The sequence below is a fragment of the Tiliqua scincoides genome, chromosome 1, assembly GCF_035046505.1.
Source record: "Tiliqua scincoides isolate rTilSci1 chromosome 1, rTilSci1.hap2, whole genome shotgun sequence".
Classification (NCBI taxonomy): domain Eukaryota; kingdom Metazoa; phylum Chordata; class Lepidosauria; order Squamata; family Scincidae; genus Tiliqua; species Tiliqua scincoides.
In genome coordinates, this window is record NC_089821.1 from 224,696,661 (window position 1) to 224,768,749 (window position 72,089).

Below are 72,089 nucleotides of genomic sequence, written 5' to 3' on the forward strand. Positions count from 1 at the left end.
CCTAACACCTAACACTGCAATTAACCATTGCTGTCCAGCCCACAGGTGTACACATTTGATCCCTGTTGCATATATGCAACATTGGGCAGAAATGGCTTAGGGCCCAAACCTATCCAACTTTCCAGCACCGGTGCAGCCGCAATGCAGCCCCAAGGTAGGGGAACAAATATTCCCCTACCTTGAGGAGGCCTCTGTGATGGCTTCCTCACCACAGGATGCAATGTACCCCCCACTGGTACAGCTGCACTGGCATGGGAAAATTGGATAGGATTGGGTTTTTAAGCAGAAGGTTTCCCCATCACTATAGAGACCTCCAGCTGGTCCAGCTACAAGATTCAGAATAGAAATCTGGTCCCTACATACGCTACATAAGCTTGGTCCCTACATAAGCTGCCAACAATTTGCAATGCAGGTCAGATTAGATCTGCAACACGTGTTTGGCACAAATGTGAGAAAACTGTCATCAACTGTTTTGCTTAAGCTATCTTAGCAGAGCCCTAAACTGCAGCTTTACCTTTTGCCAGAAATTCTGCAGCAACAATTAATGGTCCCTTTCATATGAGTTGATGGGGTTAACACAGCATCTCCCTTTCAGGCTGGGTTTGCCAACCCTGTTATGGAGAGCAGCTCTGTGCCTTCAATTACACAGCAGACAGAAACCTCGGAGGAGGAGAACCTTCCCCCATCACTGCATCTTTGCACTCACTTTTTGATTTCATGCCATTTAGCAGTTCTTTTAAAAGTACTGAACCATTGCCCATAAAGAGGCGGCAACCATATTTCAGAGCCAATGCACGGGGTGGTGGTGAAATGCCTGTTTTTTCTCCAACATTTCAATTGGAGACGGATGTAACACATGCAGCTTGGTGGCCCAGAATTTTTCCTCTTAATGCCTGTCAAACATTTCACTCTCCTCTGAAGTCTGTTTTGGATTCTACAAGAGCCAGTGTGGTGTGGTGGACTGAGTGCTGGCCCAAGATCCAGGCGCAGTTCTCCTGTCTGCCATGAAGGTACCTGGATGGCTGAGGACCAGGCATCAACCCTCAGCCTAACCTTAGCTTTGGTGCAAGGATAAGGTGTGGACAGTGGTATAGCTGCCCCCTCTGGCACCTGGGGCTGTAACTCTCCACATAATCACCTCCGGAAGTGTCTAACCCAGAAGTAATTGTGTTGACGTGATAATGTCACCACCAATTACTTCTGGGTTATGGCACTCAGAGTGGTTACACACCACTCTCCGTGGTTAGCCACTCACAGTGACTCACAGCTGCTCCAAGTGCCCATGAGAGTAGGGTGCAGGCAAAGGTACTGTGGTGGCAAGGATGCATCCTCTCTGCCATGGTGCCTTCTCCTGCACACCCCCATGCACCATGGGCAGAGAAACATGGTGGGCAGGCTGGCTCCACCTCAGGATGCACTGTCGGGGGTGTGGGTTGGCACCTCTCAAGATGTGGGACCCAGGACAATGTACCCCCTGCCCCCCTTAGCTATGCCAGTGGATGAGAAAGATGTTCTGGTACTGCTCTGAGCTCCTTGGCAGCTTTGGCACCAGGTTGGCATCAAGCTCTGGCCTCATGCCCTCATGGTGCTTTGGCTATGTCCGCCAGGAACATAAAGCAGGATATAAATTTGTAAGTAAGTGAATAGCCCTCCATTGCATTGGCCACTCTTATTAGCACACCAGTCACATTGAAAGAAGAGTCACCCAAACCACCCCCGGTATACTGTATAAACCACTCCCTGTATAGGGAAAGCAAAAAGGTAGTGTTTGCTGGGCACTGCTATCTCAGCCTCAGCAGCAACTACTCTCTTTTACCACCACCTTCTTAGGTATCACTGCCCCTGTGCAGAAAACAGGAAATAATGTCATTATTCCACACTGGTTCAGGGAATCTCTGTGGTTGTATAGCACAATAAAATTGTTCAGTTAGGCAATGCAAAAGGCTGCCACATAGATGGGAGGAGGACTTGTGGCTTGGACATCTCTGGAGTCAGAACAGAGTCACACTGTAAATTCCAGTAACTTCTTTGGGGTGTATTTCCACCCTAGCCAGAACAACAAACTTGGTGATGATTCTAATACTTGTGTCCCTTTGTGAGGCATTCAAAAAGGTTGTCGGGACAGCCAAAATGCTTCATGAGGGTAGAGCCTTTAAATATTTCTATACATCTAAATTGTATTTAGATGATTGTAAATGGCAAATTGGTCACAGGACTATGTGACTGGCTTGGCTCCGTTTTCATGCTTACATTCTGTTGCTGCAATAATGCAAACCTTTGTGGCACCGTACCCAATTCTTAAGCTCACCTACATACCACGCCGATCTTCAACTCTTTCTGGAATGGCAAATAATAAATAAAAAGGCAAAAATAAGCCCCAAAACAAATATCTCAGAAGTCTGTCTCCCTTTGGCAACTTGTCATACCAATAAACACTTGCAGAAGCACAGCATAGCTCCCCTATTGACAGATACATGTGCTTCAGTACTGCACCAATGCCCTCTTGTGTCATGGAAGGGCAATGCAAGCCAATCCTAGCAACCCAACTCCATTTGGAAAGAATTCATGTTCTTTTCCAACTTTATATACACCACTTTTTAAAGTTGAGTGAAGAATCTCAGGGTCAAGATTCTTCTCAGGGACTATTCTGCATCCATCAGGTGATTAGTCTTAGGGACTATAGTCTCAGAGATTATTTTGCATCCACCCAGTGATTTTGCATGATGTTTATGGGTAAAACTTCTTTCACAGGCAGCACTTAACTATTCCAAAAAGATTTTGCAAGCTGAAGATGGATTTCTGGATAGGATTGTTATGGAGCAAAAACATCCATGACACATTCCAACCAGTGAGATATACTTCCAGGAGATCAATTCCTTCAAAGAGTCGTGCTACAGATTGCAAAATAGCATAGCTTTCCAGCTACTCCTGCTAGCTAAGCAAAGAGGCACCTTTAAAAGTGGAGATTCTTTTGTATTTACCTGGGAGAGCAATTGTCCCTGCTTTTCTGGGCATAATACAGTTTCAAATGGCTGTTTGCCGATGTCTCCCTCAGGTCTTCTTTAAAGACTGTGCAACCATTTTGCAAATATTTTCTTTTACTACATAAACCACTTTGAGATTTTTGTTGGAAAGTCACAAATAAAATATTCTAAATAAATAATGTTTTAGAAAGGATTGTGGCGAATTTATCCTGTTTTGGGGTCTTTCTCATCAAAATGCTGAGATTGCATGAACACAAGAGAACCAAGACTAAGCTGTGCAATTACACAGGCCAACGCTCATTTTGCTGTCTTAAAAGATAAACCTATTCCTGGGTATATTTGGGGTGCTGATTCTGAAAATGGCATCAGTTTTTCCCTATTACATCTAGTTTCAGAGATAAGGAATAGCCTCAGTGAATGGCTCAATCAGCTTCCTCATAAGGAAGCCTACACCATGGCTTCCTCATGAGGAAGCTGCTTGAACTATTCATTGTGCCATATATTTGAAACTTGATAGGGCAAAACTGATGCCATTTTTTGAATCAGCATCCCAAATTCATATAAAAACCATCATAAATTTTGAAAGGTTTTTCTGATCCTCAGTTTCCTAGGCCTCTGTTTCTTTGGACATTTTTTCAATACCCCCAAGATATGCAGCTGAGTGGGTAAATTACTTGTGGAAACTGCTGAAAACTATTTGTGCTGTACCAGCCCCATCTCCAAGGTCTCCAGTTAAAGGATTTCCGTTTGTAAGGTTAGGAAAGATGTTGGAGAGTCACTATCATTACTTGAACAGAGGCCAGTGGTCCAACAGCCCAGTCCTATCCAACTTTTCAGCACTGATGCAGCTATGCCAATGGGGCATGTGCTGTATTCTGGGATGGGGAGCAGTCACAGAAGCATTGTCAAGGTAAGGAAACATTTGTTCCCTTACCTTGGGGCTGCATTGCGGCTGCACTGGTGCTGGAAAGTTGGATAAGACTGGGTCCTGAGTCATGATTAGGCATATTTCTTACATAAATTTACTCCTCACCTTCTTCTTTTGAAAAAGAGAAATATCAATTCAACTGAACAAATGCAAAACTGTAGGGGGGGGCAGTGCTCCTTGGAGAAACAATACAATTAAAGAATACCACATTACAAAAAGACCTTCTTTTTGTAGGGAGGAAAGGACTAGGCCAATAAACTTAATAGAATCCTTCAGAGGACAGTCAGTTGATATGAAAGAATGATTCAGAACATGGAGTCTTCTTCATTAGGGATTAAGGATAATACTTCACAGCCTGAACCAATCACAGAGGGAAGTAAAAAAATTCAACAAACATGCAATTTAGTAACTTGCTGGGTGCCCAAAGGTTAGCAGGAAATGAATGTGCCAAAGTTTAGCAAGACAGAAAAACATTTTTTGGAGAAAGGGAAATTTAAGCAGGTATTATAAAAAAGTACTGGACACCATTTAACAACCATTTCTTTTTTCTCCTTTGAGAAAACCAACTTTTCTCATTTAAAAAACATTAAAATTCATTCATGCTCTGAGAATATACAGGCATGTGCCTTATAGATCCAAGGCATAGAGCAGCGATTTTCAACCTTTTTCATCTCATGGCACACTGACAAGGCACTAAAATTGTCAATACACACCATCAGGTTTTTGACACTTGACAAGGCACACCAAGCTGCCAGTGGGGAGCTCACTTCCCCATTGGCCCTACTAATTAATCTTCCCCCAAGTTCCTGTGGCACACCTGTGGACCACTCACGGCACACCAATGTGCCACAGCACAGTGGTTGAAAATTACTGGCATAGAGTCTACCGAGACACAAAGATGAAGACGGTTTTTCAGCAATTTGATGCCATTTGGGGAATATAAAGCAGGTCCCATTAGAAGGGAACCAAGTTAGAGAGAGATGAAGTGGAGTTCAGGGAGTTAGGAAGAATCAATGAAATGTACTATAAGCACCAGCTTTTTACAGCTTTCTCAAAGAGAAGAGCCACTGAGAGCTTCTCCATGTACTTGAGTTGAGAGTCCATCTGAAGTACCCTTGAGATCTGATAACTCCTGTCATTGTAAAACACACCAGACCCTGATCTATGAAGTTATGGATTCTGGGCAATGAACTACCAGAGAACTGCTATGCCTGTTTATTTTCATTTACATTTAAATGTAACACTCACCTTGGTCAATCCAGCCAGGAAAATCTAACCACTACTTATGGCTACCTACAAATGTGAAGTTTGCACAAACCTTCTACATCTCTTCTTCAGGATATGTTCAGATTACTCAGTGTCAATTCTGGCCCCTTTGCAGCCTGGGTCCAAGACTGCAGAATGCCACCCACCCACCGGGGGTCTTCTCTGGCCCTCTGAAGGGCTTCTGAGGTCTCTGGGAGGCCTTAAACATCACTTCTGGTTTTCATCTGAAAACCCGGAAGTGTGCTTTAAAGACCCTCTGGAGGCCTCAGAAGGTGAGTAAGATAGGATTATAGCTTAAGTCTTACTGAACACAAAAGTCTTATTTCCATTTAAGTGAGGATTCCACCTTCTTATTGCAGTGGTCCTTGGACATCCCTTCCCTTCTGAGAGGAGAACTGTGTTAGATGAGAGGGTAGCAACCGGGACATCTATGACTGGAACCTTGAGTGATATGAGGACCTTCTCTGGGAGGGAGTTTGTCAATTAGCCTTGAGCTATGCTTGTGTTGGATTGGACTGCCCCATTCTGTGTCCAGGACCTGTTGGAAGGCCTCTGGGATGTGTATGGCTTCTGGCTTAATGGGGCCCTTGGGGAAAATGTTCCTGAGGCTGCTAGGTTTACTGGAGTCACTGGTGGGGTTTGGACTTTCCCAGCCCCTGGAGCTGCAGGGGAAGGCTCCTGCAGGGCTGTGCTGCAAAGAGTTCTGCTCCACCCAAGGCTCACTGATGAAGGAGGTCTCTCCAATTGGCATGGTTGCACCCTGCACACAAGCTGGCTGGCTTGCACGGGATTCCAGGGCCTGTGGCTGTTCTGGAGAATTGATGGGGGGGGGGGGAGAGAATGGGAGCCTTGTGATGGCATGCCTAGAGGGAAGCGCTTGTTTGTGTGGTGATTCAACCCTCTTGAATGCCCTGGTTCCTGGTCCTCCAGGCCTTCCATGCCTCTCCGAGCAGGGACAGGCTGAGATTCCAAGGCTCCGCTCTTGTGCAGGATTTCTAGAGCCTGCTGACCAAGAATCTGTGATGGTTAGGCTAGCTGGTGCTAGCTCTCTCTGCTGACCTTGTTCCCTATCTCCAACCAGGGAGTGGGTAGGGAGAGGAAAGGGAGACAATTGACAGAGACTGGGGGGGGGCGTTTTGGGGAAGGCAGATGAGAGATAAGGGAAGAGAGGAATCAACAATGCTGAGCTCTATAGAGCTCCACAAGAAAAAAGTGACCTGTTCCTTAGAGCAGGGGTGCCCAAACCCCGGCCCGTGGGCCACTTGCGGCCCTTAAGGCCTCTCAATGCAGCCCTCAGGGAGCCCCCAGTCTCCAATGAGCCTCTCTGGCTCTCCAGAGATTTGTTGAAGCCCACACTGGCCCAATGCAACTTCTCTCAGTGTGAGGGTGACTGTTTGACCTTTCGTGTGAGCTGTGGGATTAGAGCTCCCTCCACTGCTTGCTCTTTCACATCTGTGATGCAGTAGTGGCAGCAAAGGTCAACCTTGCTTTGTGCAAGGCCTTTTATAGGCCTTGAGCTATTGCAAGACCTTCAGTCATTCATATAAGTTCATCTTTAATATATTCATTTATGTAAACTTATGTAAATTTATTCAAATTTTCAGTGTAAATTAATTCATTTTTCCCCCCGGCCCCTGACACAGTGTCAGAGAGCTGATGTGGCCCTCCTGCCAAAAACTTTGGACACCCCTGCCTTAGAAAGACAGAGCCAGACTGGGGCTGGGATGCCCACCCACAGTAGGAGGAGACAACAGCAGCAAGTCTGACCCTGCCTTGTGGAGTGGGAGGGGCATTCCTACGCAATCCAAAATGAACCCCTTCCACTTCCAGAGAACAACCCTTACCTTGGAGCTGCACTGTGGCTGCCTCAGCACTGGAAAGTTGGATAGAATTGGATCAGAACAGAAGAAGGAGGAGGAAGGAGAGCCATGAACAGGGGAGGTGGGAGGGACATATGAGTAAACAGGGCAGGGGGCAGTTGGTGGCCACTTACAGTGTGTTTGTGGAGCCCCTCAAGGGGTCTCAGGAAGCCCCAGGGCTCCGAGGAGCACACTTTGAGAAAGGCTGCCCTAGAGAATCTTTGACTGCAACTTCTCCAATGAAAGAAAGACCATTTCTTTCCCAAAAGCATTGGGAACCTGGGATGACAATGCTGCACCTGGCTTCTGTATATTTAAGTATTTACAGCCCACTTTTCCCACTGCATACAGGAAACAGCCATGGTGGCTTTTCAATCAATGTATTTTAGAATCAAATAGGCTATAAAACCAGCAGAGAGCTAAAAGAGCGTTTTGAAGCCAAATCAAACACTGACAGAGAGCTGGCTAACGGGCTATGTTGGGGCAGCATATTCTATACTCTACACCTCAGTGTGGAGAAGGCCCTCTCCCACATACACACATACTGAACCTTGAGCAATAGTGGGAGGGCCCAGAGGTCTCTCTCAATGACCTGAGCACCAATTTATATGCAGTGGTAGATCTGGCACTAGAAGCAGCAGTGCCACAACTATGGTTGGCAGGCACCTCTGCAGTGCATATCTCTGAGGCTCTCTTGTAAGTGACCAGCCTGTTCCCCACTCAAATAGCACACAGTCAAGCTTGCTTTTCTAGCAATCTTTTATTACATGTGTACATATACATATATATGTATATATAAAGTCTGTGTGTTTTTCCATACAAAAGATTTCCTTTCATGGAAAGGAGAAACATTGGTCTTTAAAAACAGAGAGACTGCAACAGGTATAAAGCTGAACAAATATTGACAGCTGGTTTCCATATGTTCAGTACATTAAAAGGACCTTTTTTTTCCTCCTATCTCCATACCCCAGCTAAGCTAAACATGAAACGAAAACAGAACCTCAAAATTAAAATCAAAAGATTGCATAACAACCATCAAAGTGGTTGAAGAATTTTCATTAAGATAAGTGGAATCACTTTCGGCACTGATTTTTATATTACCTTTTCAATATATGAGAAATGGGGGGGGGGGAAGAGTAGTCTTCAGCAAAAAGTGAAGCACTTTTAAGTCCCATTGATTTTAATGGGACATGTTGAGCATGACACAAAGGCACTTAAAACCACTTCACTTGGACAGAATTACATCTGGATCCTGTAACTAAGTATTAGCCCTCATACTAGTCTGGATATTCCCCCTCCTCCTTTATCTTATATCTATTTGAGGAATTAACACAAGGTGTGCCACAGCTGGCAGGTAACTACAAACATGTATGAGTATACTGGGGGGGGGGGGGAACACAAAGCACATACAGAATATACAGCAGTCTTAAACAGGCAACACATGAATACAGGTGCAACCTTGTTATATATGAATTTTTTATACATGCATTTGACTCAACACGAATGTCCCCTTCAAATGAGAAGGAATGTGCTGATCCCTGGAGAAGGGGAAAAATTCACCCCTTTAAAATGCTTTTCTTACTGTTGTAGAGATTTTCATCTCACTCGATGAGAATGGCCTTTGAATTAAAGGAAAACAGTCCTTTACAATAGTTAGAGAGGGCAGCCAGCTGACTATCCATCAATCATTCTCTCTCCAAGAGACACCCTCCCTTCCCCCTGAACATGTGAAAGAAAGATAACCCTTTCTAAGGGCCTGGAGAGAGACTGATTGTTGGACTGTCATCTTAATAACTCTATCTTAACATCACAAAGATCTGCAAGGCTGATCACCCCCAGCAAAGGGACTTTGTTTTTTAAATAGCTTTGCTATAGTGTGATTTTTACCATTCACCTGAGTTCTGAGAACAGAACCCTCATGAATAATGAGACTCAACCTATACACTAATTAAAGCATTGATATTGCTGTTTCAGGAAACCAGTAGGATTTTTAAACCAAAATAGATTGAATGGTGACAGTGGTGTAGTTAGCGGGGGCCGGGAGTGGCCTGTCCCGGTTGCCACCCTGGAGGAGGTGACAAATATAGTCAATATATTGACAATATATTTTGTCACTATAGTGACAAAAATAGCTAAAATTGCAGTAGTTGGGAATAATACCATAATGTTATACAGGTATAAACTAATTATCCAGGAATGTTTCACCCGCAGTTTTATCTCAATATGAAGGGCCCTCAACATGAAATCTCATCATGAAAGGAAAAAAGTTGTTTAACAATAGCCTTATTGATACAAGAGAGGGCAGCAGGCTGACAATTAATCAATCATTCTCTCTCCAGGCACTTAGAACAGCTTCACTCTAAGGCAAGTAACCCCTCCCTTCCCCCCCAGCTTGTGAAAAAAAATCACTTTCAGGTTCTTTTCCAGCGCTGCACTCTGGATGAAGGGAAGGGTTGCTAGCTTGGAGTGAAGCCTTTCTAAGTGCCTGGAGAGACTGATTGATGGATTGTCCACTTAACGACTCTGTCTTACATCACAAAGGTCGGCAAGGCTGTTTTTATATTGCCTAGCCAAGGAACATTGTTTTTTAAATGGATTTGCTTGAATGTGATTTTTGAGTTCTGGGAACTGAACCCTCGCAAATAATGAAACTCAACCTGTATACCATTCGAAGTGTAATTTACAGCAGAATGCAATGAAACAAACCAGAGTGAAATATCTCTATTCTATCAAAACTTATGGCCAAAAAAACCAGAAAACAAAAATGCAACTGTCTTAAGTTAACAAAAAGTACAATTTCCTTAACTCAAAACGGACCAATGAAACTGATTGTTCAGAGCCAATGAGATGTTATTATGACACAGCATGAAACCAATAAATGTGTCAGTAATGTGACACTCGGGGGGGGGGGGTGACACCAGAGGTGGATCCAGTTTTTATGTTGTGGAGGCATGAGCACTACCTTAACTCCTGAGCTCAGGTCAACCAGACAGGTAGACCTGGGCTCCTGGTTGAGCTTTGGCCTCCGTGGCCAAGGTTTGTTGGGTGGTAGAACCTGGGCTCCCATCTGGACTTTGAGCCTAGGTCCACTGGCCAGGTAGACCTGGGCTTCTATCCCAACTGCTCTCTGGAGCCGCCACTTCCAGGCGGATAGACCTGGGCTCAGGTCTGGATTTGGAGCCCAGTTCTACCTGCTGGGAAGACCTGGGCTCCCATTCTGACTGGCACCCGATTTCGCTCCCCATCCTGGTGAGTGCCCTTACCTGCTGACAAATTAATTTTATCATCTGGGGGTGACAAAAATTTATGGGCCACGGGTGTCAAATGACCTAGCTATGCCACTGAGTGATGAAGTATTTGGTGAAGGGAGACAGAGACCATAATTCACCAGGAAGTTCTCATGCACGAGTCCATTGAAGAACAGCTATCATTTATTTCACTGGAGATTATGCAAGAGAACTTCCTAGTGGATAGTGCTTCAAGTCAGCTGCTGATCTCATGCGTCTCTTGACAGGAATAAAGCAAGAGAATAAAAACTGTTGCTTCAGTAACCTCTCATCTCTTTGTTTTAAAAAATTTTTCCCTTCCCCTCTCCTGTTGTTTAAATGCATGCAAAAGGGATCAACAACACTGCTGCAAATCGCTTTGCTCTTTTCAGCCCTACAATTTTGCGGAAAGGGATCTTTAAAAAAACCCTTTAATTTGCTTTGGTGGCAATAACCAGTCGGAAAAGGAATTTCAACTTGGAAAGACTGGGTGCACAAAACAAATATTCTACTGCCCAAAAGAAAAATACTATTGATACTGTTCCTTGCTGTAATTACATTCTTGGTCTCTGCATTGAAATATGTGCACATGTAAGAGAGTTCAGTTTTATAGTACAGGTTTTATACAAAATAAATCCATGAAGATTGTGAACTGGTCAGCATGTGCATGTACATCACTCAATTGCGTTCATCTCTTCATTACTCAACACTTAATGAGTTTCCGGGGCAAGCCACATTAAACACATCTCTTGTGCTTTCAGCTTTGTTTTTGAAAAATTAAAATAGGAGCACACAGCAGTCCTAATCAGGATCTGAGCTGGAACATGTGGTATTTAACCCTTTCCATTTTGCCACAGTCCTGATTAAAATCACCCCAAAGCGACTCCTAGCTCCTATGTGCACCAATGGGAGCTTCCATCTTGGGGATAAAGTCAGCATAGGGAGGGACAGGTTTTCATTTTGATGAAGGACATCATCAGTTGATACTAGTCAATGAATGATGAACATGCATGTCTGAACTGACCCTTTGAGAAACATCATATATGACGTAGCAGATTTAAACTTATAAATGTTAAGACAACGTTCTTTTCTAAAATAAAGCAGAGATTGATTAGCCAATATTTCAGAATAATTAAAAGCCCATTTTCATTGGTGTTTCAAACACCAGGACTTACTATAACAATAATACTAACACTAACCAGGATTTTTCCCCTCCATACAAAGTAACAATCACAGAAAAGGATAAGCAGACCTACGTCCTCTTGAAATAAGATTTCAATGCACACTGAACTGAACACACTGAACAATGCACACTAGGGGAAAGGACCATAACTCCATGGCAGGGCACATGATTTGCATGCATAAGATCCCAGGTTGAATCTGTCAATCAGCATAGACATTACCGAACTAGTTGGAAAAATGGTCCGACTCATAGCTCTGTGTGTTCATGTGGGTATTGTTCATGCAGTACTATTAAGATTATGTTCCTTGCTGTAATTACATTTTTGGAACTCTGCATCAAAATATGTGCACACGTGAGAGAATGAGTTATATACGCTTGGTCAACTCAGTGTGAAACTGAACATATGCGAAGCTGCCTTACACTAGCCCTGTTCAGTTGTTGTGTTCACATGGTCATTGCTCATGCAATGGGGGGTGGGAGTAAAAGTGTGCCAGGAAGCTCCATCCCCATGTGGGCAGCATTTGTCTACAGCTAAGGATGCAAAGGGTTCCTGATCACATTAAGACTCTTTGCAAACAAAGACTCTTATGTAAAACTCAATTCTTATGTTATGTTCTCCTGCCCTAAAGAACTTATGATCAATAGGCATTTCAAAAAATGATGTAGCATCTTGCCATGGTTGCTCTTTTACACAATTCAACACCCTGAGAAAATCATTGTGTAAATGCTCCCTGTCCCTAAGAAGGCTGCACACTTGCCTTCCTGGGAGGTTGTCAAGAAGGCTGAAAAAACAAGGAAAAAGGAGTTGAAGCCTCAAAGTGGCACCCAAAAATGATTTATTGATGATGTAAATTTGTTCTACAAGTTTTGATAACAAATGTGGCTGGAAGAAAATCGTTATGTCTTGACTGGAAAGAAGCTGGAACCCTTTGCTAGATCAAGACATGAGAACCTTTGTTGTGGAAGGCTTTTTAAACTGAAATGTGGTGGGGAAATTTATATCATCAGCAAATTGTTTTTGATGACCACTTTGAGGATCTGCTCCTCCTTTTTGGTTTTTCATGCTCTTGTTCTGCTCCTCCTCTCTTTTTGCAACACATGGTTGAGCAGACAGGGATGTTCCAGTTGTGTGGTTTGATGAGTGGCCGTTTTGGGAGAGGAAAACTGCACCTGATATAAGACAGACACTACTCCTTCTGAAGTTCATGACAGAGGACTTAACAGAGCTTCAGCTTGATAGACAACTCACAGAGATGCACTTTGGAAAACAACCTCTCTAAGAATGACATGCACTAAAACACTATGAAGGCAAAATGACTAATCCACTGGTTCTCAGTTGGAAGAAGCTAAGCAAATATTTCTGTATTATACTAACTTGTTCGGTAATTTTGTCATTTGCAGATCAGCCTTTTTAACGAGAAGCATTCTTGCCTGCCTTCTCAGATATGCACTGGGAAAAACACTGCTAGTCCAGGACCATAGCACTGAAGATGCTATGCTTTAAATTAGGAACTTGATCTTTAATCATGTTTGCCAGATTGAACAATTATAAATCACAAAGGTAACTACCACCACCTGCAACACAAATGAAAGTATCCTTTGTGCGCAAGTGTGTGTGCGTAAAAAATGGCATCCATTTCCCATCAGTCTTGAATGAGCAGTCACATCCTTTCTTCATGATGCCCTTCACTAAGATAGTTCAAGAGCTTCTCAACTGTGATTATACCACAAATTCTTCGGGCAGCTGATCTTCTCCTAAGAGATCCAATGACAGACAGTTCATTGACCTTTTTCCATAGAGGGCGGATTTGGTTTTGCAATCAGCTGTTGAATACACATATCCATAGTTGGCCAGCTTATCCTCTAAAGCACAACCAAACGTGTAGCTCTGGGAGGTATCTGAAGATAATGTGGCACTTAGTGGGGGATGAAGATGCTTGTGAAGACGGATGTCATCTAGGCTTTGGCTGTGTTGGTCTGGGCATTTTATCACTTTTGGCTTGGCAATCTGCCAGTTTAAAATAAGCATATATTAAAACAAACAGATAAAAAAGACTGCATGTAAGCAAGCTCCCTCTTGTCTCAGATTGTTAACATTCTTCTTGCTCTCTTTAAGGAAATTATCTTAATGAAGAAGCTGTGAACCATTATGGAATTGTGAAATCATTCAACTACTAATGCCTAGATCCTGCACTCAGTACACAGTGCCCTCCTGGCATCCTACAATAAACCACTGTTGGAAAGGAATAGTTTGGCTGGAATGACGGTGATTGCCAGGGTTGGAAAAGAGAGGGGGGAATAGCTGCATTCCATGACTACATTCAAAGAAAGAATGCTTAACCATAAACACAAGTTTACTCCATCTGTCACTGTTGGATGGCTATTGCTCTACCATGTACCAAGATCTGAGATCTCCCATGTCCTGCTGGAGTTCTTTTAAAAATTAAAATTGTCTAGGATGAACTTATGAAATGAGAGCTGAGCTGCAATGAAAGCTGAAATGAGAAAATGTTAAAATGTTAGGCATATGAAAATTGTGTTAGAGCTCTAAACTTACATTTCTGACAGGGTCATATCCATGTAATCTAAGGAAGTATAACCCCTCCCAGCTAATTTCAGGGAGTGAGAATACCAGCAGATTACTCTTTAAAAACACTTCCTACAAAACAATAGCTAAATCTCTTGAAACAACAGAATAATTTCTTAGTATCTATTCTGATTATATAGAAATGTTCACACACAGCATCTGTGAAATGAAAACTCTCCAGAAGCATCTCCTAAAATTTTACATTTATCCAAATGATTCCCAGAGCCAACCTATCTATGGGGCCTACTGAAGCAGTTGTCTTAGGGCACAAGCCTAAACAGGTCTACTCAGAAGTAAGTTCTATTTTGTTCAATGGGGCTTACTCTCAGGAAAGTGAGGATTGCAACCTTTGGTGGCATATCTGTGGCAGACACTTATATCTGCCTACTTGCCTCCACTGCTCTTTGCACTTCCTGGATTGAAAAAAGAGAAGGGGGACAGAGAGGAAGATGAAATGTGGAGGGGAGGAGAGTGTTAGAGAGTGGGAGGAGCAGAGGCTGGCACATCATTGGGTAACGGGGGGCAGCATTTGGCATGCCACTTTAGGAGATCTTGGGCTGGCCCCAATGACTCCTGTACAAAAACAAACCCAAGGTCCAAGTATACTTAACAGTACAAAATGTAAAGCATCTTTTAGTGAATTTGTGTGTTCAAATCTACAGTCTAACATTGGGAAAAATCCATGACCAGTTAAACACATGTAAGTCTCAAGGGGAGAAGTAAGAGGCCTTAAAAATTAGTCCTATTAAATTCAATAGGGTTTATTCCAAACTAAGTGTCTCCTATTGTCTCCTACTTCAAGTCTCCTATTGAAATGAGACTTAACAAGAGTTTAACTTTGGCTGAATTGTGCCCAGCAACATATGAGAGCCAGCTCTGCAAGTTTAGAAAGTATAAAGTTTAGAAAGTACAAACTATCATGTCAAACGTAATGAATTATGAAGAAGTCAGATGAATTAATTCTAACTAGTCTTTGTCTGCAGCTGTTGATGCAGTGGGCCCAATTGCACTTTTGCATCTGGCTGCTCAACTACCTTGGGGACTGAAATGTTAGAAATATTCTTTAAGGAGCCATTTGGGCAGAAACCACAGACCAAGAATAAACAGTGAATTCCACACAGCTGAGGTCCGCATTCAGAAGCTTTTCTGATGATGGCAACCGCATTTGGAATGCAGAGATGGGAACAGTAAAAAGTAAAGATGAAAGTATTTTTGCAACTAGAATATTATTGCTTAAGACACTGCAAAACGTTTTTCTTCAAGAAACCACATAGAAGCACTAATCCCATCCTGTGAGTTCTTGGTTCTTGCTTGTGTCATGTTACTTAAGTGATCTGTGTACTGTGTTAATTCTTAGAAGCAGATTTTCAGCAGGCAAAGTCCTAGGGGGCTGAACCCTGAACAACACAGCCTTATGGGCACCAGTAGGCATATAATACTTAATCACTCTCCTATCATGGAAGTCTGGAGGGTAAGTCTGACATCAGCCATCGTCTTACCTCACACAGAGATTCCACACTTTGACCTTTGACCTTTATTAATGTGACTTGTACTACCGAAGGATGGTTTTTATTGATAGCTGTCAGGAAACATGAGAAAAGAAATTCGAATTATAGAAAGAAATTCAAATTCTAACTGGAATTAGGCATATAGATTGACACTTGTGGGGATGGTGTGCTGAAAATGTAACGGACAACATGCAGGGTGAAATTCTTCCACTTTCCTATCGGAAGCCTCTTCTTTCCGGATAAATAGCATGCAAGGGGACCCCCCCCAATCAGGATAGGGATTGCATCAAGTGATGGTATTAACATTCCCTACCCCCTCACCAGATCAGGTGTTCTGAGCATGCTAATTACAGTGGGGGGAGGGCTGGGAAGAGCAAGCATGCTAGGAGAAATGGCGTGATTCAAATCTCCTCTAGTCTGGTAATAATTTTACTCTGAACGCAGTGCTAAAAATACAAAAGATAATTCAGTTACAATAAAAGTAATAAAACTTATAACTGAACGCTATCTCAAAAATCATGTTTTCAATCATTCACAAATAGAACTCAATGCTCTGTATCGTGTGGTACTCCATATTTAGCCATTTCACTATAGGTTAGTTAATCAAGTATTTGTCCTCTTCTGCCTTAACCAGAAAGGCCAGCACCCTTGGTAATTTCTACACGGAGGGAAAACCCCTCCTAGCTAATACTAAGAGACATGTTCCCAGTTCCAAGTCATTTTCCAGCACCTCTCCTTTCAAATGTCCTAACAGTGCAGTTTTAGGAGTGAAGAGAACTGCATACCCAGTTATTTCTCACCTTGGCAGCAAACTTTGTCTACTGCCAAAGAACTGACAGACTTTCCATTGGCATCCTTCTCTGACTGAGGGTCATCCACAGGAACCTCTTCTGACTCAGCCACTACAAGCTCAACTTCTGAAAATAACGAAAGAGAAATTGGCGCAATAAGCCATCCTTCTCTAAAATTTACACACCCATGTCTCCCACCCCACAATCTTTCTCTCTAGCAATCCAATCACATGCTCCGCAGATGCGGTGGCACTGCAATATAGCTACCGCTGCATCCTGTGGGAGGGGGAGAGGTTGCAGAGGTCTCCTCTGGGTAAAGGAACACTTGTTTCCTCACCTGGGGATAGGAATCCACAGTGCAAGGGTGTCTACTCAGACCTGCAAGAGCAAATTTGCTGGTGCAGGTCTGTGTGGACCTGCACGTGGGATTGGGTCCGGGAAGGGATCTAGGATTTGATGACTGCCACTGTCCCCAAACCCGCCCCCTTCCTGGACCTGATCTACCCTCCCCCCACCAACATTGCCACCTCATTCCATCCTCCCCCACTCCCTTTTCAGCCTCCCTCCACTCCACTGCTCCAGCTATTTTTATGACTGCCATAAGGCAACGACCAGCAGTGGAACACATGTTCCGCTGTAGGCTGGCCACAATAGGATTGGGCCATAGAAAGGGAATTGCCATAGAAAGGGAATCTCAGGACTCACCCTGAGAGTCATCCTCTGCTCTCCCTTTGCTGCCACTGTCAATGCCAGAGCTTCCACAGCTGATGGTTGAGCTGTAGGACTTCTCCTTCCGATGAACCTGATCCATGCTAAAAGGCTCGTCCACGGACATTTCCACAGATATCCGATGCCTCGAGTCAGCCTCAATGCCAGAAGTGTGGGAACTGCTGTGGCTATCTGTTGACTGTCGAGACAGACGGTTGTTCCTCTCGCTTCCTCTGCTGCTCCCGCTATCATGTGAATGCTTGTCTGATGGATCAAGATCCATCTCCAAAGTGTCACTAATGTAGGATTCCCGGAACCGTTTCTTCTCTGGAAGAAGACAGCAAAATGGGTAGAAGAGGGAGAATAAAAAGGGTATTTAATGTTAGTGCAAAGGGCAAGATATACAATACCTTGCCAACAGGGCAAAGAGGCACTTTTGCAAGTGGTGCTCCTTTTATTATTATTATTATTAACAGTATTTATATACCGCTTTTCAACAAAAAGTTCACAAAGAGGTTTACAGAGAAAAATCAAACAACTAACGGCTCCCTGTCCCAAAAGGGCTCACAATCTAAAAAGATGCAAAACACCAGCAGACAGCTACTAGAAAAGACACTGCTGGGGTGAGGAGGGCCAGTTACTCTCCCCCTGCTAAAAAAAGAGGAGCACCTACTTGAAAAAGTGCCTCTTACTCAGTTAGCAGAGGTATACTATACTAGAGGTATACCTGCTTTTCTATTTAGCAGGGGGAGAGCAACTGTTCCTCTTTATCCCACCACAGTGGCTTTCCTAGTGGCTGTTGCTAGTTTTCTGTGTCTTTTAGCCATTTAGGGCCCAATCCTATCCAACTTTGTAATGGAAGATCAGAAGATCATCAGGTGGATGATGTGGTGTTGACAGCGATTCCCTGTTTTGACAGCTGTTTGACAGCTCTGGGAAGGGCAGGGCTGGCTCCACAGCTGTAATCAATCAAGGCCAATGGAGACCTGGATGGACACCTGAGCTTCATTGGACCTTGATGGGACTTTGCATAGACTCATGGACTGAAGAGATAGCTCAGCTGAGCCTAACTTGGACTTAACAAGGTAGCTCACAGCTGAGCTGAATTTGGACTTAACAAGGGGCTGCAGGATAAAAGGCAGCTTCAGAAGGAGCCAAGGGCTGGCTAAGCAGGACGCTGACCCAGCCGGAAGCCGGACGCCGACCAAGAGGGCTACCTGACCCAGACCTACAGGAAGAGAGGACTGCCAGGACCCTGCTGGAGGAGACACACTGCTGGAGAGGAGGAACTCTACTGCAGAAGACTGGACTGTGTTTTGGAGACGGATTGGACTTGGAGGCTTCAGACGTTACCCCCGGAGTTAAGTGGAGTTTTGGGGAGGGAAAGCCTCTGGACAAGAGGACTTGCAGGGAATGTCTGTGTTTGTAGCAATAAATTCTTGTTATTTGCTATAGATAAGGAGTTCTGTGTTCATTCCATTGCACACTGCAGCTGTTGTTCCTGGAAAAGGAGGGTGTTAATTAGCCAAAAAGCGGGCATTAAAAGGGAGTTGGGATATTTGGACGGGACAAATTGCCGTGGTCGGCAGGAGTCGAGAATTTGGCAGAACAAACTTCCCAGCTCCAGTGTAACCACAATGCAGCCCCGTGGTAAGGGAACCCGTGTTCCCATCCCTTGAGAAAGCCCCAGTGACTGCCCCTCCACCACAGGATGCAGCGCACACCCCACTGGCACAACTACACCAGCACTGGAAAATTGGATAGGATTGGGCCCATAGTTACCTGATTTTCCTTGTAAACCACTTTGTGAACTTTTTCATTGAAAAGCGGTATATATCCCTAAATAAACAAATAACTAAATAAGAAAAATAAATAAGAACAAAAAATAATAATAATACCCAAATCCAGAGTCAAAGAAAGTCTTTGAAGGTGCAAAGCACATGAAGGAAGTTTGGCTAACCCTAATGACCAGGAATAAATATAATTTTGAAAGCAGTACAGTACAGCCCTTCTTGCTCCTCATTCATCAATGTCTCTTCTTCCACCTGACTGTTTTTGATCAAATTATGCTAAATTCTGCAAAAACTCAAATACTGGTGCAGAAGAAAGCATGAAATCTGAACATATTTATGAAAAAAACAAGCAAAATATGAATTCCTTTCTATTGATCTGCCACATTTATAATGAGTGGAAAATCTGAGTTTCCATGGCACAGCTTTATGTGTGAGGTATGAATGCCCTTTTAGCGGTCTCTTACATGAGGCAGAAACATCCCTAAGCTGTCCCTGAGCTCAGCATTCTGAAGCCTTGAGAAACACCTCAAGAGTCTGAGAATCTCCAAATATTACAGAGGGTTGATCCAATGATACAGTCCTCATGCAGAGGTCACTGGAAACCACTTTCACATGGTAGCATTGCACCTGAGGGACTGGAAAGTTTTAATTAAGTTTTCATTGTAAATTACTGTGCTTTGTTGCAAGCTGCCTTGAAGAACACCTTTGCTGAAAGGTGGTCTGGAGATTTTAAAAACAATCCTTGTGTCACATAAGCTAGAATGATCACACGGGATGCTCCTGGTGGTCTCAGTTTCTGTTGAGGAGGCTTTCCATTTATTGGACCCACATATGTGGTAAGAGGCTCATAAACTTTATAGTCCCTGTATGAGGCATCACTGTGATGAAGTTCAATAAGTAACAGCCCAGTCCTATCCTATGCTGGAACAGGCAGGTCAACTGGCCTGCGCCGTATGCAGCACAGGGCAGGAGGTGGCTGCCACACCCATGTCATGTGCCAGCCACCCCATGGGGCTACTCAAATCTGATGCAGAACCAAGCAGCCTGGTGTAACGCTGGGCTGGCTGGGACAGGAGTTAGAATCCAGCCTAAGTTGCCCAGGCCAGTACCTTCGCCCTCCTGGGCCCAGTCTGTGCATCTGTGCACTGGCTCAGCTGACTCTTAAGGAGGTGTGAATGTGCTTTATAGCATGTTCACAACACTCCTGAGCTGGTGCAAGGGACTTTTGCTGGTTGAAGAGAAGGTAAGGACTGTACTCTATACAAAATGACATGTTTGAAAAAACTGACAGGAAGGATCCCAGGTACTTGCAATCAAGGAATTGCATTGCTGTCAGCAATGTTAATGTTGAGATGGTGGAACGCAAAGGAGCCTGGAAGCCCATTCATCATCCAGGCCCAATCTCCTACCTAGAGCAATGGCATGGAAGATGATCACCACTGCTAGCAAATGCCCATACATTCTAAGGGAGGTGTGTGTCACACCTACTGAAACATGGATTCACAGCAGCTGGTTAACATTTTCATTTTGTTAAAACTAGTCAGCTTCATTACTGACAAGCTCTTCTGTGTCTGGTGTCTGCTGCTGGCAGCCTTTGCCTTTTTTCAAATGAAAATATTTGCCATCACATACCTTCCACATCTTCAAGCATCTGGATCTGCTTAAGGACAGGCTGAATGTTGAGAAACAGCCGATGACTGTTGCTGAGCAGCTGCAGCAAGTGTCGAGACCGGAAGGGGCAACCTGTATAGTAAACCAACTTCCGGGCAGAAGGCAAACCATCTGGTTGGATTACAAATTTCTTCCCCTAAATTTTTTTTTTTTTTTAAAGATATAGAGAAAATGTGATGACTTAAGAGAAACTTTATAACACGCTCTTAGGCATAAAAACAGAGATTCTTCAGCTACTAACTGAGCTGCCAACAATTAATCTTGGGGTTTTGGACATGCAAGATATAGGGGAAAAGGCAGTGGTTCAGTGGCAGAGCACCTGCTTTGCATGTAGAAGGTCTTGGATTCAATTATTGGCACCTTCACATAGGCAAAGCGAAATCTCTGCCTGAAATTCTAGAGGGCTGCTGAAGAGCTGCTGATATAATATAAGGTAGCTCCCTGTAATCCTGAGTATATCTCCTACCACTGAGATAAGACTTAGGAGAAGACCAATAGCTCCATTTGTGAAAGTTTAAAAAGCCACCATTTTCTATGTCTCCTGTGTAGCTCCAAAATACTCTTAAACATACAAGCAACTGAGTAGGGCTGTGGTTTTCAAACTCTCTCAGAGTTTGAAACCCATAGTAAGTCCTTGCAGGGGTGGGGGGAGGCAGCGGGGGCAGGGGAAAGGCAGCAACGCGATCCCCAGGATCACGCCGCTCAGGGGGGCTGTAGGGACTGGGGTGCACTCACCAGTCCCTGCAGCAGCCGTCCTGGGGTTTGGGGAGCCCTTGCGCAAGGCTCCCTGTATCCCCCAGAATGCTGCCACAGGGACTGGTGAGTGCACCCTAGTCCCTGCAGTCCCGTCAGAAGTGAAAGTGGAGCGAACGCACTCTACTTCCGGTTTAGTGGAGGTGGGGCGCGATCGCCTCACTTTAACTTTGGAAGCTTCAGGGGGCCCACCAGATGGTTGCACAGGGCTGCCTGCACCCCCAGGAGGCTGCAGGAGGCTGTGGTGAGTGCAGCCAAGCCCCTGCAGCCCCCTGAGCAGCGCGATCTTGGGGATCATGCCACTGCCTCTTCCCTGCCTCCTGGCTGCCCTTGCCCCTTAAGGGCAAAGTGGCCAGGGCCCTTGGGCTGGGGTGTCGCAACGTCAGTAGGGTCTGAACAAGCAGAGCAGGTAAACAGACATTACCTTTGGCTAGTTCACAATCGTTGTACTTCCTTCCTGGAGATTTTGCTAACATTTGGGCATCTTTCAGAAGTAGAGCAAGACTTCTGCCATCTGCACAAAAATTCTGCGTGTGCATACGCATAGAACGAGATTGACCTTTACAGCAGTGAAACACTGAAACACATTTACAGCCATTTTGAGTCTGCTACCACTGCTGGCAGTGGAGAGGGAGGGGTGGATATGGTGGCACCAGCATGCACCAGCTCCTAACCCAATTCCTGTCCCCTTCCACTCCATGGACTTGCAAAAAACTTGCCAACAAAATAGCTGGCACAGATCTAAGGAGTCCCATTGGGACAGTGGAAGCTCGCACCAAGGTAAGGGCCTAAAGGAGGCCTCTGGACAGCCCCCCCCCCCCAAGCAGGATAAAATGAGCACTCCATTGGCAGCTGCATTGGTGGGGAGATTTAGTTAGGCTTGGACTGTAAATTACATATTTTTGCGACCACATTTGTTCTTTAAAATAAACCTATGCATCAGTTTTGACTACATAAGACATAATGGAATTCAAGCTGCAGGTAAGTTAAAGAATATTGTCGAGTTCTGCAATACTCACCAGAAATGCAAGTTTTCCAACATGTGACCAGGGGAAGTCATAGAGCAGCTGGCGAACATGGTTCACCTCCTACAAAAATAACAAAGGACAAGAAAAGACAAAAAAAATACATCGTCAGATGTACAATGGAGTCAGGACAGAGCAAGGCACTTTCACAGATAGTCACAGATAGAGGTCACAAGATCACAGATTCTAGGGCATATGCAAAGCTAGAAATGCTTGGGGAGGAGAACAGTGCTCAAGCAGAATTAATGTTACATAGAAATGGTCCAATCTCTTACCTGATATATGTGCATCCCTTTAAGAGTGAGACCCAGAATGACTGAAGGGCGATCCTCCTTCTTATCCTAAGACAACACAGAGATGCAGAATGAAAAGGCATTCAGTATGCACAGTTCTTTGGTAGTCATGAGGATATTATTAGTCCATCAGAGCAGGGTTGTGGACTGGGAGCCCAATCCTAGGCTCGACATGCCGGCTTAGTGCCAGTGCGCACTGTCGCAAACATGCCGTAAGGATTGGGCTGTGGGGTGCTCCCTGGAACTGATGCTGCATGTGCAGGTGGCAGCTATGGATAGGGGTGCCTTCTACTAGTTGCACCTACTGTGTAAGTTATGCCCTTTCCTGGAGAAGAAGAGTCTTGCCTCTCATCTATGCCTACTGAAACACTGTATGTGGGGCTTCTCTTGAAGATGAACAGTTTAGACAGAACAAAATTTTACTGCGATCTGCAGGATGTAGGGAAGCAAGACCACATACATTCTGCAGTGCTTACCTTGATTCCAGTTTAGCATCTGGGCTCAATTCAAAATGTTGATTTTAACATTTAAAGCTTTTTATAGCCTGGACTTTTTGCCTGCAGGACCACTTCTCTCCATATTCCCCTCCCCCCAAGCAATGAAGATTTGCACTGGGTGCTGTGCTCCTTGTGGTCAAAGTGACCTCCCCAAACAGCAGAACTTTTCCAAGGGTGACACATCAGACTCTAGAATGTCCTGAGAGAAATAGTTTGCCAAAACACACTGTAGGCTTTTTAAAAAGGGCTGCACAATCTCATATAAAAAGATGTTTGGGAATTGAGAGCAGTTGAGACTTAACTACTGTTTTAGATATGTTGCTTCTTTGCAATTTTGTTTTTACTAACAGTAGATATGTGATTTTGATTATGACTGTACACACTGCCTGAAGCCCATGATGAGGCAGGCTATAAACATTTTAAAACAACAGACCAGTGACAGAGCACAATTCTTCTCACAGTTCCATCTTTTCTGGTTGTTTTTAAACTCCCCGCTAAAGAGTCCTCAAGTTTCCTCTATTTCAGAAGTGGACAGCTTGTACTGGAGGTACAGCTAACCTCTCTCTTGCTGCTTTTGTGTTCAATTGTACACCTGCCCTAAGATTCTTCAAGGGATGACAAACCCAGCGCGGTCAGCTCTGTCCACATTGTGTAGAGTAATGACATCATGCTTCAAGAGTGGTCCTGGTTTTGGCTAGTGGGCTCAGCCCCACACATTCTTACAGTGGAAAATAACCAAGTGGGAAAAAAACACTCTAGCAACCCCATTGGCTACATCCTGTGGTGCTTTTCAACTAGCCAGCAGGTCAAACTCCAAAAGATTACCATGGAACACCACAAGGGCTTCTGAAAAGGAGCCCAGCAGGGTTCATGCAGCATGCAGGGCCTTTGTTGCCCACTTCTACCTTAGCCAGTGCTGAGCTCTCCAAGGAAAAACAATAGCTCTAAATGAGGGAATTACCATTTCAAAAACAGCGTTTAACTGAGCAATAGTTTCAGATTTCTCTTTCAGCTGCTGTTGCTCCTACCCAAACCCACACCACTGCAATTTGTGAGAGTTTATTGTGGAAAGACCAAAAGCAGAGCTATTGAAAACAAGAGGTTAGCCCACAGAATTAAAATCTACATTGGTCTTGTCTGTGTTGTATCAAATGATCCATCTTTCCCTACAGCCCATTATAGAAAGTGATAAGAAATAAATAAAAAGAATACAATAGGCCTATCGGTGTGTAAGGGGAAAAAATTCACACTCACACAGCAACTAGTATTTCAAGTCAGACAGGAATTCAAGAATGAAAGCTTTGGGCAAAAAGCATGTCAGATCTTGCACAAGTATTGCTCTACTTTATACTATCATAATAAGAACACAGCTTAAACTTTAAAGAAAATGCAGGACCAGATCACGCTTACAGGAGGCGATGTTAGGGTCGCCTGGCCTTTCCACATCAGAGCTTCTTCACCTTTAACAGCTGTGTAGATGAAGAAATTTTAGTGATGTGGCTTTTTGAACACTCACACCACTGTGATGTGATCAGTGGCCTATGCTGAAATCCCCTTTTCTACGCAGCCATTATAAGTACTGGAGCCTCGACACTGAAAGATTAGACACCCAGGCTTTGTAAATTGCTTTAAGGCATTGTTGGGAAGCAGGGTAGAAATGGAAAGAATAAGGAACAGCATTACTTTAATCCATACACAGACTGGGACTTTTTTTTTCCTTTAAAGGGCCTGACACGTTCTTTTGGCAATTTCACAGCAAATTAACCCTCAAGGAGATTTAATAGAAAGGAAGACAGACTCTGCCACCGTTCTGGTAGTTCAGAATTACAGTGAGGCTGACAAACTGCTGATCATACCAAGAAAACTCCGTAAGATACAAGCAGCAAATTGCCAGGGCGGCGTTTTGATCAATAAGGTTACTCGGCTATACTTTTAATCAAGTTTGGCTACAATTCTCTGTATGCTTATTTGGGAATAAGTCCCACTTAATTCAACAGAACTTACTTCTCAGTTCTTCAGTGCAGAGGACTGCACTGTAAATAAGTAGGTTAATTATTTCACTGTAAATATTAATTGGTGAAGTGAAAGGACATTACTTAGGGCCCAATCCTATCCAGTTTTCCAGTGCCAGTGCTGCTATACTGATGAGGTATGCACTGCTTCCGGTGTTGAGAAGGCAGTCACAGAGGGCCCCTCATGATATGGAAACATTTGTTCCCTTACCTTGGGGCTGCATTGGGGCCGCACCAGTGCTGAAAAGTTGGATAGGATTGGGCCCTTATTTATCTTTTGAAGTTATTTTGGTTCTGGCGTAGTGGAGAATAAAAGAGAAAATGTTGGTGGCCTCTCTTATCTTTGGGCAGAAGCTTTCATTTATTAAATTAAAAGAGCTCTCATATTTCTAAAAGGGCACCTGCAATAAGGATTTATAGCCCAGTCCTAACTAAATCTCCCTTAACTGATGCAGCTACACCAGTGGAGTGTGCGCTGCATCCAGTGGAGGGGGGGGCAGTACAGAGATCTCCACAAGCTAAGAGGTTTTTCATTCCCTTACCTTGGGGCAAGCCTCTGCTACCCCATTGCATTTCCTTGGAGCTGTGTCAGCTATTTTGCTGGTGTAGAACTGAGAAAAGTAAAGGAGAGAGAATGGGGAAAAGAAAGGGGTTAGGATCCTGGCACATGCCAGTGCTGCCAGGATCCACCTCCTCCCTCCCACTTCTGTCTCCCACCTTGTCCCCTCCCCATCCACTCTTCTGTTCCTACCCCTCTGTTCCATTTCTCCTACCATCTGCTCCCTGCACCGGCTTACCTGTGCTTCCTCTGGTAGCCAGCTGCTGAAGTGGACCTTCAACAACACCGCTATGTGTGCTGGCGATGTGCTGCAAGGCCATTTACCACATTGGAACCACTGTCCTGCTCTCATAAAGAGCAGTTAGGATCGGGCTGTTACTTTGTGATCATGTGAGTATGTATGTATAAACACAACACTGACTGACTAATCAGGCAGAAAGTCTTTAACTTGGTCGATAGCCCATTTCAGAAAGGTTCAGGGTCCTCATAGGATAGATTCGTGTAACCATCTCTGAGGTGGAAGCATTATGAAGGGCCTTTCCTCCTCAGATCAATGATGAAGAAGTCTTGTGAAAGGGCTTCACAGAAGACAACAAATTATCAAATATTAAACCTCTGCAGCGTTCTCATATTTTTCAGGCCATGTTATCATATGGAACTGCTTTCTATGCAAAAACTGAGGAGAAAGATCATGTCGAGTTTCTTTTCCCATTTAAAAAATGAAACAAAAAACCAGAAATGCCAAGGGGAATGGGCCTCTTGTTGGGTGTTTACTAATACAGCTTCAGAACGAACTCAGATGCTGAAGTGTTTTTAAGATTTTCTTGGGAATCATTTCTAGGGTATAATGCAGTGCTTCCCAAACTCCTATAAGGAGTTATAGGGAAGCTAATTGTTGTGGGGGAGGGGCGAAGACAGCAGTGCGATCCCCAGGACTGAGCTGCTGTCGGGGATGGGAGGGGTTTTCTTTTTACTTACCTGCAGCCAGCACTGCAGTCCGGGGGGGGGGGCAGGGAGCCCTCTGCAGAGCTCTCCATGCCTAAAAAGCCTAAAAAAAGAAAAAAAGAAAACCAGGCACTTCTGGTTTCACGATGAAACCGTGCCTGTTCTTTTTCCTCTCTTTTTTTTTTAGATGTGTGGAGGTGCAGGAGCCCTGTGGACACTGCAGCGCCAGTCTGGAAACCACTGGTATAATAAATTCTGAAATGTAGGCCTGCAGGAACAGTTCAACAGCTGGGCAAAACCACGGAAAGTGCTTTTCTACTTATTTCAACATGTTCAAAGAAATGGTTATTTGATTCATTCCAAAACCAGATCACATACACTGAGGCCTGCAACTTGTGAATGCTATAGAGCAGTTAGGTACAGGCAGGGTTTCCTCACTCTCTGATATGCACAAGGAGAGAATGTCATATACTCACAGATCTCTGTCTCCCATAGATTGGAACAGAAACACCACACATACAAAGGATTGTGATCTGTCGCCTGCAGTTCTGTTATAATAATGATTCTACCTTCCAACAGATTATTTCGACTTGAGTGGAAGCCTTTGCAATAACATTATGTTTAGGATACATATACTATTTGCCTCTATTTTTTAGAAGAAAGATCCCAACAAGGGCATCTACTTTCAAACATAATACTTGAAATATGAATCTGTATGTTTAACCTTCTGGAGTCTGTAGAAGTGAACAGGCACATCTTCCAGCAAGCATGACTCTTTGACGTACTTCAGAATTGCTTCTTTCGTTGACAGACCTTGCTGTTCTCTGTGCATCTCTGGGGCATGCTTCAGGATATAATCACTCCCTCGCTTTGCAATTATCTGCCATACGGGAAACATACAACGTCAGCAACTTCCTCAGCTCCTGTTCAACCATCCCATAAGAGAAGCCATCTGGGATTCACTGTATGCACATGAGAGGTTCAGGTAAGGGTAACTCCCTACCTGCAACACAGGTTACAATCCTATCCATATTAGCCTAGGAGTAAGCCCTATTGAACAACATGGAACTTACTTCTGAGTAGTTATGCATAGATTTATGCTGACATGCTCTGAAAAGTTCTGCTGGTTAAATTCGAATAGTGCATAGCATAAAACTATTCAAATGTCCCTAAAAGGAAGAGTAAACTATATAACTGGCTGTGTGCATACTAAAAGCTTTCTGTGTACCCCTTTAAGGAAAAGGTGAATAAAAATTACTAGTAAGAATCCAAAGAATACTTATGTCAATTTTATTCATTGCTTCTCACTAGGTTCCTAAAGTAGGATTACAATATTCAAGATGGGATGGGGAAATTTCAGCAGTTCCAGCTTCTTCCATCACAGTGCAGGAGAAGAGAAATTGAATCTCATGAAATTATTTACACATGATTACTAAAGGGCAAATAGAAGGATTGCTCTATATTGAATTTATTCTCCAGTCCTTTGTTTCCTATCAAAGTGCCGCTATCTAATTTTTATTTATATCTACACACACACACACACACACAAGACAAATATCTTAACCCATGTAGGAGTTACTCTTTCCAGATAGACTCTAATGTGTGTATGATAAGGACTCAAGACAATTTAGGTAGCATTTCCTAGTTCTCTCTCTTCTGACTATCACTCAGCACTTACAGTCATTTAATTTTTTTTCCTTGCAAGAAAACAGTACCCCCTTGAAGGGGTTGCACTTGCTGGAATAGATTCTATTGCCGTAATTACAGGGAGGCTCCCTCAGGTAGCCTTACCATGTCTCCCTCTGTGTCTCTAAATAGACTCCACATCATTTTAATTATCTTGCTGCCAGGAGGCCTGTTCTTTCTTCACTCCACTCCACCTCACCAGTTGAGCGCTCGGAGTCTAGGAACCAGGCTCCAAAACGAGATTACCCACTTCTTGTTTTGTATCTCCACCCCTTGCAGTCATCATTATCCTTGTTCTGCCCTGTGTGCTGTGGTAATCCTTAGCCATGAAGCGGAGCCAGGAGTATTTCATACTCATCTCACTGCAGTACCCTGGGGACAGGGAGAGTCGCGTCCTATTGGATGCCAGGTTCTATCTCTGGTAGTAAATTATCTATATGTCCGTTTGTAGGAGAAGGGCAAAATAGTTGGAATCTGGTGTGGGCCTTGGCTTTGTTTGTCAGCTTAAAAGTTTGCCATAAGACCATTTTTCCCTGTTAAAGGCCATATCATACCCACCTGAGAATGGCAATTCCAAGAGTGGGGAAAGCGCATGTTGGGAGGTGTGTGACACTGTGCCAAAAAGAGAGTTTGTGAACACAAGGAGTCTGGACTTGCCCTTCCACTTTGAATCATGGATTCCTGAGGCAACTCACACCTATTCTCCTTGGGTAGGGTGCAAGGTGGATCCCAGTGGGGTTCAGGCAAAACACGGCAGGGGTATTTACATAGCCTTCGAGGCAAAGTGCTACAAACCGAGAGGTGACTAGAATGTCTTCGTAACAGAGGCAAATTAAGACAACCTGCTTTCACATGAAATCATAGAACTGAGATAGTAATTGTGTGTGTGTGTGTAACGGAAGAACCTTTTGCTCATTCAGCTTGCAACACCTCCAACCCTGATGGCTTTGTTTCATACTCATGACAGAGGCTTACCCACTGTGGAAAATAAGTCTGAGGTTCAAAATAGTTCCCTCTGTGCAGGTTTTCCTGGTAATCACCCAAGTCAGTCTGCAGGCCATAAGCAGCCAGAAGGAAGTAGACTTCTTCTTTGTGGGTGCACCGAGACTTCAACACTTGTTCCCTGAGATGACAGTAGTAATAGTACCGTGCTACCTTGTCACTGCAGAACATAGAAAAACAACATTATTTTTAAAAATATCAGAGGAAAGGAGAGAAACAAAAGCCAAACTGAACTGAGTTCTATGACTAGATAACTGTTATTCTGAGGGAAAACTATTTGTGAGGCATGTTCTCCTGCCATCATTGATCATTATGTGCATTGTTCTAGCAACTCTTTACAGATTGGCAACCCAATCCTATCCATACTTTCCTGGGAGTAAGCCCCATTGACTCTAATGGGACTTACTTCTGAGTAGACAAGCATAGGATTGGGCTGTGGGTCAGTTGGGGACAGGGTGGGTGGGTTGAGTAGGAGTATTACCCCTTGTTTTAAATACACTTGGGAAACTGGATTGGTTAGAAGTCTAGGTTAAAGTGTTTCAGTCAACAACCTGGCAACTATATGCTGGACCAGTGGAAGTTTTCTAATACTTCTTTATTTCCTTACATCTAGCACAGTGCTCTAACCCAGAGGGCAGCTGATTCTAGTAACAGTTCTTCCATCTACTTTCTGTTGAATCAATAGGAAACACTGAACCTAAGATGTTTTGCAATACAAAGGAGGCACATGACAGAGAAATGAACTATTCTGCCTCCCAGTGCAGAGTGTTGAAATGAAATGGGTGCTTTTTAATAAAACAAATTATATTGATCAAATGTGCACTAACTGGTGTTTAAATGGCATGATGACAGGAGTCTGATAAGGAGGACAAAGAGACTATCACAAAACCAATTTACCCTTCAGGACTGTGACCAAAGATATATACTATAAGGAAATGCACGATTACATAGCTTTGTTTTAAGAAAGGAGCTTGTAGAAAGCAGCAGAAGGACAGATGAGGAAACAGAGTTAAAAGGGAGGAAACATGAACATAAACACGCCTAGGAGCAAAAAAAATGCCTGCCTTCTACCATTACAAGAAAACACACACACACACACACACACACACACAACAACCTTCCTCACGTAGCAAGAGTAAATGTGTATACAGGTTCATTTTAGGCCCCTGAAAGAGCAATTTCTTGGCTTATCAAAGGACAGAAGGCAACCTGCAGTGTTGATACGTAGCCTGGCAGTTGTTCATTTTGAACCGAATCACCTTTAGTCCTGCACAGCAAGGTAGAGTGGCTTCATATGGAATGGGTCTAGAATATCACATGAATAGAGCCTGCTCAAATGCAAAATTTTCCCACTCCTACGATGACACATTTTTTTCGCTATTAGGCCAAAAAAGGGAGAAGCTGTTCAAGACACAGGCGCAAAACAAATTCAAAATGAAGCTGCCATGAGCATCTGTTCCATTATGTTATTGTATGTCAGTGCCAAAGTGATGGCACTTGTAAATGTACTTTTGCACGATTCATTTTCCTTCTTTATGCATCTGCTTTCTTTATACATAATGTTTCATGAAAACATAATTTTATGCATTTCAGTTTAGTTACCTCACTTTTTTGCAAATGCGTCCAAGTAGCACACTGATACCAAAACAATCACATGAATATATTAAAAGAATAAAAATGCATCTAAAAATACAATAAAAGATCATCAGCAGTCACAGAGCCTATAAACAATTACTAAAATAGCATAAAAAATAATAAAGCAAAATGCCTGTCTACTGTCTAAAGGGCAGCCCAAACCTAAACTGTCCTGGAGCAGACAGGCCAGAGGGCCGGCCCAGGTTCCAAGGCAGGGTTGGGGCTGAAAGCGGCTCAGTCCGGGGCAAGGGGAATCACAAGGGTAAAGCAGTGGGAGCAGCCCCAGTGGGGCTACTTGGCTCTGTGCCACCTAAAGAGGTGGCACAGAACCGAGCAGCCCGAAGCTACCCTGGGCTGCCCGGGAATGGAGATAGGATCAGGCATAAGTTCAGAATCCTGGCCCCATTCCCCCTCTTCCCCACTGCTTGCATAAGAACAGCCCCACTGGATCAGGCCATAGGCCCATTTAGTCCAGCTTCCTGTATCTCACAGCGGCCCACCAAATGCCCCAGGGAGCACACCAGATAACAAGAGACCTGCATCCTGGTGCCCTCCCTTGCATCTAGCATTCTGACATAGCCCATTTCTAAAATCAGGAGGTTGCGCCCACACGTCATGGCTTGTAACCCATAATGGATTTTTCCTCCAGAAATTTGTCCAATCCCCTTTTAAAGGCATCTAGGCCAGATGCCATCACCACATCCTGTGGCACATCCTGTTGCCCACAGGCCTGCCGACTGCCCATCCTCCCTTGCCTTGATACGCCTCCCTCCCGCCCTCCCCATGCCCCCCTAGACCCCGCACCAACTGAGCTCAGCTGGCGTGAACTCACTATTTGCCCTAGCCGAGTGGGTCCTGCTTTGGCCTCTGGAGGCCAGCGCACATCAGTGCGCTGGTCTCCTTCCTCTCCTGGTGGCATGAAAGTGCTTTATGACACTTTTGTGACACCAGTGGGCCAGCGCAAGGGACTTGTGCTGGTCCAGGGTGCTTTCAAAATTGTGCCTTAAGTCAGTTTCAGAGTTTGCCTAAAAGCAGAAAGATTCTATAAGATCTCCCCAGAGCAGGAATTTCATAACTGCAGTGCCACCACTGAAGAAGCCCCGTCCCTAAATCCCACCAACCAAATTTTTAGTAGGAACAGGTCGGAGAGCAGGGCCAGCAAAGCCAAACAGAGGTCTCCTACAGATTCATATGAGCAAAGATTGTCCTTAAAGTAACCTGGTCTCAGGTTGTCACACACAAAGTGTGGAAGATAGACATGGTCTTCAATACCAGTGTATGCAAGGAAGAGGACCCCAGCCCAGTCATGACTTCCAGGTACATGTATGCAGATGTTTGGCATCTGCTGATCGAAACATGGTGCAGGGAAGTGTGACCAGTGCGGTTTAGTGAGTCTATAGCAAATATGATTTCCATATAAAATACTGTGGATAATGGAGAATAAGCGTCAACAGTATTCTCAAAATGCACCAGTCGGAAGAGGGATACAACTCTCCTTTCCATCTTATCGTACTAACCAAAAACAATGGATAGGAACACCACAAATGAGGCAATGCAATTGCCATCTGTAGATGGGCATCACATGGGCTGGAGGAAACTGCCATGTCCTTATGTTAATTAAGACACATGATTTCAGGCAGGTTGGACATATAATGCAGTGTCAGTTCTGTTGCCTAAAGAACAACTGCAAAATGGAAAGATAGTCCTTCAAGTAACCTGATAAAGAGAAAAAGAGTAACACAATCGATACATAATATCAAAGTGCTTAAAGAGTAAGATAACTTTACCTTATAATCCGTCCATTTTCAACGTAATACTGTACTCTAAAGAAAGCAACCAAGGGAGGGCTGAACTTCTCTGTTCCCTTTAGGAGAAAGTCGTGAAAAAAGACAATTAGACAATGCCTACAACCAAGACAGTCTCATGTCTCCCGCACCTTTGAGCATTCTGAAAGCATGTCCTCTCTCTAACATTTCAATGCTTTGTTTTCCCTATTCAAACATTATTGTTAAGAATACAGATGAGTGCTACTTTGTGATGCTCTGACCAGCGACGGGCCACATATGCGCTACCGCCGCTGGTCCCCCCCCCAGCCCCTGAAGCTGGGGGGAGCTCTTCTCAGCTTCTTTGGAAAACCGGAAGTCGTGTCTCTCACATGATTCAGGCATTCTGAGCCTCAGAGAGGCTTAGAAAAGCCTCCAGAGGCAAAGGGAGCGCAGCTTCCCTTAGTCTTCAGAGACTCTGTATAGTGTCAAACCTCACTCGACGACGGGGGCACTGGTCCGCAGCCCTGTTGCTAAGTGACACATGACTGTATTTATATATCACATTTCAACAAGAATGTTCACAAAGGGGTTTAGAGAGCATGCATGCATGCATACATGGTTCCCCGTTTCAAAGGACTCACAATCTAACAAAGGATGTAAAAGAAACACTAGCAGACAAGTCACCAGAAAAGATGCTAAGCTGGGGTTAATGGGGACAGTTGCTCTCCCCCTGCTAACCATTAGAGGGCCACCACTTTGCAAGGTGTTCCTTTGCCCTGTTAATAGGGTTATCATAACCAGGAAAGACTCCATGGATATAGTTCAAACAGGAGTGTACAGGCAATTTATTCCCTAAGGTTAGGGATGCTGGGGAGAATCTCTTCCCTAGCACAGCATTTATCACTGAAGACAAATGTTGTAACAGTGGGGGACGAGAGGGATAACGCTAAGGAATGTGCTGATGGCAGAATTGCTGGCACACTCCCATTTGGACTGTAACCACGGAGACTCTCCATGGTTACAATAACACCAAAACAGGGCTAACTGTATTTAACTCAGCTGCCATCTTGAAATTAAATCATCCATTAGCTAATTCCAATGATAATTCCAATGATAACAGTTCAATGAGTTCACAATGATTGTAGCACACTACTTTTCTGGGTCACTTACTTTGGCTGCCTCTACAGTTTACAAACACTCCTTGATCTTGGTGGTGATGGGGGCCAACAAGAATCTCAGATCTCCAAAAACAGCAGCAGGCAAAAAGGTGCAAGTATTAAAACTGGTAGTAAGCCAAACAGGGATCTTAGGGCCAACTTTCCAGCACCGATGCAGTTGCATTGATGCTCCGTGATAAGGGGACAACTGTTCCCTTACCTTGTGGAGGCCTTTGTGACTGCCCTCCCACTGCAGTGCATGCCCTGTTGGCATGGCTGAATCGGCACTGGAAAGTTGAATAGGATTGGGCCCTTAGTTTCCATTTCTATAATGACTGACTTGCTACAAGATTGACTTGACTTACTTTGCTTGTCTCTTTCTTCCATTCTTTTGGAAAGTATTTGCAAAGCTTCTGTTCCAGGTCAATAAACACATATTCATTGTCTGAAAGGGGAAAAGAACAATGTGTAGTAAACAGAGGACTTCAGAGACAAACAGTAACATTTTCAGCAAGTGGGACTGGATCCTGTGTGTGCAAGGCAGTCTGGAGACAATCCTGATCACGGCCATGAACTGGTGAGGAAAGGGGGAGGCTAACCCTTTTCTCTACCTCATTTTCCTGATGAAATCTGCCCCCTTTCCAAAGCTGCTATGTGGTCCACTATGGAAAAGGTACATGTCTAAAACCTAGCTGTTATTTGCCAAGATGTAAAGAGAGGATGAATCTAACTACAGAACTCAATTGAATTGCCTTGTTTGACTCTGCAGCTACCTGACACAAGTCAGATCAATGGTCTGTCTTAGTTCAGTGCTGTCTACGCCAACTGGCAGAGGCTCTCCAGTGTTTCAGGTCCAGCCAGACATATAGATGTCAGAAATGGGTTCTGGGACCTTCTGCAAGTGCTGTAGCTACAGCTTCTTATCTAAGGCTTGGCTTCTCTGTCCTTCAGTTGGTTTGAAGAGAGATTACTCCCAAGTAGAGCTAGCACTATACAAATCTTCCTTTAGCAGAGAACAGCACTTGAGTGGCCCTACAATAGAAAATACACGCTCCCTCAGTAGAATTGCAGCGTTTTACAGTTTTCTGAGTTGTTTTTGTAAAATTTCAGGGTATTTGTTCCTTGAAAAGGGGATAATTACATTACAGATCAGGTTCACTCCCAGGAAGGGGAGGATTACACATAGAAACTGAGCATTATTTATATATTGGGGGGGGGGGGAGAGGAAGCTACGTGACTCTTTAAGCCACTTTACAATGTCATCAGTACTGAGTGTGCTCCCTGCCTTCCTCTGCCAGGAGTCCCCTCCCTACCAGTCTGCAATTGCAGCAACCCTCCCAGCTATCCTCCCTTCAGTGCAGGAATGCAGCATTACATTCCTGTTCTAATGAGGTTAATATTGTCAAAATGCCAACCTGCAGTGTAATCCTCCAGCTACAAAAACAAAGAACCCTTCCCCCAAACTTTCTCACATGAGAGCAGAGTGGTTTGTTTTTTTTCAAGTAGGACTTACAGATCCTTGTCATGTGTTTAAGTTGCTCCCCCCCCTTTTTTTAAAGGCATTCTTCTGATTAAATGAAATCTGAGCACAAATTCAATCCAATTAAAGCAGAGGTAGAAAACCATAGGCTGAGATGTGTGCTCAGATTTGTAGGTTTAAGTGTCATTTGCATGACATATGGGTCAAATGTAGCATTGCTGAATTTTGCAGAGGCACACAGGCTCAATCTGTTCCAAAGTACGCGTACAACCCCTGAACCCACATTCAAAACCAACTCAGCTCTGGATAGGGCATCACCGACAATGAGCAGAGTGCATTTCCTACTCTACCTAGAGAACAGGGCAGCACAGACCTGAGATTTGAGAGAAAGACCTCCAGATAACATGTGATTTCCAAGCAGATTTAATCCTCAGCCTCTCTACTTTCAGCAATTAAATACTGTGAGGCACTGATAAGCTCTCTACAGGTGGTTATCCAGGGTAGAAATGAGTGTGTTGGGGAAGGAGGGCAAATCGGGCCTTTGCCTACTGGTTCTTCCTCCCACAAACTCCATGCATTCAAGACTTTGTTTTCACAGCTCCCTTCCTGTGTATACCTTCATTTTTTGCAGGGCAAGGATCACACACATGAAGCCTAAGAGCATTCAGTGTGCACACATAGGCTCTTGTGCAAATGAGACCTTAAAAACATGGAGGTCAGAAGTAGGGATTGTGTGCTTAATCCCAATCCTCCCTATGGACATTGTTTCTGCACTGGATAACCTTCTGCACAGGGCCATAGAATTCTTGTGCAGGGGCAGCACCTGGAGTCAGGCAAGTCAGGCACTGTCCATAAGAAGATCCACCCAGTTGGGATGGAGATCCACCCAGATTTCTCAGTACCAGAACAGTAGTGGCATACATTGGATGGAAAAGCGTCTACCGCTGCCACCACCAAACATTCCCCCCATTTGCTCATGGGGCAGGTAAAAAGGGCTACCACTACCCACTGCCAATAAATTTGGTGGGTATGTGGAGGCCAATTGCACTCTTAAGGGCCCCAGTGAAGAGCTTTGTCCAAGGGTCTCCAGCAACCTGGTTGTTCATGTGAATGCTGGTTAGTTTGGGGAAAAAAAGAATCAATTCATAGTCATAATTTTGGATATAAAGAGATGAATTACAGGTCCAGCTTTGTTATACATGGATTTTTTATACACGGATTTGACTCAACATGAATGGCCACTGCAAATGAGAAGGAATCCCTGGAGAAGGGGAAAATGCATCCCTTTAAAATCAGTTTAAAAGACTGAACAGTCCTTTAACAATAGCCTCCTTAATGAGGGGGGGGGCGGCTGGCTGACAATCCATCAATCCTTCTCTCTCCAGGCGACCCGTTCCCTTCCCTTCCCCCTGAGCACGTGAAAGAAAGGTGATCACTTTGCATTGGTGAAGGGAGGGACTAGCTTGGAGGACTACTAATTGATGGATTGTCTTGTTAATGACTCTTATCTTACATCACAAAGGTCAGCAAGGCTGTTTTTAAATCACTGGAGCAAAGAAACTTTGTTTTTAAATGGATTTGCTATAGTGCGTTTTTTGCCATCCACCTGAGTGCTTGGAACATGGAACCCACCAGAATAATGAGGCTCAGCCTGTACTTCAGATAAATCACTGCAAACATAATAACCTGTGATACCACAGGGCCACTTCACACATTACATTTATTTAGGTGTACAAAGGGACAAAAGTCAACAATGGCCTATCCTTTTCCTTTAGACCCTGGCAGAGGTGAATATCAGAACACTGGCTTCTATTTTTTCCAAATGTTTTTTGTGCCTTGAGGGAACCCATTAGTGGGTCTGACCCATTCTCAAAATATTATGGGGACATGGATTAGGTAGAAGTATGTTCTGATATATTGGCAGGAATAGGACCAGTCCATCTACGAGAATGAGGCGGGTGACCCCCTGCACCAGCCATCATCCTTCCCTCACCCCAAATAACCAAAAAAAGAAGAAGCTGGGAATGGATCAGAAGGAATAATTTGGAAAATGACAGTGGTGGGCTAGAGCAACTCTCACTCAGTTGTGGACCTGGTCCCGTGCCACCCCGGAGCACAGGACTGCAAGACGCCACCCCCACAACACACTGCCCCGGGATACTTACCTCTGCTATTAAGCCTTGTGCGAAGATCCAGAGCGCTCCAAAAGTCTTCTGAGGCTTCTGCAGCGCACTTAACAGTACTTCCAGTTTTTTGATGAAAACCGGAAGTACTGCTAAGGGCTGTGGAAGCCTCAGAAGGCTTTCTGAGTGCCCGCAGCACAGGGCTTTGCCTGTCCCTGCCCCCTCCAGAGGGCGGGTGGAGGCAGCAATGGTGGTTGGAGGCAGCGGCGCTGCGGTGATCACCACAGGGCCCACAAGCGTGGCACATGGGGCTTCCCCCCCACCCCCCAGGACTGCCACTGCTCTGACTCTCCTCCACACTTCCTCTTCTGCTCTGTTCCCCTCTTCCTTTTTGATTCCAGTGAGAAGGAGGAGAAGGGGTGGAAGTGACAGCAGGTGCACTACAAGGTGAAAGGGTGCATTTGGTGTGCGCTCTCAGGTGCTGGGAGGTCTTGACCTGGCCCTCTCTATTGGTATTGACTAATGTTCAAATTCTCAATTTTAGCAACATACAACAACTATCTTTACAAAGGATGACTTTGAAAAGAATAGAATGCATCTAGTCTTTATGGTGCTCTTTCTTGTAAATAGTCTATCTTGTTGCACAACTAAGGGCGCAATCCAAACCTGCGCTGGAGCAGGCAAGCCAGGAGGCTTGAGCTGTATCCAACGCAGGTTCATTGGCTGCAGCGGCTCAGCCACGGGCAAGGGGAAGCTTTTCCCCTTATCTGTGGGTAAGGGCTGTGTGCCCCTATGGGTCTCCTCAGACCTGCGCCACATCCGGAGGTGGCGCACGTCTGAGGAGAGCGGAGCGGCACGAAGCTGCTCCGCTCTCCCCAGGGACGGGGGTTGGGAACCCGCATAACTGCCAGGTCCCAGCCCTGCCCCTGGCTCCCCATGTGCCTGCCCCCGCCCTCCCCCCACCCAGGAATGCCTCCCCATGCCCTCCCCACGCCTACTTTTGCTGCTTGCATCGGCGCAAGAGCGCCAACACAATCGGCGGTGCAGGAGCCGCGGCGGAGGCTTCTGCCTGCCTCCGCGCATCGGCGCATGTAAATGCACCAGCACAGCTCCCAGCCACAAAGGCGCAAACATGCTTTATGGCACATTTGCGACCCTCCTATGCAGGTCCAAGTGACTTGGGCCAGCATAAGGCGCACTTTGGACTGCGCCCTAATATTATTTAAAGTATTTAGTGGGTGCAAAAGAAAAAAAATGGAGCTGGCAAACAGAATAGCTGCGGGAAAACATGAGACTAAATTTAAAAGCACATACCACCCTCTCTCCAAAAGGCCTGTTCACAGGCTAATGATCAAAGCCTTTCACGTGTCTTTTAATGATGCCCAAGGCTAGTGACTGTACTACACTGAAGTGCTCTCTCAGGCAGAGTTACACATGCTACGGATACCTGCCAAATCATTTTTCTCTCCACATAGTTCTTGCTTACTTTTCACAACACTGATTCCAAAGAAGTGAGGATCTTTAAGGTTCAGTAAGTCACACACTTGCTCGAAGAGGTCCTGTCCAGTGGCTTTTACCTACAAAAAAATGTAGGATAAAGGAGAGCATGAACAACCATCTTGGTATTTTAAATAGCACATGATAGTTTTTTTTCCTGGTCCGAGATCATCAAGGGGCATTTGGACATTCAGATCAGGAACATGAGGAGGACCAAAGTCCATGTTTGAACAAACTTTTGTAGCCGGGGGGGGGGGGAGATCTGGGCTGTCACATGGATGAGTGCTCCATTGTATCATGGTGTGAACTGAATGCACTGCTGCAGAGCAAGTTCACAGCTTACTGGAAGCAATTGTGCTTGCATTCTAGAGAAGTGCAATTTCACAGGTCTATTACTCCAAATAAATAGATTTAAGCAAGCAAAAGTAAGACTGTGGCCAATGGTGTTGCTTTGAATTGTACCTTGCATACTCAATAGTAGTATATTATGCAGGTAAAATGGCACCTAATTGCTGGATACGAGTGTTGTATGCTGCTTTGTACTAGAACAGTGGTTCTTAAACCTTTAGCACCGGGAACCACTTTTAGAATGAGAATCTATCAGGACCCACTGGAAGTGATTGGAAGTGGCATCATCAAGCAGGAAATTTTTTAACAATCCTACGCTGTAATCCTACCCACACTTACCCAGGAGTAAGTCCCATTCACTATTGTTGTTAAAAGCATATACATAATAACCTGTTCAAAGTACAGATCTGTAACATTTCCCCAAATGCAGTCACAGACCATGGTAGCATCAAGTCTAATACATATTAAAAATAAAATATTGAAATGAATGGGGACCCACCTGAAATCAGCTCATGACCAACCTAGTGGGTCCCAACCCATAGTTTGAGAAACACTATACTAGAGCAAAGAAGAAAATAGCATACAGATTTGACCAGTGCAAAGTTCCTTAAATCTAAGCTTTACTACACAGGATAAAGTGAAAGAATTTCAACTCAGGGGAACATACATCTGAAGAACCTCTTGTAGCAGTAGCAAAGGGAGTGGGAAATTCATATACAGGCCCACGGCCAACCTCTTGTCCCCTGAAAGCCTCTGGCCCACTCAACTGAACATGACCAGAACTGTGCTCTGATTGTGTCTGGAGGATGTTCTGAGGGCCAGAGGGGTTGAATGAATGAGCCCTTTCATTCATTTATTCACTCATCTAAGTTCCATCTCTAATTTATTTATTTAAATTTTATATTTAAATTTTTTCCCCGGCCCTCCATACCACACCGGATATTTGATTCGGCCCTCTGGCCAAAAAGTTTGGAGACCCCTGCCTTAGATGAAATGCTGCAGAGATTAGTTGGAATTTGCATAGCACTCTGAATGGTACTGTGCTGCAATTGATTATTGACGCAGAGGCAGAACCAAGAACAGAACTTAGGACCAGCAGCCCATTGGAGAGGCACCCTACAGGTGTTGGGCTATGGTGCCTTCTCTGTAATGCATGTTGATCCTCTCAGGTTGCAACCAAAATGATCAGAGGACTTGCACACCCTTCATATGAGCAAAGGTTACAACATTTGGGACTTATTAGCTTGTAAAAAAGGTGATGTGGTGCATGATTAGAAAATGAGGCATGATGTGGAGACTGAGGTTTTTCTCCTTCTCTCACAATACTAGAACCAAGGTGTTACTGAAACTGACTAGCAGGAGATTTAGGACAAAGGAAGTTTTCGAAGGGGATTGGGCAGATTCGTGGAGGAGGACAGGTCTACCAATGACTACTAGCCATAACAACTATACACTACCCTCCAGATTCAGTGCATTCCCATTTCGGGGAGCAAAGTGAGAGAAATCTGCCTGTCTCTTCTGCTTGTGGGCCACTGTAGGAAACAGGATGCTAGACTAGATGGGCCTTTGGTCTGATTCAGCCAGGCTTTTCTTATGTTATTTGTTTTTATGAGAAAACCAACCACACACAAAGTATTTTAATCCTTATGGATTAAACAAAGCCGGTGGGGGGGGGAGGGAAGGAGAAGGGATGAGACAGATAAAGAAAATTCTTGTTTTAAGCAACATTTCTAAAACCATTTAATGTTGCATGGGTCAGGTACACAGAAAAATAACTCAGCTGTCAATTCAGAGCCACCTTGTCCTACTTATTGGTATCACCTACAGGAAGAGGAACTACTGGGTCATAAATAACTGTCTGTTCTTAGTTCTTAGTTTGAAGGTCCTGGTATTTTTATAAAAGCATAATCATTGCAGATATCAGCATAAACAGCACAAATCCTTGTCTTCATAAGGGGAATATAAGAACATAAGAACAGCCCCACTGGATCAGGCCATAGGCCCATCTAGTCCAGCTTCCTGTATCTCACAGCGGCCCACCAAATGCCCCAGGGAGCACACCAGATAACAAGAGACCTCATCCTGGTGCCCTCCCTTGCACTGGCAATGAAAGAAGGAACAGAACATACCAGAACCTTTGTTTCCAAAAAAAGCCCTGTGCAAGGACAAGCAACGAGATGGTGCTAAGGGGAAGGTGAAGAGTGGGCTCTGTCATTCCTTACACTGCAGCCAGGTGGGCAGAGAACACAAGATGGAGGTACTTGCAGCATCTTTTTCTCCCTTTCTCTCACCAGCACCACAAGAGGCAGGGAGGGATTGCTATTCTCCCAATCCTCTTCTCATTCACAGTTAGCGAACAGCAAAAGGATCAAGACACTGACCAGAGGAGTTCCAGCAGTGGCAGAATGGAGGAGGGGGGATCTCATCACTTTGCTGCCCGCCCCCAAGGAGTTGCCATATGCAATGGGTTCAGGTTGTGTAATCAGTGGGCTGGCTATGGTTCAAGCAACAACATATTCTAATTAAAACTGGTAGCCTAAGGAGGGGTATATTATAGAGAAAGAAAGACAACACTTGATAAACAGTACCTATTCCTAAAAAGAAGAAACAGACTATTCCTAAGGATCTGACTAAGATGTAACTTCCCTTACTGAGCTGCAGCTTATTAAGACTGCTCTTTTTCAGAGGTGCATCTGCTCACAGATATGCACAAAAGTGTATCTCACAAAGCTTGGATCTTTGGGAGAAAAGATGTACTTGCCATCTAGTCCATAAGCAAGTTCAAGGTCAATTCCAGTCTTTCCATTTCTGAGAAGTTTCCTACTTCTCAAAAAAGCTCAAACTCACAAACAAGCAGAAGTTAACATGATATTAGCAATTTCAGTTCAACCAATCAATCTTAGAAGTTAAAAGTGTGAGCATTCTTCCAGCTAACAGACCCTTCTTATGCTACTTTATGAGTACAGGAGCTGCTTTTCTCCATTATGGGTGCTCTTTAGAAGTTCTCCTAGTCATGTAAAAGTCCTTATCTGTGAACATATTCCACTTGGCTTGTGGAATGACCTACTAGATGGTCCAGCCACATGGTCAGGAGTGATCACATGGGACTTTGCTGCAGAACTAGCATCCCTGCTGCAAAGGAATTGGGGGTACTAATTCCGTGGCAAAGATCACACAAATCAACCTGATGATATGATTAGAACACCTGTGGGAGCTAGGAAGCCTTGTTCATCACTAAGCATGGTTAAGTTTACCTTAACAGGAAATGAGTTGATAGTGATGGTGATGATGACAAACCCTTTACTGCCACTATGACTAACAAAGAAAAGTATCCATGTCGTAAATGTGGACAAATCCTTCAGCCTGCTGGCCAATAATTAATTAACAGTATTTATATACCGCTTTTCAACTGAACGTTCACAAAGCGGTTTACAGAGAAAAATCAAATAACTAAATGGCTCCCTGTCCCAAAAGGGCTCACAATCTAAAAAGATGCCAAGGAATACCAGCAGACAGCCACTAGAACAGACAGTGCTGGGGTGAGGTGGGCCAGTTACTCTCCCCCTGCTAAAAAAAGGAGCACCCACTTGAAAAAGTGCCTCTTACCCAATTAGCAGGGGTTGTATTAGCAGGGTCAATATATTTTGAGCAATACAGAGTGACAGCTGTAATTAACATTAAGATTAATTAATTAACGTACATGGGCCCTTGAGGCTGCATACATATGAACATGTGATCATGGCAGGAGCTATTACATAACAGCCAGGCCATTCTGTCAGCTTTCCTGGACAGATGCTTTCAATAAGAAGCTCACTCTTGAAAGCAGATCACTTACTGACCGCCACCAAGCCTGTATTGTGCAAATCAACCCTAAGGATTGTTCACAGCTAATCTTACTTTTTTCTAGCCCCCTCATCACTGCGAACCTGCATGGAACCTGGACCTGAAAAATGGCTAACAGCCCAATCCTATCTGGTGATGGTGTATAGGATGCCAGGCCACTAGTGCAGTGTCCGCTGCATCCTGCACACCATCCCGGAGAAGAGGCCAATCAAGAGGGGCGAAAAAGACTTACCTTACTTTCCCACAAGCTACAGGGTCCAAAATGGAACTCCTCAAAGCTATGTCAGCTCTGTTGCTGGTGTAACTCTGAGGAGCCTGCTAGGGGTGTGTCCAGCTTGGGATGGGGTTTTGGGATCTGCCAGCTGCCCAACCCCAATTCCTGCCCCATTCTTACCTCTCCACTGGCAGAACCCTGCCAGTGGCCAGTCTGTGCTGCACTGTTGGTGGCATGTGGATTTACAGTTCCTGCATCAGCAGCCGTGCAGCAGCCACCAGTGGAGGGGCTGCTGCAACATCAGGGCCCTCTTTGCACCGGTGCACCTGGTAGTACACTGGCACAATCCAAGGATAGGATTGGGCTGCTAATGTACTCAAGTGTTCCGACAATGTGACGCAAACAAGGCTCAAAGAGCTAGGCTTTTTAGAGGCATGATATATTCATTTGTAAGATCAAGTTATTAATGCCATATAAAAAGATCACCAACGCACATCCTGCTTTATCACAAAACAGAAGGAAAAACAAAAGACAGAACCTTCTCCAAGAAGCTCACAATCTAAAGTTTGTGGATGAAAACGGAAGGGCAGGGGAGCGGATAACAAGACAGCAGAAGGAGGTGAGAGACAAAAGAAAGATGAGTAACAAGTGTCCCATTAGGATTCCCACTGCGAGGCAATGGAAAAAATACTGAGGAATGGGAACAAAACCAATTGAGTGAATCCCCTCAGAAGAATTTGGCTTTAAAAGGAATGAAAAAACTGAACATCTCCTAATGCAACCCCTCGGCAACTCACGCTGCTTCACTGACATCCCTTTGAAGGACTACATTATTGAAAAACCAAGCAGGAGAACACAGAACTTCCTTCCTTAACTATTTGCTTTGAACACAGGCAGCTCCATGCATTTCTCTCTAAAGATTGCTTTAAGGCACCCTCAACTTCATACCTGCCAAAAGCAACAAACTTTTTTAACTTTTCTCTTTTTTTCTTCTCTTTTCAATTAATCTTTTCTTTTCTTTTTGCAATACCTGTTTTATTGCCAGAACAGATGAAAAGAATACAGGCAAGTTTGTATATGAGGACAAACAGCTGACTGACTCAAAATTGAGCAGTTTTGATGGCGAACCTGCCCACCCCAACAGGTGCATATTCTCTTTTTTTAAAAAGATACCCTTTATACAGATCTGATGCTACTAGTAAGATTTTTTCTCAGTGATACTCAGATTCCTTTAAAAGCACAGGGCTCTTCTGCTTTTAAATGCCACAAAAGACACAGAAACCATTAATAAATTTTGTGCACAAGGCCCACCAGTCAGGGAGACACACAATTCTCTACTTTATTGCTTGCACGAGGTTTCATCATTATGTTTCTGTAGTTGTGTTTTTTTTCCTAAAGGAAAAATGCATGACATATCCACACTTTATTTTGCCTCAGAACTATAAAAGGGAGATAAAACACTGCAAAATACCATCTCTCCAAACCTGTCCATGTTGGAAAATCAACACAGCTAAATGCCAGAAATAACAGATGTAAAGCAAAATCATTTGGCAGGGTCCAAAGGCTGGTCTCTGTCTAACGTTTGATGCTATGCAAGTGCATTTTCAAATTTTCAAATGCTGTTAACACATTTGAGAGAATGAAGAAAAACAGCCCTTCTCATCCAATGAAGTAAAGCTATCAAATTCAAGAAAACCGTTTTCTCATCTAGTCTAGTCCTCGTTTGTGGGGCTTGCCAATGCCAATAATGCCAGCATGGCTAACAGACATAGGGCACAATCCTAAACAGGTCTACTCAGAAGTTAGTCCTATTTTGTTCAATGGGGCTTACTCTCAGGAAACTGTGGTTAGGATTGCAGTCTTTGGCTCAGTGAACTTTTCTGCCAGCAATGAAGACGTCAGAAGTTCACGCTGGCTACCTGAATGCAACAAGCATCTGTCTGCATCACTCACTGTGCAATCTCAGAAGGCAACTTGGAGGACCCACTTACCCCTATGTTGACGTTTAGTTGCTCTCGGTCAGGTAGGAGGACACACATGTTCCTAAATTCCGGAGGCATCTTGCTTGGCAGTAGTTGCTTGCTCATTGTAGAACCGGTAGTGAACTTCTCCAACCTGCTCCTCCACGTAATGACCAACAATCGAAGACTCAGGAGTCAAGCCACTCTCTTTCTCTCTCTCTCCCTCTCTCCTTTGAACCTGATAAACACAAATCCTTTGAGTTTGTTTGCAAGAATGAGGGGGGATGTACTCAGAGGCAGGAAGCTCATACGCTAAGGAAAATTCTTTTGCTTCATTCCAACAAGTATATCGTGAACAGCCAAGTGTCTCAGAAGGGCTGCATTCACAGAGGCACAGTCATAAGTAATTCTAGCATTAGTCAGCTCTTTCGCCGATTAGCAGCTGGTTACATTACACAGTAGGTGGAAGGGCAACCCAAACCTCTGGAAAATTATCTCGGGCACAGGGAAGTGGCACCTGCTGCATGCATTCTCACCTCCTGAATCATTCTTTTTGTACCTCCCCCATGCCAAGTACCAGAGCACAAATGTGTCTCTTATGGGGGGGCACATAAACCCATCATGTCGTCTGAGTCACTGGAAAGAGAGTCAGAGAAGCGGCGCAAGGAGCAGCGGAGAATGAAAAAAAATATACTTAAAACACCAGTCACAAGACTGCAAAGCCAACAGTAAACACCATGGTACAGGCAGCTGGCCAAAAGATGACTCAGAGAGTGAACAAAGAATAATAACACTCCTGAGTAGGGTTAGGAATACTAGTAGAAAAATGGGAGAAAGAATAAGACTTTTACCCCAACAGTTAGCGCTTAGAAATTATTATACTGGACCTTACTGGAAATGAGACACCCATTTCCATATGCACCATGCTATGTTACGAAAAAACATGGGATCGGTAAAACTCTGAATACCAGATGCTAAAGAAAAAAAAATCACTGTGCATTGTTCATGTACTTTCCAGAGGAATCTGGTTGGTCACTGTTGGATACAGGACCCTGGATATAAATGGACTGTGGTTTGACCAGCAGGGCTTTTCTGATATTCCACAACTGACATGCAGTATACACCGCAACCCAATCCTACAGATCTTCTGGGGCTTGCTTTGCATGAAGGAGGGCAAGGAATTAGGCCAGATTCAATGGGAAATATTAATATCATGTAGCAGAGGAAAAATTATGCTCTTGGGTAAGAGGGGGAGGATGCATATTCTGGAGTGGGCAGTGTCTTTTTTTTTTTTTAACACACACGTGTACCTCTACCTTTTTCAGTTGCCTCTTGCTGGCATTCAGCAGTGAGGGCAAGACAAGCTCTCACCAACTTGAACTTACCGGCTCAGCAAACAAAAAATGCATCAAAACTTTTTCATACTGTTGACTTTTGAGCTGCTCAACATTTGGGCACAGAGGGCAGAACTCTAAAGTGTGTAATGCACAGTAAACTCCAGGGATTGATTTAGAGGATACCGTTCAAACTGGACTCCTGCAGCGTGATCAGAAATGTGTACGGGCACCTCCTCCTCCCAGATAGCCTTCCTGGTTCTTCTAATCACATATGTGCAAGGGGTTTGTCTGAACCTACAACTCACATGCAATCCAAAGTGGGATGCTTGGATGACAACCAAGCATCCTTCCACCATGATTAGAAGAACTGAGAAGGTGCACGTGGAGAGGTAGCAGAATGTGCTTACGTATGTCCTAGTTGTGCAGTAGACTGCCGCCAGCGGTATCGTCGGAGACAACCCAAGGCAACATTCCATTCATAGTTAGCTGAATGGTGATGCAGTTTCTGGAGCACACTGAGAGACACCTGCCCATCAAGCCATCACAACCTTGGGTTTCTTTCAAACCATAACATGTGCCTTGGCAGCTGTTATGCTAGGCAACTTTGGGGCTGGCTTTGTGACACTCTCAGTGTTCTGCTTTTTTGACTGGAATGCTCCCTTAGACTGTTAGAAATAAAAGTATTTCTAAGGTATCTAAGGTATCTAAGGTAGCCCTATTTATGGGCTATAAGTATTTCTAAGGTATCTAAGGTATCTAAGGTATTTCTAAGGTATCTAAGGTAGCCCCGACTGGTATGTTTGAGTGTGCATTTTATATGTGGTCTGTTGTTTTTTGTGTTTTTATTAGTGGGTTCATTGCGACCGTGTATTTATTATGTATGATGCCAATAAAGGTTGTCGGAATTCGACTGGAATGCTCCCGTACTGTTATAGTATTATTGTTAATCTCTAGCTTTGCTTTATTTGTTTTTAAAATTGTCTTATTCTTTTTTTTTTAACTCTTTGGCTGAAAAGTGACTTGAAAACCCCTCATATTAAAATATAATGAATAATATAATCCTGCATATAATAGGTGACAGTTTTCATGTTCTCAGCTGAACACTGTAACATCCAAACAAGGGCACTTTGGGGAACTCATAGCACCTTGAGGTTAGGTGTTATATTGAGAGAAGCTTTGGTACAGGAAAGCATTTTCTCATTCCTTCTGCTATGCAAACTGCTTTGTGAACTTTTGTGGAGAAGTGGTACATAAATACTTTTAACAATAATTTTCAACAGGAAAAACACAGGCATAATCTAGTATGTTATAATTAAATTGAAGCATAGTTCTACAGCTTTGGAATGTCAAACACATTCTGAATCTCCTTTCTTCAACAAAGTTTTATTTTGATAATATCCAAACTCCGCAGACACCTGTATTCCCAGAAGACTCTCTGTCCTTTAGACCAGGGGTCTCCAAATCCTGGCCCGGGGGCTAGATGCAGCCCATGGTGAGCCTCTATCCGGCCTGTGGCCAGCCGGCCTTTTGAATCGGTGAATTGAGTAGCCCCATTGCAGGGGGGCAGCCCAATCCTGAGCTGCCCAGAACTGCAGGACCCAGCGGCTCCACGGAGGGCTCCCACCGGATCCAGTGCCTTCCGTGCTACCACAGGAGGCTCCTTGGGAGAAGGGGACATTCATCCCCTTCCCCCGAGTAAGGGAAGCAGTCCTGCAATGGGACTACTCACTTTAGCGGCAACTGTTTGGTCGCCGCTAAAGTGAAGGCACTTGTGTAGGGCGAGCAGCCCTGCCCGAGTGCCCTGGATCCGCGGACCTGCCTCTCCCCCACCCCCCGACACACCTCCCCCATGCCCCCAGCCATGCCTTCCCCCTCCCCGGAATGCCTCCCCCACGCCCCCAACCACGTCCCCATCTCCCATTCCGCAGTCTGGCAGTCACGGAGACTGTTAGGCTGCGGAACCCGGGTGCCCAGCTCCGGCGGGAGCCCAGCGGTAAGGCCCGCAAACATGTGCGGCACATTTGCGACTGTGGTCCGCGCCATCGGGCTCTTCCTCTCTACCTGAGGGAAGGGAACAAAAGTCCCCTTCTCCCGAGGAGCTGCCAGCGGCTGCCCAAAGCACGCAGGATGTGGTGGCAGCCATTTTCACAGCCGCAGCATCCCTGCATCCCAGGCAGCTCAGGATTGGGCTATGGATGCCTTTTAAGGCATTCCAAGGCTTGGGGTAGCCTTTCTGTGAGCAAAAGAGGCTGAAAATTGGGAATTTGTTTATCCACGACTTTTGGTATCTGCCTGGGGGTCCGAGATACTGAGACCCCACCTGTATATTACTACATATATGTAATACAATATATTATATATGATATATATTGTGTAGATGATCCCAAAGGATCTCCTCTATAGAGAACTCGTGCAAGGAAAGCGCCCTACAGGTAGACCACAGCTGCGATACATCTGCAAGAGGGATCTGAAGGCCTTAGGAGTGGACCTCAACAAGTGGGAAACCCTGGCCTCTGAGCAGCCTGCTTGGAGGCAGGCTGTGCAGCATGGCCTTTCCCAGTTTGAAGAGACACTTGGCCAACAGTCTGAGGCTAAGAGGCAAAGAAGGAAGGCCCATAGCCAGGGAGAGAGACCAGGGACACACTACACTTGCTCCCAGTGTGGAAGGGATTGTCACTCCTGAATCGGCCTTTTCAGCCACACTAGACGCTGTGCCAGAACCACCTTTCAGAGCGCGATACCACAGTCTTTTGAGACTGAAGGTTGCCAAGTATGAGATAATATACTATATATATATTTTATAATACACTGTTATTGTGATGTGTATGTATACACATCATATACAAAATCTAAGGGAGATGTAATATTAGGGGGACATTTATTTCTTTCCCTCAAAAATGAAAAAAAATTGTTTACAAAATTATAGTTGAAGAAACTGCATGTTCTTTCAATAGAAATTAGCAGGGAGTACTGGCAGGTACCATAAAAGCAATACAGTATGGGAGGGAGACTAGGGGTGTGATTGGCTGATAGCCATGATAGCTTTTGGGTGTCCACAGCTAAAATACAGGTCTCGGCATGAGTGGTATTAAAGATTACAGCTGATGTGGCTATGAAGACAAGGCTTTCAGATATTCTCACTGGATACCTCAACAGTGAAGAGAGCTCTCTGTTCAGCTCAAGGCAAATGTCTGGCATCCTTGACCCAGAAATCAGCCATGCACATCCACATCCAAAAACAACCAACCACTTGCTCTGAGACACAGAGAAAAGCCTGAGAACCAGGAGTGGTCACAACAGCTTCTGAGAGCAGAATAGGTCACCTGTCTTCACCTCTGTGGCCATGACTTTGCCTAAACCAAAGGGCTGGGTCAGTCAAGTGTTTCAGTTACTGACACTCCCTGCAAATCCCAGGTAAGGGTGCACTGAACTCTAGGTCTTCCAACAGAGCTCTTTGCCAAGAGCATAAAATGGGATGGCCCAGCTCAGGAGACCTCTTGTTGAGTAATGGTTGCACTGTGAGAGGCAGGCATCGGAAGGGTTAGAAATTGGAGTAAACTAACCCACCATCAAAGGGGTCATGGGTATGAAGGCCCAATGGATATGAATCCAGTTTTTTTCCTTACAAACTTCAATCCATTCCATAGAATAAGCAACAGCCACTTTCCTATGCAGAAAGCGCAGGATGTGGAAAGAGAAAACTTAGGTGAAAACCCCTGATCAGGTAAAAAAATTAATGGGATGTTTGAGATAACCGTCTTTGCTTAGTCTACCACACAGGGTTGTTGTGACACCAACATGAGATGATTCCATGTGAACCAACCCAAGGACACTAGATTGACAAAAGAATTAAAAAGTTAACTAAATAACAGGCAGGTGATTTTTTTTTTTTTTAAAGTGCTGGACCACTCATGCAATTCAGTGGCAGTAAAGAGCTAAAAGATGGCAAAATTATCCTTCTCTCTAAATGTGGTAAGCGATCAATCAATTGGGTACCCTTGGTTTTTTTTAACCCTATATTAATATCAGACTGATAAAGCTGAGGCAACCAGAGGTAATAATATACACAGTCTGCAAACCTGGCAACAAAGAATGCACATGCCTAAATGCAGATGGCTTCAGACTGTCCATATGCCATCCTTTTGTTTATTACAACTCTTGACCCCTTAACCTCAATTAAACCTTAAAAGCCCAGCCAATGCATTGCAGAAGAATTAATAAAAGCTGAAGTTGATCATCTGTCTCTAAGGCACCCATGTCGTTTTCCTAGTTAAAATTTTAGGTTCCAGAACAGTATATAATTGTCCCATCAAGGTCCAATTTAAATTCGCTCAGAAATAGAAAGAAAAACCTCAAACGCTTTCTTATCCTCCTTATGTCGGTCAGCAACATTTGTAATTGTTGTATCTATTCACTAGTCATACCATAAGTAACACTTGTTTCAGAACAGCTCAAAGGGAACTATTGTTTGAAACTGGTCTGATGGAACATACTCATCAAGACCTTTATGATCTCTTCTCTGCTGGCTGCCTGTTTATCTCCAGACTCAATTCAAAGTGTTGGTTTTTACCTTAACACTAAATAATTTAGAACCTGGGGATCTTAAGAACTGCTTTGTCCTGTATTTTTTCACACATACACTCTGTTCAGCATCTGAAGTCCTTTCAAAGTTCCTCTGCTGATGAGTTCAAGAGGTAGGCATGAAGAGCAGGGTTTTTTGTTTTTTTTATTTTGGTTGTGATGTCAATGCTCTAGAACAGGGGTGTCCAAAGTTTTTGGCAGGAGGGCCACATCATCTCTCTGACACTGTTTTGGGGCCAAGGAAAAAAATGAATGAATTTACATTTAAAATTTGAATAAATTTACATAAGTTTATATAAATATATTAAATTAAATAAATGAATATATTAAAGATGAACTTATATGAATGAATGAAGGTCTTGCAATAGCTCAAGGCCTATAAAAGGCCTTGCACAAAGCAAGGGTGGCTTTTCCTTTGCTGCCGCTACTGCATCACAGATGTGAAACAGCAAGCAGTGGAAGGAGCCCTCATCCCACAGCTCACACGAGAGGTCAAACAGTTGAATCGGGCCAGTGTGGGCTCCAGCAAGTCTCTGGAGGCTCATTGGAGACTTGGGGCTCCCTGAGGGCCACATTGGGAGTCCTCAGGGGCCACAAGTGGCCCCAGGGTTGGGGTTTGGGCACCCCTGCTCTAGAATGCTATCCCTAGGGAGGCCTGCATGAGCTGTTTCTACTGTATATGTCTTCACCTGAAGACCTAGCTTTTGAAAAAGGTCTTTGTAGGAGACTACAATAATAATTTGTTCTGACTGCTGATTCTATTATTTTAATGTTTATTCAGTTGCTGTAATTGTTTTAATTATTTTATGTTTCCTGATGAAAACAACAAAACGAGGATAGACATTTTAAAGACAACAAATAAATTTCTGTTCTCAACAATAAACAATGTTGGATGCAAATTCATCAACAATATCCTTAAACATAGAGCCAAGATGGTATAGTGGTTTGGGAGCAGGACCTAGACCTGGAAGATCCAGGTTCAAATCCTCTCAGCCATGAAGCTTCCTGGGTGAACTATCAGCCCACTATCTCTCAGCCTAACCTACCTCACAGAAGAAGGAAAGGAATTATGCACAATGAGTTCCTTGGAGGAAGGGCAGTATAAAAATGTGCTAAATAGATGTCTGATTAAAATCTACAAAAATCCACAATAATTTCAGGGGAAACCTTTACCTTACCCAACAAGAATGCTAAACATCATGAACTGAACCAGATCATACCCAAACATCACAGTTCATAGACATATTTGATATTTGTTCCATTACAGGCCAAAAAAAAATCAATATTTCTCTTTCCATGGTGAGTAGCCTTGCCACTGACTATGAACTATCTCAATGGTTTTTCTTCAAGTGCATCATGTACCAGTGAGACAAACAACAAAAGGCTTCCTTTCAGAGCAGTGATTTGTGCTAAAAATGAAATTTGATACATGGAATTGTTTGCATGCAGTGGGACTTCCGAGTTTCTCTTCTGAACGTAGCAGAAATACTGAAGCCAGTACAAAAACTTGTGGTACTTTGGCAGCAGATGCCTTTCTAAAGTGCAAGGAGCTGGTGCAGGAAAAAAATGGGAAGACTTGTGTTTACCTAGAAGTGATTGCATGCTCCTACAAAGCTTGTTAGCTACAACCATGCCCTCTAGACCTGATAAGCAAACCTCAAAAATCTGTCTGAAGGACAATGTTATTGCCTGTATTATGCACATGCAATACCTCTGGTTTTAAAGAGGGGAAAAATAAAGTGCTTATTTTTGGCCATCATCTGCTTAGTGAGGGCATCATGAATACCACTTGGCCCACTATCTGAAATGCGTTTGACACCCCTATTCTATAGATTAGAACTGCACTACTCTAGAAGTGTCCACACATCTTTTCACATCACCCAGTCCATTTTGTGATTCCATAATGAAAGGTTGAAGAGGCGTGCTACACAATGTACGCAATGCTCTGACTGGCATGATAAAAACCAAACCACACTAAAGGCTGCATGTTTGGGAGAATGAAAAGCTCTTGAAAGATGGGCAGCCCAATCCGGAGCTGCCTGGGGTGCCCAGACTCAGCGGCACCCAGAAGGGCTGCCACCGGATCCTGAGCCTCCTGAGCTACTGCGGGAGGTGCCTCAGGAGAAGGGGACTTTCGTCCCCTTTCCCTGAGTAAGGTAAGCAGCCCTGCAATTGGGTTACTCACTTTACCGCCAACCAAAACGTTAGCAATAAGGTAAAGGCACTCGGGTAGGGCGTGGAGCCCTACATGAGTGCCTTGGTTCCTGTGGAGCGGAGCACCGCAGACCCGCCTGTCATCCCTCCCCCAGGCACACCTCCAGCCTGCACCAACCCCCGCTTGCCGTGCCACTGCTCAGCAGTCTGGGAGACCGCTGAGCTGCAGAAGCTGGGCGACCGCCCCGCGCTAGCCCAGCACCAGTCGGAGCTGGGCTAACACCAGCGGGAGCCCGGCAGTGAGGCTGGCAAACGTGCCTTATGGCACATTTGCGATGGTGCTAGCGGCACCGAGCACAGGATTAGGCTCTAAGTTGGGGTGGCCAAACTTTCAACTTTAGCGTTCCTAATTGTATAGAGGAGGGAATTTCAGCGGGTGCAGCTTTCATCTGGGATGGCAAACTGACCTGCTGAAATTCCCTCCTCTACACAATTATTAAAGGTTCAGGAGCCCTAGTGTTGAAATGTTGGCCACCCCAGGACTAAGTGGCTGACCCTGCACATGCCTGATCTTGGAAGCTAAGCAGGGTTAGGCCTGGTTAGTACTTGGATGGGAGACCACCAAGGAATACCAGGTGCAATAGGCTTATACCATAGTCTTTCGAGACTGAAGGTTGCCAACCATGTTGGATTGCCCAAAGGTATACAAAGTGGTTGGTATTCTTAAATGTCAATCTCAAGCAGACATGCATATTTTCCAAAGGGCCGCAATGAGGGCACACGACTATTTAACAAAGACTATAGAAGAAAATAATTGATAAGAGATTCCTGGTTCATGAACCGTTTTAAGTAGTTATGTTTACACATTCTTCAGGACAATGGAGACTTGTTCTGGGGCTCTGGCCAGAACATTATATAGCAAATGGAATAATGGATCTGAATGTAAAAGACGCAATCCTAACATTCTACTTTGCCAAAACCTGCATTATAAAGTCGCCAAGAGGATAAAATGGGATAATTTTGTGTTGCTCTGAGCTCCCTGAATAGAAGGTGATATACCAATGTGATAAATAGGTCGCTGAATGGTTTTGGACAAGTCATTACCAGTCTTGTAAATGAAAGTTCTAGGAGGTGAACCCCCCTCCCTTTTTTAACTCCAGGTTTGTCTCTCCACATATTCCTTCCCCAGGTTCATTTCTGAAGTTCTATAGTAATGATAAATAAGCATAGGAAGAGGGTAAAGAACAAAACATTTTCTCTCATGAAGAAAGATCTGGGAAAGAAAATGTTCCTCCCATCAAAAGGCACATTAAAACATTCTAATAAAAATAGAGAAAGATTAAACCAGCATTTCTGGGTTTTAATCCTTAGAGGCATATGAAGTTGCTAAAATCAGAAGACAGTATTTTTAGAACTGTTGCTTCTAGAACTTGTATGGCGATAGAGAGCATTCATAAGGACTGTTACCGACAGGAAATGACTGGTCAGCACATAATTCAGGAAAGGCATGCTAGACATTAAATGATGCTTTAAACCTTCCTCCCCAGAAGGAGAAATGTCTTACTTTTCATCATTTCATGGGCAGAACATAAATGTGCTGACAAAATAAATTTCAGTAAGGAGCTAAAAACCTCAGGAGCCTCCACAAAAGCAACACCTTTCCAACCACAGGTATACTTAGAAAAGAAAAAAAAAAAGAGTCACAGAAGAAAATGTGCCAAAAGGTAAAGTACTGTATGAACTCAGTACTGAGGAGAGTAATAAGTTATGTAAGCAACAGCTATTCCAGAGTAGCACATCACCACAAAACAAGAAGGATGCTCTTTCTAACTTCATAGCTTTAGGAACGTCTTTCATTTACTATTATTAATATTGAGAACCTTCTCTTAAAAAGAAAAGAAAAATTAATCCATTCTGCCTGATCCCAAGCATTTTTCTCAGTGTCTAAGAGAATCAGAAAAGATCATTTGCAACAATGGCTTCAGAGCTACCAATTCACAATGAGAATAATGTTCTCAGAGAACAATGTTCTCACCCATCCCGATTCCAACTAGAAATGGCATAAGAAACTTACAATACACTTTTGTCAGAAAGTAATCCAGGTATGCTGTATGACAAACGGATACCAGCGGCACCTAGAGCTGTGTATTGGTTGAGAGGTCAATCTGCTTCCCAAGTGCCAGATAAGGACTAAAGAAGAAAGTTACTGTTTGATAAGAACACTCTGAAACTGTAATCGTTCTTCAGTGTATTAAGGCAGCCTGCATAAGAATTCAACCCTAGGGAACAAAATTCCCATTTCATCATAATCCAGGTTCAGCTGATGAAACGCCATCTATTTTTTTGCTAGCTCACGCACTGGTTCACAACAGAAACTGCCAACTCTGGAACTGTTGACAACAGAACACTGACTCATTCAATTATACCTCTTCCAATCAGCCTCCGAGTTGGCCTGACTCCAAATGACATACAGAAGATTACAATGATGGAAGATCAACAGTCTTTGGAACAGAGATGGTTTCTCAAAGCATGGCAACCATTTGCAGCTTTTACAAGAAAATGTGGGGATGACCAATAAGTGACCTTTGGATACACCTAATCCACCACCAACCTGCTGCATCTTCCCTACCAGTGCGCAGGTCAGGTCAGGTCAGGTCAGAGAACAGAGACAGCCCTGATACTGTTGACGGATGTCATTTGGTTTCTAGAAACAGAAGGGGACTCATAATTATCAGTCCAACCCCTATCTCTGCATTATATAAGTGATTCACAAATGATGGGGGGGTGCCATTAACCTCTTTTTCAACATGCTTGGTACCACATCAGCAATGCAAAGAAACAAATGCATAGCTCTTAACTGACTGATGGATATCTGAAGGCAGATTGGTATGCCATCTCCAGGTCCAAACAACATATACACAACAGCTCGATTGACAGATCTGCTAGCAAACAGATTCCCTAGTGATTGAATTCCCACTTTTAAGAACGGTGGTTTCATGACATCCATTAAAGGTCAGTATTGGAGATGTGGTAGCAAGTCGGGTGAAGGGATGAACTTAGATGAACGATTATGGGCACATTATGATTACACATAGATGCTGCTTGAAATACATGGAAACTGCTTCTTAGGACACACTGTCTGTGGGTATCTGCCTGCCTAGTAGATCAGCTCTTACTGTATGGTTTGACTCCACACTAACACCAAACATTCCACCAGCAGCTTGGGGGGAGAAACACATTGTGGAGAAACACATTACATGTCAATCTGCATGGTAAGATTAAACTAGAAACAGCTCACAGCATGGGATGGCCTTGAGTGGTTATGATGCAGAATCTCCTTCACCTGCAGGCTAAATGCATTCCTGTTGCAGTTACTTATGGGGTGTTATTAGGATCCTGAGATTCTCAGCCACTCTCTTTCTGTTTAGAGCAGCAATTTTCAACCTTTTTCATCTCACGGAACACTGACACGGTGCTAAAATTGCCAGGGCACACCATCAGTCTTTTGACCATTGACAAGGCTCACCATGCTGCTGGTAGAGGGCTCAAATCCCCCAATGGCCATACTAATAAATGACCCTTCCCAAACTCCTGTGGCATACCTGTAGACCATCCATGCCACACCAGTGTGCCATGGCACAGTGGTTGAAAATGGCTGGTTTAGAGACTATTTTCTATATAGCTATATATTTTCTATATAGCTTTCTATATAGCTTTCTATATAGCTATATGGTTTAGAGACTATTTTCTATATAGTTTAGAGACTATTTTCTATATAGCTAAAAATGTGGGCCTATTATTAGGTATTAAAAGGCCCCAACGCCAAAAGGCAAGTAAAAGTTGCATTCCCATTAATGCAAACATTGCTTATAGAAATTTATTTATTTATTTATTTGATTTGTTCTGCCTTTCTCCCCGAAGGGCATCCAAGGTAGCTACCGGTTACCTGTTACCATGAACTACAATATTATTTTTTATTATTATTATTATTATTATTATTATTATTATTATTATTATTATTAACAGTATTTATATACCGCTTTTCAACAAAAAGTTTACAAAGTAGTTAACAGAGAGAATAAATAACTAATGACTAATATACAATCTCAGTTGGCAACTTTCAGTCTCGAAAGACTCTGGTATCGCGCTCTGAACGGTGGTTCTGGCACAGCGTCTAGTGTGGCTGAAAAGGCTAATTCGGGAGTGACAATCCCTTCCACACCGGGAGCAAGTGCAGTCTGTCCCTGGTCTGACTCCCTGGCTATGGGCCTTCCTTCTTTGCCTACAGGTTTACAGGTAGTGGTAGCAGGAGGGCTTTTTCCTTTTTTGTCATGCTGGGGCAGCAGCAGCTTCAGTAGTGCCATATCAACTTTTTCTCTTTCGGTTGTGTCAGGAAATAGCCCTACAATGTGTCAGAGGGACATTCTGGCACATTCTGGAGGGGGAAAGTGGCACTGGCAGCAGCTGGCAGCCAAGGTGCTATCAGCACCTGAAGCACTGCTGACAACATCACAGCACACAGAGGCACAGCAAAAAAGTTTTTTTAAAAAAGGAAAAAGTTTAATTGCTGCCACTTGCCCCTTAGAAATTCTGTACTGCCCATGGTCACCTAGGAAATGACTGAAGTCAAGGCTTATGAAGTAATATTCTGCAGGAAAACATTAATTGTAAAGCTACCTGTGGCAGCCCCTATTCCACCCCTCAGGATCATTCCAAGATGATAGATACACTTCATGAGGTGTGAGGTAGGGCATCTCAAGTTTACTTGACAGGCAGCAATCAGTGATCAGAGGCCAATGAATGGCTCACAAGAAGTGTATTGTTTCTTATAGAAAGCAAATAATAGGGTTTTTGACCCAATGTCTTTGAACAGCAGCTAGACCTAAAAATCCTCCACTTAGGTTTGCTGTTGATCAGGCAGACCTTCACTGGGGACCAGAGCAAGCAGAGGGTGGAATATGACGATGGGTCGTCTGGCCTGGGTGCCCCACGTGTTGTCACCAAAAAGTCACCACTGCCATCAAACCTCAGAGGACAGAATGATTTCCAAGTTCCACAAGCTTCTCTTCCTGCTGGAGCAACCCTCACCCAGCCTGAGGAAAGGCTTTCAGTCCTGAGAATAGCGGCTTCTTTCCCATCTCCCAGTCAAACCCCCTTTTTCTTGGTCTCTTCCCTATTAAGTTTCTATGCCCCCAAGGGGCCCTTCTGGTCTTCCCTCTAGTGTTCTCACCTCTTTTCTTCTGACTTCTGTCAGTTATCTCTTGCCTTCTGCCTCCTCTGCACTGTCTCCTCTTTCTCCTCAGCCTTAGCCCTGTGCAATGGACATCACCGTAACATGCTATACTAATGGCTTCTCCTAGTTTCCAGTTGCTTGGTGAAGACATCATTGCCGAGCCAAACAACTTGCCTTGGCTGCTCATCGGGACCCTTAGTGGCTCTTTCAGGGTTCAGATGGGACATAAGATCCCACAGTGCCCTGAAGACAAAGGCAAAACCCAGCATGTATCTTTATGAGCCATGTTCTGCATTGTTTAACTCTCACATGCTTACAAATATTTTTACCTATGAAACAATGGATTGATAGCCTCTTTCCTCCAGTGCAGTCATTTTCAACCACTGTGTGTGCCACAAATGCTCTGCAGGTGTGCCATGGGCGTTTGGGGGAGGATCATTTATTAACAGGGCCGTTGGGGGATGTGAGCCCCCCAGGAATAGCAAGGTGTGCCTTGTCAGTTGTCAAAAAACTGAAGGCATGCCTTGACAATTTTAGTACCTTGTCAGTGTGCTGTAAGATGAAAAAGGTTGAAAATCACCGCTGTAGTGATTTACTGGCTACAATTTATCCTGCTGCTCAACAACTTTACAAACAAGGCAACTGATTTGCACTGCAATTGACCATTTCTAGAAAGCCCCTGGGTTGCATTTCTCTCCAGTAAATATAGATTATGAATACTGGAGTGAATTATAAGGTTATATAAATCAAACTTCTGTGCTTGAGGCTAAGATGAAGCTGCTGCAAGAATCAGGTGGATCAACTGAGCAAATCAGGTGGATCATTGTGGGTCTAGGATCGGCTACAAGGGGGCACCTTCACACTGCCATTTTTGTTCCTACACATGAGGCCCAGTAAAAGCAGTGTGAAGGAGGAGCAGTATGAGTACAGGCTGAGGGATAGCATTGGCTGTCCTACAAACTGAGGCTTCATCAGGTATGGCCTGTCCAGTAGGAAATGAGGCTGAGACTGATACCCTTAGTCTGGTAAAGGGCTGTGTGAAATTGATGATTTATTGTGACTTCTAGCTTAATCTTCCAAGCGCTTCCTCTGTTCTGTAAGTGCCAACAGGCTCCAGGACCACTCAGTTCAACTAAAGGACCTGATACTGCTAAAAAGCCACAGCTGAGCATTTGCAAAAATAAGAAAACCCCACAGCAATGTCAGGGCCCCCCTGCCCAATGAACAGGTTCTCATTAACAAGTACAGAGAAGATAGAAAAGTCCAGCAGAAGCCATTCACACTTGACTTTCCAATTCTAAAAATGATGACTAGACATGGTAAGCTGAGTTCCTCAACAACAAGGGTCATAGAACACTGCTGAAAGACCAAGCAATTTATCAGATGCAATAATTGTGAGTGATATCTTTGGTATGACAAGGGCTATTCATCATCTATCCGTTCTGTGGACTTCAACAGTCATGAGACCTGTGGAAGATAAGCAGGGAAAGCAGACAGAAAAGAAGCAAAAGAAGTGGGAGGTGGATCGTGCAGCAGAATGGATGATCCTAGGCTGCTCTAATAGTGGGCCAGAGCCATGGCACATATACAGCAGTTTGACCCTTCTGTAGCCAAGCTGAACTGCTGGTGCATGAACGAACACACACACACACACACACACACACACACACAGAGAGAGAGAGAGAGAGAGAGAGAGAGAGAGAGAGATGTCCAAATGAGCAGAAGAAGGACCATCCACACTTCTTTCACAGCAGGATCCTGGGCAGCCTTCATGAGAAAATTATAACCACCATCATTTGCAACACCAAAGCAGGGGGCAGCTTATTTGGGAAATAAGAGAGAAAACAGAGAACACATGCAACTAATTTACATCATCACAAATTAAGTAGGAAGATCAGTTTTAGACATAATGAACAGATGCTAATTCACACCTATTTTACCTACAATGCTCTGGGCACATAAGAACAGTAGAGCCTGTACTCAGTACAATTTGGTTTTCTAAGAGGCTATAAACACATTTCAGAAGATTGCTTCTTATCCAGTGTTGAATGCCAAGGAATAAAAGTATTACACACCAGTGTAAGTAACTCCTTTCAGTCAGAGGAATTCCTTACCAAAAAAAAAAGCATAACAAGCACCAATTAGAAAGACTAGATCTTGTGTAGAACACTCCCTGACAAAGGAGATTCTTATAAGAAATTTTTCACCTTGCCACTCCTTTGTCCAGGAGGAGGCAATCATCATTTTCTGTATCAGGTAATAGTCAGCTTATGGTTATCTCTGCATCCTGCCCCATTAAAAGTTCTTCATATCTTATCTTGGAAGTTTACACCACACAAATTTGACCAAACAACAATAAGATGTACATTGTGTATTTCAAGGGTTCAATAGTACTTTATCTCAGTGACCCTGAGTACTTTAATAGTACTTCAATAGTACTTCAATAGTACTTTATCTCAGTGACCCTTGCTAACTGGGCAAAGAGATGCCTTTTAAATTGGTACTTCTTTTCTATTTAGCGGGGAGGAGGGGGGAAGAGTAACCATCCCGCTTCACTCCAGCATGATGTCTTTTCTAATGTTTGTTGCTTGTGTCTCTTTTGTACTTAAAAAAAAAAAGTTTGGGAGCTGTTTGGGGACAGGGAACCATACTGATTTATTTTACTATGTAAACTGCTATGTAATCCTTAAGCATGGGATCCCCATACCGCAGATGAGAAACTGAAAGGTCAGGGTAGGACTGAGGAAAGATTTGAAGGTGAGGTTTTCCAGTGGACAATTCATTTTAGCCATACAACAGCTTGCAAGGCACATAAAAATACAATCAATATGCAATATACTTGTCATGTGGCAGGTCAGTCTCAGTGGCTGCCCCAAAACTATGAAACTCCCTTTCTAGTTAGACTCACTTTGGGTGGCCAAAGCTGACAGCAGACAAGCCTGGGATTTAATGCCTCTCTTGATTTGAGCTGCCTAATTAGATGTTAATTTTAACAGGAATAGGAATTTTTAAATTAACCTATTGTTGCCCATAACCAACCCTACAGGATGGGTTGGATTACACTTTAAAAAAAATAAATTATACCGTGTTAAAACAAGGCATTGGTAGCTGTCCTATGTGCACCTACTGAAGAAACTGGAAGGTTAAAGAATCTGTAAGTCTCAACACGAGGCATAATGAAAGAGAAAGAGGAAAACTCCCTTCTAGTAGTTAATAAATAGCAGCAGCAGCAGACCAACTGATGTAGGGATGTAGTATGTCTCACAGACATACTCTTCAGAAAGACATAAAGTTGTAGTATTAATGCACTGAAATCTCGCAAAAAGTATAATATTCCAGAGTCCAAAAACTAATGAGATCACAAAGCTGAAAAAGTTATTGAAAATGAAGTGAAATTTTTGGGGGGATTTTATGGGATTCAAACAAACACCTAGCCCACAACACCCTGGATTTGACAATTGTTGAAAAAAAAAAAACAGGTCTGAGTAGCAGACATGGCAATACCTGGAGATGCAAAAATTGAAGACAAAGGACAGGAAAAGATCACAATATATAAAGATTTGCAAATTGAAGCCTATGGCCGATGAAAGCTAAGAGCCCGATTCTGTGGTCCGCGGCATGGCTCTGCGGACCACAGTCGCAAACATGCCATAAGGCGCATTTGCAGGGCTTACCACCGGGCTCCCGCTGGAGCTGGTTCAGTGCCGGCTGGCGCTGGGCTAGTACCCAGCGGGCGCCCAGGTTCCGCGGCTCAGCAGTCTCCTGGACCACCGGGCTGCGGGAGGTGGAGGCGTGGCCTGAGGCGTGGCCTGGGGCGTGGGGGATGCGTTCTGGGGAGGCATAGCCAGGGGCATGGGGAGGCGTGTTGGGGGGCGGGGGAGAGGCGGATCCGTTAAGCCAAGCTCCGCAGGATCCAAGGTGCTCAGGCAGAGCTGCTCGCCCTACACGAGCACCTTTACTTTAGCAGAAACCTTTTCGTAGCCGATAAAGTGAGTAGCCTCATTGCGGGGCTGTTTCCCTTACTCAGGGGAAGGGGATGAACATCCCCTTCTCCTGAGGAGTCTCCTGTGGTAGGGTGGGAGGTGCAGGATCTGGCGGGAGCCCGCCATGGAGCCGCCGGACCTGGGCACCGCGGACAGCTCAGGATTGGGCTGCCCAATGGTACTAATAATTACACAGGGCTACAAAACTGAGGGTCAGAAAAGTTTTTCCCAAACTTTATGGTGGTTTGATATGAATTTGGGGTGCCAATTCCAAAAATGGCATCCGTTTTGCCCTATCACATCTAGTTTTAGAGATATAGTATAACCTCATTAGTGAATGGTTCAAGCAGCTTCCTCATGAGGAAGCCATGGTGTAGGCTTCCTCATGAGGAAGCTGCTTGAAGCATTCACTAAACAGGCTATGCCATGTCTACAAAACTAGAAGTGATAAGGCAAAACGGATGCCATTTTTGGAATCAGCACCCCAAATATACCCAGGAATTGGTGTAATGTTTAAGGAAGCAAAATGTGTGTTGGCCTGTGTTACTGGCACAATACCAAAAGACTTGGAAACAAACACCAGAACATCTCAGGTGTAAATGAAATGATTACACAACAACTACAGAAAGCAGTCTTACTTGGAACAGTGCATATTTTGCAGAAATGTCTGTGAATGTCCAAGGTCTTTGGGAAGGAGCTGATATTCAACGGGCTAAATCCAGCCACCAACATCTGGTGGGCTGTGTATAATAAAAATGTTCCATTCTATTGTTAGTAGAAAGGTTACTTTAAAAAGGAGGCTTACCGGCTCATGCAGATGAGAAGTTCAGATGAACTGCTGCTGCCACCCCCCCACCCAATATGGAAAATACCCTGAACAAACACAGAAGGAAAAGGAGAGATGGAACTTGTTGTGACTGCATATGTGCTTTATCATGTGGCCTGGTAGGGAGATCAGGGTATCATCTAAACTGGTTCATAGACAAAATACAAATCACTGACAATAGTAAGAAGAGCCCTAAGGAAGAATGAGTCACACATGCACTTAAATTGCTGTGTGCTGCTGTGAAAAAAGAGAGAAAGCTCTCAAGAGAAAAACATTTGGATACAGAGGTAGTATCACTAAAAAAAACAGAGATAGATCACCAGACAGACAGAAGCTTACGTTGAGGATGAGACTCAATGCTGTCAGCTCTTGCACAGGCATCTAGAACCAGTTCCCCAGTGAAAAATTTCAAGCCTTTTCTTGGGTTGGGGTTTCGCTCTAACAGTAATATATTTTCATATAACTGCAGATCAGTTAGCTAAATTGTAGAAGGGATGAACCAAGCAACCTTCCCACAACTAGACTCCACAAAGAGAGTTGCCCTCTCATATTGCCCTTACCTTCTCTTGGATCACATGAATGAGGTGCTAGATAGCTGTGGTGGAATTCTGTACTGTGCCACTTCAGGTTCCAGGTGAGAGTGTCTATTTCTGAATGCCATGCAAAAAAAGACCTCCCATATAGTAAACTAGCACTTCAGGGAAAAGACTTCATGTAGCTCTTTCTCTGTGGTCACAGTTGCACTACTTGCAAGTTTCTTTGTTAGCATGAAAGAAGCATTCAAAAGGATGATACCCACACCTGCAGTCTGAAGTGGTACAGTCCACAATACCACCACCTCATTTTGAACAAGGCATAGATTGGCTCTTATTTCAGAGTTGCTCCAGTTCCACTAGTGACAATAATTATTGTAAGGGAATGTACAATGGAATCAAGACCACTTTACATTCAATACTGGGCAGGAGGTCTGGTCTAGAGGGTAGAGCCTCCATTTGCCTGAAGATTAACATCCACAAGGTCGCCAGTTTGAGGCCACCGTGCGACCTTGAAGCAGCTGGCAAGCTGCAGCTGAGCTGTTCCATCCGCTCGGAGCGTGGGAGGATAGAGGCCAGAATGTGAAGCCAGATCGGAATGAAACACCTGAATGTAGTGGTTCTTGAAAGAAAGAACCTTCTTTCAATTTGTAAAAATCCCTGCGTGGATTTAATAAGCCTGCCTATGTAAACCGCCTTGAATAAAGTCTTGAATAAAGACCAAGAAAGGCGGTATATAAATACTGTATATTATATTATTATTATTACTGTTCCTTATATGGTAATGGGGAAAAAAGGTGTACAATATTATGTGTGAAAATCATGCCAATGCCTATTTTGTAACGTGACCATGTGAGAGAGTCACAGCAGACAGAAACTTCCAAAAATGCCTATTTTTAGAATAACACCTGATGAAGTCCACAAAGCTTATCCTGAAATAAATTTGTTACTGCCTGGTCCTAGGCATGTCTATTGAGAAGTAAGTTCAATTGAGTTCAATGAGACCTACTCCCAACAAGGGTGTATCATGGACTTATGTAGGCAGAAGTCCCATTGAACTCAGTTGGACTTACTTCTTAGTGGCCAAGCATAAGATTGGGCTGTAAGTCTTTAAGAGACTAAAAGTCTTTGGGTAAAATCCTATCTATATTCATCAAATGCTGGCATAGCATGCGCTTCGCCAGCCAAGCTGTCATAAATGCACAGTAAAGCACGTTGCGGTAGTGTAGGCAACATGGTGCTGGTAGGGAGGCCTGCGCTACATTGCTAGTGCCAGCCCCAAGTGTGCCACAGCAGGTAAGTCCCACACTGGGCAGTAGAGGGTTGGGGAAGGGTGGAATGGGGTGGTAAGGGGGTGTAACATGGTGGAGGAAGGGTGGAGAAGGGCAGATTGGGCATGGGAGGGAGCGTGAATGGCAGTAGTGGCTACCACCGTATCCTATCCCTCTTCCCAGGCCTGATCTGCCAACAGCAGGCTGCATCACTGGTGCAGACCCAAGTAGTCCCTTTGCTAGGGCTGCTGGGGCAAGGGGACAAATGTACCCTTACCAGCAACCTCTCTTCCCATGCTGGATGCAGTGGAGGCTGTACTGGCACCACTGCGCTGCAGCACAGGAAGTTAGGACTGGCTCTTAGTTGCTTTTCCAAACTTGTGAGCTCACGGCAAAGCAGACACCTGCATTCACACATGACGTGTAGACAGTTTATTCCTACAGACATATGGGGACATATGGGGAAAAACGTCTAAAGCACATTTCAGTCGTAACTACAGTTTCAGGCTCTTCGACTACAGAAAGGCCCACCATCCAGTTATTCTTTGTTTAAAGTGAGCCACCTAGAAAAGCATGTTTTTCTGCCTCATCGGAAATTCCGAAGTGTTACTTTCATAATAAGCTTCAGTTGTCTAATATACTGCTTCAGTTGCAGGTAAGAAATTTTAAGGTAAGGTATAATTTGGAAGTTGAAGTATTTCAACATACAGTAATTAAAATAGGCAGAAAGGAACACCTTCATTTCCGTAACACAGTTGCTAAGATGACTTCGATTCAACCACACAAAATTTAAAAAAAACCGTAAAGAAATACAGTTAGAATTCAAAACTTCTCCATTCACAACAGTAATACAGCCAACACCTTGATGAATTGATTCAGATTAATACAGATTCTTTAAACCTAAAAAATAGAACACATCCAGCAACAGAAATTAAACTGCTGGCAGGAAAACTGATGGACTTCTCTCCAGTGGATCCTCTGAATACAGAGCGAAGCAATGCCCTTTCTAAGGAAATCAGGGTATGCAAGCTTCTCAGCCCAATCCTATCCACACTTTCCTGGGAGTAAGCCCCACTGACTCTAATGGGACTTACTTCTGAGTAGACATGCATAGGATTGGGCTGTCAATCCCACTAAAGGTGGGATTCTTGAGATCTTACAGCAGGTGTACTTAGGCAGTGAAATTTGAAGAAAAAAAATGAAATGGGGACTTGTTGCTCTATAGAAAAAAAATTAGCTCTGCAGGAAACATCTGGGGACGGAAACGAGGCAGATACAGAGCGATGTGCAAAAACCAGAACAAAACATCTCTAGCTGCTTGGTATGAATTCCCCCAAGGCCACCTCGCTCAGGGCATCTCCAGCCTGTTGCTATTGGGAGCGATGAAACTTTCAAAGGGGAGGGGGTGGTGGTGGTGGAGGACCGTGGGTGGGTTCAGGAGCCAGCAGTACTTACAGCGAGCAAGTTCCTCTTGCAACCTGCAAATGTGGGGAACGGAAGAACTTTCTGACAAGCGCTCCAATCGCTTCTCCAAGACGCAGGCAGCCCTTGCGCTCGCTCCCCAGATCAGCCAACCTCACACCCTGCCGCCTGGTTCCATCATCGCTCCCCGAGGAGGAGGCGGGGGAGGGGAGGACGAGGATGAGCAAGAAAAGGAAATCAGGAGTCCGGAGGTTTCCCTCCAACACGCCTGATGGGCATGAAAGGGAGACTCGGCAACGAGGCGCCGATCCCAGTTTTCCTTTCCACGATCGCGCCCTTGCGCTCGATATTGGATCCTTCCAAGCAGATTGCTTGTAAACAGCAGCGAGACCAGCTTTGTTGCCTTCTCAATGGAGCCCACGTGGAGAGGCGGTCCCCCGAGCACGTAGTAACCCGTTGGGGGGAATGGGAGCCACCGCCCATTCGTCATCGCTGCAAAGTGATTGGGCAAACCAGGACAGACAGAGGCGATCCCCTTCCAGGATTGGAGAGGTGCTGAGTCAGTCCATTGCGGCTTGTGGGCGCCGGGAATGGTTTCAGTTCAATGAGGTTGAAATGTTTATTGATCAGGGTGCAGGGACGCACCTCTGGTATCTCTAGAGGCCAGGCGTCACGGAAGGGACAAAGTGCGTTTGGGGGGAGGCGGAGCTGGGAGGTGAGCTTTGTCCCATACTTTAGATTTCTTAGCTGGTTGGGTTAGCCTGGACCATGAAACTACATGAGAGCGACTAAGATGATTACGGGGCTGGGGCACCTTCCTTATGAGGAAAGGCTACGGCGTTTGGGCCTCTTCAGCCTAGAAAAGAGACGCCTGAGGGGGGACATGATTGAGACATACAAAATTATGCAGGGGATGGACAGAGTGGATAGGGAGATGCTCTTTACACTCTCACATAATACCAGAACCAGGGGACATCCACTCAAATTGAGTGTTGGGCGGGTTAGGACAGACAAAAGAAAATATTTCTTTACTCAGCGAGTGGTCGGTCTGTGGAACTCCTTGCCGCAGGATGTGGTGATGGCGTCTAGCCTAGATGCCTTTAAAAGGGGATTGGACAAGTTTCTGGAGGAAAAATCCATTATGGGGTACAAGCCATGATGTGTATGTGCAACCTCCTGATTTTAGAAATGGGTTATGTCAGAATGCCAGATGCAAGGGAGGGCACCAGGATGAGGTCTCTTGTTATCTGGTGTGCTCCCTGGGGCATTTGGTGGGCCGCTGTGAGATACAGGAAGCTGGACTAGATGAGCCTATGGCCTGATCCAGTGGGGCTGTTCTTATGTTCTTACTAGGTGGCTTTAGGCAAGCCTCTCTGCCTCACCTGTAATGCTTCATAGGGATAATAATGATTACTTGATAGATGGTGGTTACAAGGAAGCACTTGGCATACTCAGAATGTGGCAGATAAATGTGACTGAAAAGAAATAATAGTACATTTCATTGTTTCTCAAACTGTGGGTCGGGAACCAATTTTAGGTGGGTCCCCATTCATTTCAATATTTAATTTTTAATCTATTACACTTCATGTTACCATGCTATGTGACTGTATTTGGGGGAAATGTTACAGATCTGTACTTTTAACAAGCTACTATGTATATGCTTTTAACAATGATAGTAAATGGGACTTACTCCTGAGTAATTGTGGGTAGGATTCCAGCCTAGGACTGTCAAAACTCTTCCTGCTTGATGATGTCGCTTCTGGCCATGATGTCACTTCTGGTAGGTCCTGACAGATTCTCAGTCTTAAAAATGGGTCCCAGTGCTGAAAGTTTGAGAACCACTGGCTATTTCATTATTGCTCCTATTTTGGTCAGAATTTCCCTGAAGTAGGTCTGTTGGATTGGTTTTGATGCAGTTAACGTCCCAGAAAGCATTCTTAAGAATTGAAGCTACATTTTGATTGCTAGTTTATGACTTGGGTTTTAATTGCCAAATGCTAGCAGAAATCTCACCACTGCCAGTTGTGAATTATAATGGATTTCATCTGCCCTGCAGCAGGGTGTGTGTGAAAAGCTTGTTGTGTCTTTTTCCCCTGTCACCTTTTGCAGTTACATGGTGGGTAGAAATCCCATATCTCAAAACATAACAAATCTCTCCTCAATTTAATAAAACATTCTAAAATCAGCAAAATCTATAAAGACATGTTCTTCCCCTTAATGCCCCGTGTCCCACCTAAAATTCCTCTTATCATTCAAAGAGAATCGCAGGCTGGCTAATAAATCTACAAAAAGGCAATCAATCCTTTCCCCTGAATGCCCCCCTTTTCTGCTCTAAATTCCTCTTCCAACAACAAATGTCACAGATTGACTCTGATGCAGGACAAAGCTGGAATTCTCAATAGCCTTTCTGATTCAAAATTTTACATAAAACACCTCATCATTGCTCAGTAATAGTTGGACCCCTACATTCCTATTAAAAGATGCTAAAAGTAGCTAATTGTATCTGTTTTCAGCTAAGGTGGGGTCATTATTGTTGCAGGAACCAAATCCAACATAAATGTTTGTTCTTTCAAACCTGGCAGGCAATACAGGTGCTTCCTGCTCCTAAGTGCCTTGCTTGGAATTGTTCATATAACAACATAGAAAAACAGTGTGGAATGCCGAGCCCAGCTCCCTAGCATGTGATTTTGTGGTATACAGGAAGTTAAAAACAGGTACATAAGCTTCAAATATAATTTTTTTTAGCAGCACTTATATGCATCTGTATCATGTCACTGTTCAAATAGTAACACCGGGTGGCTCTTAGTCAGGTTAGTCATGTGCTTCCAAAGGGTCATTTTCTACATATTTTGACTGTGTTTCAGAATTGGAGCACATAATTTATGTCATGCACTGTGTCCTCAAGGAATTTCATGTATGAGTCATGAGTTAATTGTACCACAACTTGGGATGAGGTAGTGTACAGTCTAGGTCACTGTGATCGGAGTCGTCTTGGTCAGAAACCTCTGTGTTGTCATTGGAACGGAGCCCAATGTTTTTCTGTGAGAATGTTCAGCTTGATAGTGGGGTGAGGTGCTTCAAAATGGTGCCCAGTTCACCCTTTTTATGATTGCTGCTGGCTTTGTTGTGCAGATATTTCTGGGGCCAGGTGCCATTTTCCTCCAGAAGGCTTCAGCATTCTCAGGGATGGGGGTGGCAACCACTGTTTGATCAGAGGAGTACTGTACATGTGCCCTGTTAAGGAGGTACCCAAGTCTGTTTGGGCAGGTTGTAGCAGACTCATCAGCTTACCACACAGCTCTAAGAGGACACAATTTCTAACAAAGATGAAAACATCTTTGAGGACAATTGGACAGTATTATTACTTGAGGTCAGGGTCTCTGAGACCTGGCTTTGGGCCTGGGGAATTATACCTGATTAGGCCCTCTCTGGCAGTCTCCAGAATTCATTGGGGTAATAGAAGTGCACTGAACATGGATTAAAGCTGTAAACGCTGCCCTAGATAGGCTTTGATTGAGGTACCCAAATTATTTTGTAATAAATTTGTTTTGCGCTGTATAGTTTGTTTTGTTATGGCCTAGGCCCCAGGGATTTCGCTTCTCTGCCCGCCCTCCTCAGGCCTTCTTGAGTTGTCATTTAAGTGTATAGCCCACTGTAAAAATGTCATCATTTCCTTTTAGGAAAGCCAGTGGAGCAGCATAATTAAAACAAACTGTAACTAAACCTACGATGAAAAATGTCATCATACGCACAATGTCACCAATTAGCCTCTTATAACTATAACCAAATTACACAGGCTGTATTGAATACTGCCACCGGTATTTGGCCCTCTGTACTTCCAACATAGTAATTAATGAAGTCATGTCATGAAGTGTAACTACAGTATACTTAAACACTAAAAGTTGTGTCTCTTGTTTGCAATTCATATCCCTTCATTTTTGCAATTCATATCCCTTGGACATCTGTTGCTGCCATGCACCTGAACAGGTCCTCATTGGAACTCGTACCAGCGAATGTTTGGAAAATTTGCCCCAGTGAGGTAGTGATTTGCTCTGGAAGGGAAACTGTCACTTCAGGTGAAAATCCTTTTGGCAAGATTTTCAGGTTTAAGACAGCACTTGGGGAGAAAACGAACTTTTCACTCCACGTGTGCCCCAGTTCCTACTGAGATTGCTGTTTTAAAGGCTGTTTTAAAGCAAAAGAGAGGTGTTTCCAGTGGGTTTAAAGCCAGCCCTGCATGCTTGTGTAGTGCAGCTCTCAATATGGGGGAGATACAGTGAATGCCTTTTTTTTTGCCATTCCTGCATGGGTTTGTTTCTTGGATGCACACATGAACTGCACAGCATCTGATTTCTCATTGATTCCTCAGTCCTTTATGCAATAGATTAAGGGCATCATAGGGTCAGAGTGGATTGTTCCCAATATGTCATTTTAGAAAGGGGTGAAAGATGTTTTGCCTATTTCAGTGGCATACCTGGGGAGGCTGAGTGGGTCGCTTGACCCATGGCAACATATTTGAAGGGGTTGCACACCCCCAGCCATGCCACCTCCCCCCACTGGTCCCGCCTTCTGCCTCCCTTCCGGAGGCCTTCAGAGGGCCAGAAGTACTGCGCATGGCCTCCCCAACCCTCCAAAGGCCTTGTTAAGGCCAAGGGCTCTCCAGCTCTCAGAAGGGCATTAAAAAGTCCCTTCCAGTTTCCTCGAGAACCATGCCTGAGATACTGGAAGTGATGTTTTTCAGACCTCCAAGAGCCTTACAAGGACTTCAGAGGGTCAGAGAGGCTGCACGCGGTCTCTCCAGCCTTCTGAAGGCCTCTGGAAGGGAGGTAGTGGGTGGGACTGGTGGGGACTGGCAGCCCTGCTAGTGGGGGTGGCAGTTTGTGGTCATGGTCCCGGGCGGTACCAGGGTCAGAATCGCCACTGGCCTATTGGGGGATGACAATACAGGGCTAAAGCAGCCCATCCTCCCACTTCTTCTCTCCCTTCCCCATCCAGGATAGAGGGAAGTGACAATTTGCTTTAGAAAGGGAGTGATGGCTCCCTATTTGTTAACTGTGCATTAGCAGGAGACTTTTATGTCTGCACTAGGCCCGTAGGTATATCCTGTCACCAAAAGGTAACTACAACATTTAACTGATGAAATGGTTAGATTAATTTTCTCAAAACATTTTTGACTAAAATATTATTCAGATTAATCAACCAACAGATCTTTAAAAGTTCTTTAAAATGCAAGTACTTACAAAAACTACAGATGGCACAATCACCAGTTTAAGAGGCATTCCTCCTCTCACATAGAGAGAATGCCTCTTCTGAGGTGCAACCTGGTGTGACACATCATCAAAAAACCAAAAAAGCCTGCTTCTTCGTGCTTCAGAATTGTTTTAGTCGTATGCAAATTTTGTTCACCAA

The 72,089-nt window shown here is 44.2% G+C and overlaps 1 protein-coding gene across 1 annotated transcript; it reads right to left on the bottom strand.

Moving 5' to 3' along the window:
* Positions 1-13,206: 13,206 nt before the first annotated feature.
* Positions 13,207-45,466, bottom strand: FRMD1 (FERM domain containing 1). Its single transcript, XM_066611375.1, has 14 exons — positions 45,371-45,466; positions 38,964-39,054; positions 34,240-34,319; positions 32,739-32,815; positions 29,290-29,476; positions 27,353-27,508; positions 22,598-22,663; positions 22,317-22,385; positions 20,506-20,680; positions 17,074-17,407; positions 16,640-16,641; positions 16,382-16,498; positions 15,573-15,652; positions 13,207-13,494 (listed from the first exon to the last, which is right to left on the bottom strand). The coding sequence occupies exons 1-14, from the start codon at positions 45,464-45,466 to the stop codon at positions 13,207-13,209; spliced, it is 1,818 nt and encodes a 605-aa protein (XP_066467472.1).
* Positions 45,467-72,089: the final 26,623 nt, after the last annotated feature.

What these genes read in the sequence shown, in the direction of transcription:
- FRMD1 (XM_066611375.1), bottom strand. Translation starts at nt 45,466, where the DNA reads ATGAGCAAGCAACTACTGCCAAGCAAGATGCCTCCGGAATTTAGGAAC. An exon ending in AACTAAACGTCAACATAGGG is followed by an intron (nt 39,055 to 45,370) that starts GTAAGTGGGTCC and finishes ATTTTTTTGTAG; the next exon opens with GTAAAAGCCACTGGACAGGA. An exon ending in GGAAGAAAGAGACAAGCAAA is followed by an intron (nt 32,816 to 34,239) that starts GTAAGTCAAGTC and finishes TTTCTCCTAAAG; the next exon opens with GGAACAGAGAAGTTCAGCCC.